This window comes from Diceros bicornis, chromosome 14, assembly GCF_020826845.1.
Source record: "Diceros bicornis minor isolate mBicDic1 chromosome 14, mDicBic1.mat.cur, whole genome shotgun sequence".
Lineage (NCBI taxonomy): Eukaryota > Metazoa > Chordata > Mammalia > Perissodactyla > Rhinocerotidae > Diceros > Diceros bicornis.
In genome coordinates, this window is record NC_080753.1 from 40,646,542 (window position 1) to 40,718,630 (window position 72,089).

At 37.7% G+C, this 72,089-nt stretch overlaps 1 protein-coding gene across 4 annotated transcripts; it reads left to right on the forward strand.

Moving 5' to 3' along the window:
* The first annotated feature begins 21,902 nt into the window (after positions 1-21,902).
* ZNF322 (zinc finger protein 322) lies at positions 21,903-44,267 on the forward strand. Of its 4 annotated transcripts, none has more exons than XM_058555052.1 (4): positions 21,903-22,200; positions 23,035-23,114; positions 34,713-34,787; positions 39,911-44,267. In XM_058555052.1, the coding sequence occupies exon 4, from the start codon at positions 40,093-40,095 to the stop codon at positions 41,299-41,301; it is 1,209 nt and encodes a 402-aa protein (XP_058411035.1). In that variant the 5' UTR covers positions 21,903-22,200; positions 23,035-23,114; positions 34,713-34,787; positions 39,911-40,092; the 3' UTR covers positions 41,302-44,267. The 4 variants fall into 4 exon arrangements, with proteins under 4 accessions (XP_058411035.1, XP_058411036.1, XP_058411037.1 ...); XM_058555053.1 differs by having other exon boundaries at positions 21,903-22,056; XM_058555054.1 differs by lacking the exon at positions 34,713-34,787.
* Positions 44,268-72,089: the final 27,822 nt, after the last annotated feature.

Genomic DNA, 72,089 nt, shown 5'->3' on the forward strand with positions numbered 1-72,089 from the left:
TCTTGAGAGCAGTTTCCTGAAAGGCAAATTATGCTCCACATACAAGAAGTCTTTGAGGACCATATGCTAGAAATTGTACTGAGAGTTTGTTAATCATATGCAAGTTGTTTGATTTAGCTTTGCAGCTTACCTAAACATCACTTTTCCCCTTTTACAGATGAAACTGAAGCTCAGAGGAACTAAAACATTTTTCACAGGTCACTAGGTTGTAAGGAGCAAAACCAGACCTGGAAAGCTTATTATTTCTAAATGAAAAATATGAGTTTTTCCTTTAACCAAGTTCACAGTCTCACCACCTGTTTTTCTCCATGTCAGTTTCTTCATTCATTCACTCATTCTTTCATATAACAAATACTTATAACTCACTTATAAATGAGTGAATTTATTCTCCCCTTCATCAGATATTACTTCAAAAATCTCTTCTGCATCTGCCAGCGGGGTTTAAGACTTCTAAGAGCATTTGACTCCTTTTTCTCCCTCAAATCTCTACATCCAGTCTCTTGACAAATACTATAGATCTTTCCTGCACAACCTCTCCAGAATCTTTCTCTCTCTTCTCATTTGTCCGTCTCTTCATCCTTTCTATGATGTTTATGGAAGATGTATCCTGTGCCAGGTTGTGTACTGGGCACTGGAGATGCAGAAAGACTCATGCTACTGCTTATTTCAGAAGCTAACAGGATACAACTCAATCCTTTAGTATCTTTATAAATTCTTTTCCTTTGTCTCCAATTCTAGTTTTCCCATTTCAAAACTCTTTGGCATTCAAAATTAAAACTCTTTCCTAAAATTTTAATGTGATCATGTAAGCCATTTGCCTGGAATTTTTTCAAAGCATCTTAAGCCTCCACAATATTCTCCCCAACATATCTCTGTGTGTCCAGAGATTTCAATTACTATTTCCCTCCATGTCTATTTTACACACACACACACACACACAACTCCAATCGAACAGGTATATTTCTTAACAGGAATCCCTATACCCTATGTTCACTCCACCCTATGTTCACTCCTCTTCTGCATCTGTCAGTCCCCATTTTTTGTTCTTTCACTCTGAAATGATCTCACCTCTTATTTCCTATGACTCTTGCCTGTAATAGTTTGTATTGTTTGCTATTCTCTGGTATGGTGTGATTATGTAACCACTAAATGCCGCGCCGTCGCAGCTATGCGGCATTCATCTCTACAGATAGATCAGCGTGTGAGTTCCCTTAGCATAGTGGTCGTCACGCTCGCCTAACACGCGAGAGATCCTCGGTTCGAAACTGAGCAGAAACGGCGAGTGCTTTCTTATGTCTTCCTGAATTCGGAAGAAATCACCCCACATAAAAAGAATGAGTGATAATCCCATTTGTGTAGTTGTTTTTTGGTTTTCTTTTTAAAAGCAGATAATCATCCGTTAATTGCTGTGCTACATTAGCGAAGCCGTTCTGAATGAGTCCTCTCAACTGGGACGTGTTCTCTTCTGTCCCGGAAAATTGAAATGGGACGCGGTGTAGAAGCTAGAGTTTTCCCACGGTGACCTTCTCCTCCTTTCCCTCGCAGAGGAACAGGCAGCCATCGCGTTCATGCCTTGAGCCATCTTTGAGAAGATGCGCCCCTAGTGGAGTTATGGGTTTGTATTAACGGCCTTGACATTTCTTGTATTTGGGGCCGCCCGGAAGAGTGAACAGAAACGTGGAGACTGGTACACTGAAAAGATAAGGGAGGAGAAAGAAAGAAAGAAAAAATGATAAGAAGGCAGTCAGAGAGACCATGAATCAGGTAGTGGGAAATTAGCTCAGGTGGTAGTGCTCACTTTGCATGTGAGAGGTGATAGGATCAATGCCCACATTCTTATGTTATGATATTCTTATATATAATATTCTTACAAATATTTAGACCTCTACTCTCCAAACTATTAGGGAATTTGGACCCTTTTCTGGTTTATCACCAAGTATTCGCAAGGATGAGACAGGGCTGCTCTCTCTCCTACTGGCATTCAGTATGTTGACCTACTCTCAATTTATAATTTGTTTTCTGTTTCTTTGAAGAGCTGTGATCCCAAGGGACATACCCACAATTGCTCTTTTTCTCTTGCTGCTTGGCCCTAAATGCCACATAGTGCTGAGAAGTGCAGGGCAGAGCGGAGTAAATAATACCCCAGCTTTCTTGTCAGTGGACTGAAATGTGGAGCCACAGATAACCAGAAAATATTGGAAAAGACACTGTGGAAAGCAAACACATAAAGTTGTTTGTGAACTTCTGGACACACCTGCGAAATGAGAAGTAGCTCTGATCCTAAACGACATACCATAGACTTTGAAAACTGAAGTAAGTGATAGCTTACTGCCCAAGACCACACTGGCCGCTGGGTTGCACACATTCTAGAGATCTCCAAACAGCATGGTACAGGCTTTGAAAATGCAAGGAACATTGAAACTACAACACATAGAAGGTTGGTCGATACTTAGAATTTGAAACTTAAACCTTCAAATCTCATAAACAAAACCTGAAAAACCTGAAAAGAAAATAGAAAAATCCACCATTATAGTGGCAGACACCAACACTTCTGCTAATTAATTGATAGAGAAACAACAACTCTCACCCATGGATCTAATGGAGGTTATAGAGCAAAATCACAATGTAGGTAGAAGGAAGGGCCAAAGATTGAGAGACAAGCAAGATCATATCCAAACTAAGAATTCAGGAATGGTCAGAGTGCAGAAGAACGACATGAGTGCAACTGATATTTTAGAAAGAGGTATTCGGCTGTAAACACCAGGGAGACTGAAAGTGGTGAAACTGGAAGTGAATGGTCCCATGTCCATATTTATCCTTCCATCTCTTGAAGTCTGGGGCCATCAGATTCCTTCTGAATCACCTGAACCTACTACAGTGCCTGGCACAGAGCACCTCTCCAATGAATATGTACTGAATGAATGGAAAGGAAGTGATAGATTCAAAAGAGTTGTACAAGAACATTGTTCAGTATGTGGCAAGTAATGGATGTGGTGTTTGAAGGAGAAGAATGAGTCAAAGTTGACTTGGAAGTCTAAGCCCAAAAGGCCGGCCCAGAGGAGGTTGGGAATTACATATTTGGTATGTGGATGAATGGGCTACTGTGGAGAAGAACAGGCAGAGAGATCACGAGCTGGAGCAGAAAAAGAGCTCACCTTTTGAATCTAAAAATCTGCTTCACAATTCAGGCTTTGCCATTTAGCAGCTCTGGGACCTCGGGAACATAACTTCTCTGAGTCTCCATTATATCTGGAAAGTGCAGATTATGATACATAGTTTTGTTTCCAAAGTTCAATTGGGCTACATGAAATAATCTCCATAAATCTCTGGTATAATTAATGGCAGATAAGATTGAAAAAAACTTATAAGTTCAGTTGTGTTTTTTGTAGAGAGAATGTCTCCAGTCATGTAGATGCAAATGGAGATATAAAGTAAGACAGAAAAGTATGGACTGGAGGGAAATTTAAAGACTATTTACTCAGTCAGTCTGTGAACTGAGTACCTCTTACGTTTCTCTTGAACATTGGGAATCATGGAAATTGTAAGCCTAACTGAGATCTCTGAGGGAAAAGTCAGTTCATTGGAACACAAGAGAGGAAAAAGCAGCAAAAGACACGTACAACTTTTTCTGTTCCTAGAGGTCAGGGCTTTGGACTGCTGGGTGAATACTGGAAAGGTGTGAACTCCACCCTTCCTGGGTGTGAAATCCTTCAGGTGCAGCACTGGCTTATGTGGGGTGATTTTTCAAGTAGCATTGATTGTGTTCTCTAAGTACTGGAAATTGACAGGGCAGCTGAACTTGGAGAATAAGATTTGATATTTTACTTTGACTTTGAGCAGGTCAGAAAGGATTCCTCTCTTAATGCAGTTAGCAGCATGTCAGTCTCATCAACCGGAGGTCTGGAGCTCCAATCTTGGACAGGGTTCATGTCTAACAGGACATTGGCTTATGTAGCATATTAAAAAAAAAAAAAAAAAAAAGCATTGCAAATGGAACACAGAGTAAAAGCACCAAAAAAGAAAATAAAAACAAACAAACAAAACCCCGTCATCAGTAAACAATTTGTAGTTTGGCACCATCCCTACAGAGAATGGTTAAATCACCTCCCAGTGTTTTGACAAAATGGGTGTTGAAGAAAGTTAGACTACACTAGAAACTACAAGCTATATCATACGATTGATCTTCCTCTCCATCTGATGAAGGAAGTAGGGGAAATTTCTCTTCCAACTTTGTATTTTGAGTCACCTAATCTGCAGTTGTGGGCTAAAAGAAGTGAAAGTCATTCATTTATTAATTTAACAAATCTTTCCTGAGCACATATCCTGTTTGGGACTGTTCTAGGTGCAATGATTGAAGAATGAAAAAACACAAAAATTCCCTCCCTTGTTGGGAGGACTGGGAGGAAACAGACAAAAAGGAAATAAGAAAAATGCATAATAAGCTAGGTAACAATGTTTAGGCAGTAAACTGGGGCCCGAGTGTGGAGGTGGTATATTTAGCTTTCAAGGGAGTAAGCAGGAAAATTGTCACCTTGAAGGTTCTGTTTAGTCTGTCTTCCTCCTTGCTTACTGGGATCCTTGTGCTCAAAGCTTTTCTAACACTGTCACCAGAGTAATTTTTACCAATCAAGGCAACTGGAGGTTAGGAGAGCCTATTACACACAGGACTAGTTGAGTTAGTTGGATAAATGGTGTTACATGGGGCCCGGGGCCATAAATCCTTCACAACTTTCTTTACATGGAAAATGTGGTCTGTAGGATTCTCTGGGTGGAACCACAGTACCTGGAGCAGGGTCAGAGCAATGGGAACGATTTGTTGTTGCTTTTGGTTTTTTTTGCTTTTTTTTTGTTTTTAATTTTTTGTTTATTGCAGTAACATTGGTTTATAACATTGTAAAAATTTCAGGTGTACATCATTGTACTTCTATTTCTGCATAGATTACATCATGTTCACCACCAAAATACTAATTACAACCCATCACCACACACATGTACCAAATTATCCCTTTCACCCTCCTCCCTCCCCCCTTCCCCTCTGGAAGCAACCTAAGTGCCCATCAAAGGACGAATGGATAAAGAAGATGTTGCTTTTGTTTTTAAGAAACAAATAATCATTCCGAGATAGCTGTGAAACATTAGCCGGGCTGTTCTGAGTGAGTCCTCCCAACTGGGACGTGTTCTCCTCTGTCGCGGAAAATTCGAAATGGGAAATGATGCCGGCACTACAGTTTTTGCACGGCAACTTTCTCCTCCTTTCCCTCACAGAGGAATAGGTAGCCACCGCGCTCTTGCCCAGGGTCATCTTTCAGAAGACGCGCCCTTAGTCCAGTCCCAGTTTCTCGTTAATGGCCTTGACATTTCCTGTACTTTGGGCAGCCCAAAAGACTGTAATGAAGTGGAGACCAGTACACTGAAAACCAGGAGGGGAGTGGGGGCGGGGGCTGGGAAGATCGAACACGTGGTGGGGAATTAGCTCAGGTGGTAGAGTGCTCGCTTAGCATGTGAGAGGTGGTGAGATCGATGCCCACATTCTCTAGATTTTACAAATTCCACTTCGGATCTTCAGGTGACAACCTCAAATCTGCCAACCTATTGAAATGAATGACAAAATATTAGATACTTTGAACGCAGTAGGAATTTGGACACTTTTCTCATTTATGACCTATGGATGAATACGACAAGATTGTTCTGCCTCTAATTGGCGTATGTATGTACGTCCATTCTCAATTTATAATTTGTTTTTTGTTTCTTCAGAGGATTTCTGATCCCAAGGAACATACCAAATTGCTCTTTTTCTCCCTCTTTCTCCTGCAGCTTGGCCCTAAATGCAACACAGTCCTGAGAAGAACAGGACACAGCAGGGAAAATAACACCCCAGCTTTCTTGTCACTTTCAGTGGACTGAAACTCCAAGTCCCAGATAACAAGAAAATACACTGTCAAAAGCAAACACTTAAAGTTGTTGGTGAACTTCTGGATGAACCTGTGAGTTGTGAAGAAGTGGCTTTGATCCTAAACAACATACCATAGTTTCTGAAAACTGAAGTAAGTGATAGCCCACTGTCCAAGTTGACACTGGCCGCTGGGTTGCTCACACTCTAGACATCTCCAAATAGTATGGTAAAGGCTTTGAAAATGGAATGGACTTTGAGACTACAACAGATAGAAGGCAGGTCAGTACTTGGAACTTGGACACAAGGCAGTCAAGTGCCTGCAAAAACAAGAATGGCCACATTCTCCATAAGATATGAACAACATACAAAGTCTTATAACATAATATGAAAATGGCCAGGTTATAATACAAAATTATTCACCATATGAAGAACCAAGAAAATCTTAATTCACTTGGAAAAGAGAATCATAAAATACCAGTACTGAGATGACAAAGATGTTGTAATCATCTGACAAATACTTTAAAACAATGACTATTAAATGCTCTGAGAATTAGGGGAGAGAACTCTTGAGAATCAATGGAATGTTAGAAAGTCTTAGCAGATAAAGAAAAGATATAAATCCAAATTGAAACTTCATAACTGAAAAATGTATTAACCAAAATTAAAAACAGCAACAACACTGGATTGTGTCTACAGCAGAAGGATATGACTGAAAAAAAGTCAATAAATGTGAAGATAGAACAATACTAACTACCCAATCTAAATGACAGAGATAAAAGCGTATTTTAAAAGATGGACAGAACCTCAGGGACAAATAGGAAAATAGCAAAGGTCTTATATTCCCATCATTGTCGACCCAAATGAAGAGGAAAAAGAGTCCCGTGAAAAGAGAAAGCAAAAACATTTGAATTATTAATGTCTGAAAACTTTCAAAATTTGGCAAAAGACATAAACCAGATTCAAGAAGTTCAGCAATCCTCAAACAGAATAAACCCAAATAAATCCACACTCAGATATATCACAATTCAATTGCTGGAAACAAAAGGAAAAAAATTCTTGAAAACAGCCAGAGGAAAAATAAATATAAACTACAATCTGAATGATTGTGGATTTCTCATCAGAAACCATGGGGGCCATAAAGAAATGACATAACATTTATTAAATGCTGAAAGAAGAGACCCGTTAATCCAGAATGCTAAGTATACCAAGATATTCTTCAGACATAGGTGGAAGAAATACATTCTCATTTGAAGATAAACTGAGAGAATCCATTGCTAGCAGAAGTGGTGGAAAAGATTTATTTAAGTCTGCTGTTGAGACAAGAAAAATGATACCAGAAGGAAACTTAGGATACTAGGCATGAAGAAACAGTAGCAGAGATAGGAAATATCTGGGTAAATACTATTCTTCTCATAATCTCTTTAAAGTATTTTTGATGATTGGAAGAGAAAATTATAACATTGTCTGATGTAGTTCTCACTTTATCTAGAAGTACTATATACATACCACAAGGGGTTATGGTAAAGGGACTAAATGAAAGTGAGGTTTCTATATTTAACATGAATGGTAATTTATTGAGTCTAAGTATAGTGTGAAATGTTAAGTACGTGTATAGTAATCACTAGACCACCTACTGGCAATGATTAAATAAGCCAAAAGAAGGTAGGAAGAGAAACAAAGAATGAAAAACAAAAGGAATAAACCATTAATAAATAACAATTAGTAAATGTATAAGCAAACTTATCAATAATAACATTAAATGAAAATAATCTAAATACATCAATCATTAAATATTGTCAGAATATATGAAAAATAAATATGCTGACTGTAAGAAACTCACTTCAAATATAGTTATATTTGAGATTAAATTATATATAAGATTGAAAGTGAAGAATGTGAAAAGATACACCACACAAGCATTAATCAAAAAAAGCTGAAGTGGATATATTACTATCAGACAAAGTATATTTAAAGCAAAGAAAATTTCTACATATAATGTGAGATATTACATAATTATAAGGCGTCAGCTCACCAATGAAATAACTGTCCTAAATGTGTATAACTCTGGACACAGAGATTCAAAACTCATTTTAAAAGCTGATAAATCTGAAAAGAAAAATTCACAAATTACTGGTGCAGATGTTATCAATCCTCTCTCATTAACTGATAGATCTAGTGGATAACAAATGGGAAAACACATTGAAGAACCAAACAATACCATTCACCCATGGATCTAATTGACCTTATAGAGCAAAATCACAATGTAGGAGAAGGAAGGGCCAAAGATTGAGAGAAGAGCAAGATCATATCAAAGCTAAAAAATTAAGAATGGTCAGAGTGCAGAAGAGTGACATGAATGAAACTGATATTTTGGAAAGAGGTATTTGGCTGTAAAGGCCATGGAGACTGAAAGTGGTGAAACTGGAAGTGGATGGTCCCTTGTCCATATTTATGCTTCCATCTCTTGTGGTCTGGGGCCATCAGATTCTTTCTGAATCCCCTGAACCTACTACAGTGCTTGGCATAGAGCAGCTCTGCAATGAATATGTACTGAATGAGTGGGAAGGAAGTGACAGATTCAAAAGAGTTGCACAAGAACACTGTTCAGTATTTGGCAAGTCATGGATGTGGTGTTTGAAGGAGGAGAACGAGTCAAGGTTGACTTGGAAGCCTAAGTCTAAAAGGCTGGCACAGAGGTGGTTGGGAATTAGATATTTGGTATTTGGCCCAGTGGGCTACTGTGGAGAAGAACAGGCAGAGAGATCATGAGCTGGAGCAGAGAAAGAGCTCATGTTTTGAAATCTAAAAACCTGCTTCTCAATTCAGGGTTTCCTAGAGCAGCAGCTCTGACAACTTGGGGACATTACTTCATGTATCTGAGCCTCCATTATAGAGGAAAGTGCAGATTATGATACATAGTTTTGTGGCCAAAATTCAATTGGACTCTATGAGATAATCTCCACAAATCTCTAAGTATAATTAATGGCATATCAGGCTAAAAAATTCAGGAGGACTTTTATCAACTTCTGTCTGTGGTTTGGGAAGGGAAAAAGTCTCCAGTCCTCTGGACGCAAGTAGAGATATAGAGTAAGACAAAATTATGAACTGTAGACAAATTTGAGGACTATTTAATCACTCATTCATTCATTCATTCATTTGGTCGGTCAGTCAGTAAACTAATAGTTATTAACTGGGCACTTCTTATATTTCTTTAACAAAGGAGACCACGGAAGCTGTAAGATCGACTGAGATCTCTGATGGCAGGAAAAACCACATCATTAGAACACAAGAGCAAAGAAGACAGGTACTATGTCCCCAGTCCTGCAGCTCAGATGGTCCTACCTTTGAGTGAATACCTAAAAGGTGTGGATTACACCACTCTTGGGTGTGAAATTCTTCGGTTGCAGCACTGATTTCTATGGAGTGATTTTCCAGTAGTATTAATTGTATTCTTTAAAAGTTGGGAATTGATAAAGCATATGGAGGGGGACAGGAGCGGGAAAACTAATCTCTCCCTCTCTTGTTCTTTTAGAACATGCAGTGGTGCCTAGTTTGACAACACATTGATGAAGATCAGCACAGGAGTGACAGCAGGGGGAGACTGGAAGCATTGCAGGAGCATTTCCCCACAGATGCAAATAGTCCATGCTTATAGCCAGTCTGACAGGGATCCCAGTAGCCATCAATGGTTCTGACTAGAGAGTGACACCCTCTGTGTAGGTTTAGATCCAGAGGATACCTAATATCTTGTGTATGAACCTTACCTTAAACATGACATAAAATCAGAGGCAGATTTTAAACATCAAAGATGGTATGAAACAGTCTGTACATCCTACAACTTTACTCTGCCACCCAACCCATGATTAAACCAGACACAGCTTTGTACAAGTGGATTAGAGACTCATATAACAACCACCTCCTAACCAGAGTGATATATGCTCCAGTAGACTATATGTTCCTCTGTGGGGCCTACTAGGCTAAGGGAGTGCCTATCACCCTCAGATGGGACATGCTCTTTGGGAATTTTGGGTCCTCAGGTGTTTGTGCAAAATGAAACTCTAAATTGGAAGGGTCCCACACTTCTGACACATCGCAGGGTTGACAAACACACTCTACCAGGAAATCGATTGGATAGTTGGTTCCACTCTGCTGTCCACTTCATCATACCTGGCATAGACATACATGTCCTGGAAAAAAATTGTATGCAGCTTATCATTGACTATGTTGGAGATAGCTAACACTACTGCCTGAGCTATTCAGGACCAACAAGACTCATTATTCTTGCCAGCCAAGGTGGTATGGACAACCAAATAGCCCTCAAGTATCTGTTGGCAGAATGGGGTGGCATTTGTGTTATTGCCAATACCTTTTGCTGTGTATATATTAATAATTCAGAGAAAGTAAAAACTAAGCTGGAGAAAATCCACACTCAGGCAAGAGAGTTGTCAGTTGTATACCTCTAGTCCCCCTTAGAATCATTTTTCTTTTTTTTCAGGTTTATTGAGATATAATTGACATATAACATTATATAAGTTCAAGGTGTACAACATAACAATTTGTATATATTGCAAAATGATTACCACAATAAGTTTAATTAACAATCCATCATCTCACAGTTAGTTTTTTTTCTTGTGGTGAGAACTTTTAAGATCTACTCTCTTTGAAACCTTTAACTATATAATACAGTATTGTTAACTATAGTCACCATGCTGTGCATTACATCCCCAGAACTTATTATCTTAAAACTGGAAGTTTGTACCTTTTGGTCACCTTCATCCATTTCCCCCACTGCCACCACCCCCGCCCCTGGCAACCATTGGTCTGTTTTCTGTTTCTATGAGTTCAGTTTTTTAGATTCCACACTTAAGTAAGATTATAGAGTACTTATCATTCTCTGTCTGACTTATTTCACTTAGCATAATGTCCTCCAACTTCATTTGTCACAAATGGTAGAATTTCCTTCTTTTTATGGCTGAATAATATTTCAATATTATTCCAATAATAATATTCCATATATATTCCATATATGTATCACATTTTCTTTATCCATTCTTCTATCAATGGACACTATGTTGTCTTCATGTCCTGGCTAGTCTAAGTAATGCTATAGGGGTGCAGATATCTCTTCAAGACAGTGATTTCATCTCTTTCAGATATATACCCAGAAGTGGGATTGCTGGATCATATGGTAGTTCTATTTTTAATTTTTTGAAGACCTTCTGTACTGTTTTCCACAGTGGCTGTAACAATTTACATTCCTACCAACAGTGTATAAGGGTTCCATTTTCTCCACAGAAACAAAAAGGATTATAAAAGAATTCTACAAACAACTGTACGTCAATGAATTGGATAACCTAGATGAAGTGGCCAAATGCCTAGAAGCACAATACCTAAAATGACACAAGAAGAAATAGAAAATCTTGACAGACCTAAGACAAGTACAGAGACTGAATCAGTAATCTAAAACCTCCCAGGACCAGATGGCTTCACTGGTGAATTCTACCAAACAATTGAAGAATTAACCCTGATCTTTCTCAAACTTCTCCAAAAAATATGAAGGGGGAACACTTTTCTAACTCATTCTATGAGGATAGCATTACCTTGATACTAAAGTCAGATAAAGAGATCACAAGAATATTACAGACCAATATCCTTTATGAATATTCATAAAAAATCCTCAACAAAAAACTAGCAAACTAAATCCAATGGCATATTAAAAGAACTATACACCACGACGAAATGGATGTCACAGGAAGGCAAGGATGGTTTAACCTAAGAAAATCAATGTCATACACCACATTAATAGAACAAAGGGGAAGAAAAAGCCCAGGATCATCTCACCTGACACAGGAAAGGCATTTGACAAAATATTATACCCATTCATAATAAAAACACTCAGAAAACTAGGAATACAAGAAAACTTCTTCAACATGAAAAAGGACAATTTTGAAAAACCCACAGCTAACACCATACTCAATGGTGAAAGACTGAGAGCTCTCTCTCTGCAAGTTCTAGCCAGATAAAGAGAAATTAGGCAAGAAAAAGAAATACATGGCTTTCAAATAGGAAAGAAAGAAGTGAAACTATCTCTTTTAACAAATGACATGATGCTATATGTAAAAATTCTAAAAGAATCAACAAGAAAGCTACCAGAGCTAATAAAAATTTCAGTAAAGTAGCAGGGTACAAGATCAACACACAAAAATCAGTTTTGTTTCTACATACCAGCAACGAACAAATCAAAAAGGAAATTACGAAAGTTGTTCTATGTATAATAGTAGCTAAAAGAATAACATGCATAGGAATAAATTTAGCCAAGGAAGTGAGAGACTTGTACACTGGAATTTATAAAACATTGCTAAAAGAAATTAAATAAGACCTAAATAAATGGAAAGACATTCCATGTTTACAGATTAAAAGACGTAATATTGTTAAGAAGACAATACTACCAAACAATCTATGGATTTAATGTAATCTCTATCAAAATTTCAACAGCTGTTTTTTTTTTGCAGAAATGGAAAAGCTGACTCTCAAATTCATATGGAATTGCAAGAGGCCCTGAAGAGCCAAAACAATCTTGAAGAAGAACAAAGTTGGTGGACTCACACTTCTTGATTTCAAAACTTACTATAAACATGCAGTAATAAAACAGTATGATACTGGAATAATGATGGATATATATATCAATGAAATAGAATTGAGAGTTCAGAAATAAATCCATAAATCTGCAATTCATTTTCCACAGGGTTGCCAGATCCATTCCATGGAGAAAGAATAGTCTCTTCAGCTAAAAGAGCTGGGACAACTGGATTCCCTCATGTAAAAGAATGAAGTCAGACCTCTACCTAATACCATATATAAAAATTATTTCAAAATTTTCATAAAATAGATAAAAATAGATAAATTGTACTCCATCAAAATTAAAAACTTGTGTGCATCAAAGGACATTATCAAGAAAGTGAAAAGATAACCTACAGAATGAGAGAAAATATCTGTAAATCATATTTCTGATCAAGGCTTAATACCCAGAAGACATAAAAAAACAAAATGTAACATCAAAAAGACAAAGCTAATTTAAAAATGGGCATAGGAATTCAATAGGCATTTCCCTAAAGAAGATATACAAATGGCCAATAAACATGTGAAAAGATGTTCAACATATCAATCATCAGGGAAATGCAAATCAAAACCACAATGAGATCCTCTTCATACCTGCTAGGATGGCTATAAAATTAAAAAGAAAATTAAAAATAGCATGTATTGGCAAGGATGTAGACAAATTGAGACCCTCATAATGGCTGGTGAATATGTAAAATTTAAATTGCTGTGTAAAACACTTGACAGTTCCTCAAAAAGTTAAACATAGAATCACCATATGTCTCAGCAATTCTATCCCTAGCTATATACCCAAAATAATTGAAAACAAAGACCCAAGTAGATACTCGCTATCAATTGTTCATTGCAGCGTTGTCCATAATAGCCAAAAGGTAGAAAGAACACAAATGTCCATACAGATGAATGGTAACCAAATGTGGTATATATATATATAATGGAATATTATTCAGCCATTAAAAAGAAGGAAGTTCTGATACATGCTAAAATATGGATGAACCTTGAAAACACTATGCTAAGCGAAATAAGCCAGACATAAAAGGATAAATATTACATGAATCCACTTATATGAAATATTTAGAATAGGCAAATTCATAGAGACAGAAAGTAGATTAGAGGATATGACAGGTTGGGGAGAAACAGGTATGAGTGATCGCTTAATGAGTTTCTGTTTGGGTAATGGAAAAGTTTTGGAAATAGATAGTAATGATGGTTGCAGAATATCGTAAATTTAACTAATGTCACCGAGCTATACACTTAAAAATGGTTTAAAATGGCATATTTTATGCTATATATATTATCACAATAAAATTGAAAAAAAAAGAAATTTGATTTTTCAACAAATAACATCACTCAACAACACAAGGTTAGTTAACACTGGAAAGACAGGAATTCTGAAATGGCAAAGGGCAAACTCCAAATCATTGCCTAAAAATTGCTTAAAAACAGCTGCTTGGACGTAATCCACCTGAAATAAAGGGAATGAAGGACTTGGTGATAGTCTGAGGTTTTTTTCCCTAGCCCACTGATCCAGCTCTATCATAAACTTGGGTTCATGTGCCCACCTTACAGCCTGCCTTCTGAAATAACTATTTAGGCATTCAGTGAGGAGTGATACCTTGGCTTATAAAAGTTGTGTAAGCATACATGCCGCTATTCAAGAGGTTCTACTTGTTCATCTGAGCCGAAAATGAGTCTTTTAAAACCACCTTCTCAACTAAATCTGAACCTGACTCCACAGGACTCACTGGACAGGATTTCTACAAAATGAGTCATGAACTAGGATACAAAGCCTCCAAGGGTATAAAAGGCAAAACATAGTGAGGCTCACAGATGTAACTCAAACAACACTCAGGTGCTCTCACTACTACAATGGGCAATCTCACAAAGACAGTCTATTCCAGGAATATGCTTTAGGTTCTGACTTCCTTATGGTTTACCTTCCTCAGGTTATGATCATCCCCTTTAGGCTAGTCCTCCAAGTATATCTGGTTGAGGATGAACTGAATGAAAGGAATCCTGGGAAACAGAAGTAGAAAGAAAAAATCTTAAAGTCAGTGAGATATAAAGACACAATGAAATAAATACAGGGACAAAAAGAGAAACAGATTTTAAAGAGACGTCTCAAATTGTCAGTATTTATTTGGTGTTTACTTGGCTCAGAACAGTTTGGATCCAAAAGAAACAGAAGACAAGGTGCCTGCCCTTTAGAGAACTAACATTTTAATGAGTACCTATTTCGTACCTATGTTGGCACGAATGTGTTGGTCCATTTGCATAAATTACCACATTTCATCCTTTCCACAACTCAGGGAGGAAGGTATTGTTTTATGAACTTGTAACAGTCCAAGATGGAAACAAATGAAGAGTTGAAAAACAGATAACATGGAGAGCTGGACAGAACACACAGAAAGGCAATCAGATGGTATTCAGGAGAAGGATAATGGGTGTCTCCATATAAATAGCCAGACAGACTCAATGTATGAGAGAAAAAGTAAATTAAGAAGAGACAACACGGAGTAAAGACCTGCCCTTGACTAAGTTAAAATCTGGTTGGATTCACAGGTGTGAGGATAATCATCAGAACTCAGGAACAAGATGAAGCATAAAATGAGGACACTAACAGGAGATTTGGGGTCTGACTCCTGTAAAAGTCTTCATCAGCAATGTGTGCATCAGGATCCCAAGAATCACAAATATATCTGCCACATTGACATAAGAAGAGTACATCTCCTCCCTGGAGTCCATTCCTGGTGTAGGCTTACATTTGACCAGGAAAAACTCTATCCTTTAGCCCCTCTCAACCCAATTATTTCCTTAAGTGTCGTAGGAAGTTCCACTTGAATCTTGATTATGTCCTCTCCTTTAGATTGTCTGTCTGTCTTAGTGCATGTCCTAAGGGCAGAATGTGCTTGCCTCTTTAGTGTGTAAGTTGCTTTGGGAAATGATTTAAAAAAAAAAAGACTGCATGCTATCTAAGGAGGATTCAAAAGCCTTTCAAATGGAATTCCAATGTATCTACAAACCACGTCTTGCAAAAAAACTCTCCTCTATCTCAGATCCACTGATCGCTTTCCTCTACAACTCAGTCAACACTTTAAATTTCCAAGCCCAACTCATATCCTACTGCTGACTTGCTTGCCTAATCATGTTTGTCCAACCAATTTAAATTCATTATCTCCCTATTTGAAGTCACTTATCCAAATTCACCCTTCCACCTCAATATGGCCCCCACAACAAACCTCTGCTGGCCCCTGATCCTGCTCTTCTCCCCTAGATGTCCAATCCTTTATCCTTCTACCCATAATTAGCCCAAAACTTATATTTCTTTTTTCCCAAAACACCATATCCTTATTCTTTCCAAATATTTGACCCCAGCTAGAGAGATAAATCAATCTTTCTCTCCTATAATCAGATCTCATCATCTTAGTCGAAATACAAGAACCAACCCTCTTATGTGATATATCTTCACCCTCCCAAATATAGACATCTCAGGAAAATTTGGAATTTTCTGCCTCATCTTATCACAAATCCTTCCACTTATAAATGAACTCCTTCCACAAAATTTGTCTCTCTTGCCACACGAAGGCTACTTATAGGGCTGCCAAATAAAATACCCGATGCCCAGTTAAATTTTAATTTCAGATAAATAATGAATCGTTTTTTAGTATAAGTATGTCCCATGCAAAAAACCTTTAAAAATCCATAATTTATCAAAAATTCAAATGTAACTAGGCCTCCCGTATTTTTTTCTTTCTAAATCTGGCAACCCTAGATACCACACAGTCTCCTTGGGATCAATGTGGCATCTCACTTCCTAGTGTCTCATCTCACAAAAGAGTCTCGGATCTATGAAATGTACTATCCAGGGTTGCAGGTCATAATTTCTAACTTGTTCAACTCTAGTCACAATAGTCCTCCCTTGCCATTCATCTCTATCCCCAAAACCACATGCTCTTCAGAACCAAAGCAGTCACGTAGTTTCCTCATCCCTTACCTGAAGTGAATTCCCAGATGGCAAAAACAAGTGACTCTGAGGGAGAAGGAGGAAAGGTCTGGAAGAATGCTACCAAAATGAGGCACAAGAAGGAGAAGTGGCAAAGACAGTAAAACATCAGTCAGAAAACAAATATTCTGAGGAGGAATTTAGAATTCAAGCTTAGGGGAGAAGTCAATTTTTTGTGTGTGAGGAAGACTAGCCTTGAGCTAACATTCATTGCCAATCCTCCTCTTTTGTTGAGGAAGATTGGCCCTGGGCGAACATCTGTGTGCATCTTCATCTACTTTATATGGGATGCTGCCTCAGCATGTCTTGACAAGCGGTGCATCGGTGTGTGCCCGGGATCCAAAACTGCAAATCTCTGGCCGCTGAAGTGGAGCGCACGAACTTAACAGCTACATCACCAAGCCGGCCCCGAGAAGTCGATTCTTTTAGCCTCCAAGCTCATCGCTATGCCCCTCCACCTCCTCTGCTCATACTCATATACCGTCAAGGGAGGAAAAAGATAATTGAGAGAGAACTATGGGTGATTATGATTATAGACAGACAGACAGGTGAGCTCAGGGACAGGATACTGGAGAACTCAGAGAAAATGAAGAAAGTAAAGAAAGTGGAGGAGTTTAGGTTCTGGGACCAGAAGAGTTCAAGAAGCATCAGACTTCAGTCTGAGCCTCTTTGCCTGCTGGCACACAAGTCTTCATGGAGGTCTGCGTTTCTTAGTGTCCTCCTGCCGCCACATTTTAAGGTTTGGGTCAGTAACATCCACCTAATAAGAGACTAACCTGCAACAAAGTAACTACTGTCTATAGCTGTCACAAGATCCTGTTTACCCTTTGCACCAGGGGAAAGCCAATGGTCACTTTCAAAACAATGTCCCAGAGACTGCTAAATGTCAGTGTTTCAAGGAATATGATTTTTACCCAGTAAGGGGAGATATAACTCTATTTTAGCAAGAGAGGAGCCATGAGCTTGAGGGCCAAGACAGAAACTCAACCTACTTCCTTGAGTTCTCTTTGGGAGAGAAGCATGTTCTGATGAGGAAGGAATGGAGCAATTAGCAGGATAGGATGACATATACTCAGGAACATCCCTCTGCTATTTCTTCCCTCCAGACTTGAGCTAGTTCCCACCACTTGAGCTCTTTCGAAAAGAGACTTCAGATATGGCCAAAACTCCAGTTGTTTTCCATCAGAATTCCCAAAGGAAGTTCTGCCCTTTCCATATAATCCATTCCCCATCTACTGGGCCCTCCATAATACCAACTTTATTTCTTGTTACTTCTTTAAGCTGATTCTCTCCAGGTTTTCTTATCCCTCTTATTCAGTGGATATCACTGTCTCATCATCCTTCCTAGCTGCAAGGGAGTTAATTTTTATTCTGCTGTCCATATACCTGGCAAAAGAATTTGAGGTTTTATTCCTATGAAAGATGATGAATATGCATATTACATGTGGGGCATAATAGCTACAAGAATCATGCAGAAAATAAAATAGACCACTTAACCTGATTTAATCCAGTATTTCCTACACTTACTTGAAAAACAACCATTTTATGTGTCTCCTCCCTTCTTCCCTTCCCCCATCAGATTCCCATGGAATCAGACCCAGATTCCCATGTAATATCCATATTCATATCCTTCCACAGGAATAGAACTTGCAATTAGGTGTGGCCATGTGACTAAGGTTTGGCCAATGAGATGCAGACGGAATGACTGTGTGCCAGCTTCTTGGAAACTTGAATAAGAGCTGGCACATGCCCTTTGCCTTTTGTTCTTTGTCTCTTCCTCTATCTTTCTGTCTAAAATTTGAGTGGGATGGTTAGAACTCTACCTACCAGATAAAGGACACATTCCAAGAGATAGTGGAGAATGAACTGGAAGAAACTCAGTTTCCTGAAGACTTTGTGGAACAAAGCTATCATAACAGCCATGAACTGCCTATCCCTTTTTGGCAAGTCTCCTCTGATCTCTCCAGGCAGAATAACCCGCTTCCTCCAATGTTCTTACGCACTTTGCGCACATCTTTCCTCTAGTACATATCCTAATGAATTAAACTTGTGTCTTATGCAAAAGGATAGCAAATCAAAGCCCATTCTGATTGACTGACAGTGGATATTGTATTGAGATGGAAATTGAGCCTAAGTTTTTGTTGAGTGGAAAAGTCAGAATTTATTGGTGTTAGCTGCCATGGATATAAGGTAGGAGACTAGTAATTTGCCTCACGGATATGCCGTCTCTGAACTAGGCATATATCTATTTCATTTTCGAAAATGATTTATAAAGGGTAGGAACCAATCTTTTCTAATTTTCTATTTCCAGTTCCCAACTAGATTATAGGGTAGAATGAAAATTGAATGAATTTTAAAGATAAAATGAGACCCCTAAATTAATTTTACACCTGTGACAAGCCACTTTGAGGCACTTGTTCATTCTCCTCTTGCTTGGGCGTACTTCAGTGGGAAAATCTGAGATGTCTTGGCAAATTAGGAGGTAAAGAAGAGCAATGCTATCCTACTAGAATTGTTGGACCATTAACATGGTGATTTACTTTTTAAAAATATGTTATTATTTGTTGTCTTTGGATTAAATTAGACAGAAGATATTTTTTGTGAGAATACAACTCTTCTGAATCAGGGTTCTGGTGAATGACTAACAGAACAGATTGGGAGCCTGATGAATATGGTACCTATGGCTAGTTGCAGTTCCTCCCTCCAATTTCTAAAAGTAAGGGCTTCTGAACAAAACCAAAGCAATACAAATACATTTCTCTTCCACTGATCTCAGATTCCTCTCCCCTTCAAGGCTAATTCTTCTCTAGTATTGCAGACCCCAGCCTCTCTTATCTCCTGTGTGGCCTCTCTACATCAAATACTCCTTTCTCGAATCATCATCTTCTCTATTGACTTTTTTTTTAATCAACATATTCAAATCTCTCCCATCCTGAAGCCCTAGGTCCTGCTTCCTGTAGGAGTCCTATGTTCTATGCTAGAGATGGCCTTTCTTTGTTCATCTTTATAGCCAAGCTTCTGGAAACAGAAGATACTGCCTGTGTCCCCTTCTTCCCTTTCTACCACACTCCACAGAAGCTGTTCCTACTGAAGAGGAAAACCTCTTGATTCCTAAACTCTGCAGATCCTCCTCAGACAGGCAGTATAGGATAGTGGTAACAAACACAGACTCAGAAGCTAGACTGCCAGGGTTTAAATCCCAATTCTGCCTCTTATCAGCTGCATGATCTTGCCCAAATTATTTAATCTCCTTGTATCTCATTTTCCTCATCTATAATATGGGGTTATTCAGAGGATTAAAGCACACACAGTTGTTGGATGATTAGTGAGCTAATACATATACAGTGCTTACAACAGTACCTAGAAGATAGTAATTATCATGTAAACATTATCTGATATTCTTTGGTGTTATCTCATATCATCTCTTTATAATATCTGACATTGCTGTCAACAACCTTTTAATGGAAACTCTCCTCCCTTGGTTGTCATAATCTATTTTTGTTTTCCTCAAAATTTGCTGGCTGCTCCTTGTTATTCTTTATCCTTTCCCCAGGCTTCCCGTTTTGCTTCTCTCTATATTTAAAATTAAAATAAAATCATCTTTCTAAAGATTTTAAGTTTGGGGATAATTGAGCTATTCCATGAACAGCTTCCCATTTCCCACAGGATGAAGTCCATTAATTGAAATCACTTTCAAATATCTCTGACATTCCTCATCTTTCATTCCTGTACTATCTTCAATTCCTTGCTTCTATGTCTTCAAGACTCACCTCATGCCCCCTCTCCTAAAGGGAGTCATTTCTGATCCTCAGTTTTAACTAAGTGCTCCTTTTCTATCCTTCCAGACTACCTCATGTAACTTCTACTGCTATCACACCACTTATGACACCTGCTGTCTCCATGCTAGCTGTAAGCCACTAGAGGAATGGGACTGAGTTTTACCTGCCTTTAAATTCCTAATACCCAGCATAGTGTCAGGTGAATTGAAGGTGCTCAATAAGCATTCGTTGAGTGAATGAAATAATGAATAAAATGAGCACTATGCTTGGTCCACTGTCTCTTGAAAGAAAAGGCTGAAAGAGTTCAACAGTTATTGCGATTTTCTTACATGCAGTGCAGAGATCCAAACCCAGTCCACTTGATTTTTATTCCAGTATTTTTCCATAATACACTCACCACTACTGAGGTGGCCATATAATTAGTGGTTCCAAACACAGGTTCTGGTATCAGACTGTTCATATTTCAGCTTCACCAGTTACTAAATGTGTGATCTTTGGCAAGTTACCTCTCTGTGCACCAGTTTCTTCCTAAGATGAAAATAATAATACGTATCTCATAGAATTTTTGTTACAGGTTAATGAGACAAAACAAGCAAAGTGATCAGAACAGTGTCTGGAACATATTACATATTCAAAAGTAAAGTTATTAAAAATTATTTCAAATATTAAGACGACTCTGGATACAGTATTTTGGCCTTACTTAAAAGTTTTCATTCAAAACAAACATGAAACTAAGCTGCTGCTCCTCTGGGGAAGAATTCCAGAATTAGGAACATGATTAGTTAATCTCGAACATGTGACTTGTTATGACCCTGATGATGCTCTCACTACTCCCTAACCCCAATACTTTGCTCACAATCCAAGTCCTTGACACACTGCCCAGGTTTTAGTCCTCTATATTCCTAGTACTCATCCTTCCCCTTCCATGTCTGAGGGCTTTAAAAAAACTTTTTCTCATTGAACAATTTAGCAGGGAAAACATACATATATTCACTCTGGAGAAAATCACATTTCTGCTCCAACCCAAACATAGGTGATTACTCTCTGTTGATTCCAGCCCAGAAACATAATCAGAAGGGACTGGGGAACCCCCTGATATCAGAGCAGTCCCATCCTTCGCTGCAGTTGTCTCCACCCACGCAAGGCCACCACTACCGCCTTTTCCATCCATCTCGCATTTCATCCGTCTCGCTGGCCACATCTTCGGGGACTGAGCGCTTCCGCTGTGCTTTGGGATCCCCCATTTCTTCCAGATCCTTCGGGGTGTTTTCCTCAGGGTCGCCGGCATCCATCTCTGTGACGCTACTCCTGGCTCGAGTCTTCTTTCAACAGCCCTCAGGAAACAGAACAAAAGTGGGAAACTGCAATACGAACAGCAGTCTCTTCTTAGACACGCAGCAGGAGAGACCTCCCTTCACCCCGGGCCCTCCGGAGGGTTCCAAAGACCCTCTAAGTCGTCTCCGGCTCCGCCCCGTAACGCCGAGGGAACCCTAGCGCAGGCGCCCCAGGGCCCCGCCCTGTTCCGGCGGCTCGGCCACTATTGGTCCAAAGGCCGGGGGGGAGGGGCTGGAGCGCCCCAGTCTCTAGGCGGCGGTGATCACGTGACTCGCGGGGGCGGGGCTGCGCCGGCCGCTTCCCAGCCAGGTTGAAAGGGCTCGCGTAGCCGGCCTTGTCGGCCCTGAAAGCGCCCCCTGGACGGCCTGGTCCCGGCTCCCCCGGCCCAGCTGCGCAAAGGGAGCTGCTGCTGGCTCTCGTCAGCCCCCCAGGTTTGCTTTCCTTCTTTTCCTGAACGTAGGCCCTTAGCTCCTCCGCCGTGGAGCCTGCGGCCGCAAGGAAACTGAAATCCGAGTGTCCGGAGAGTAACCGGAAGTGCCGTCCCTGGCGGAGGGGCGGCGCCGGCGGCTGCTGGGGTAAGCGCGGCCGCGGGGCCTGGGAGGGGCCTGGCCTGCGGGACCCAGGGGTGGGGGCAGGGGCGCGGCGGGACCGGAGACCCCCCCCCCTCGGCCTCAGCCTGGTAGGAGCAGCCCCTGTTGCTCGCGACCCAGCGGGGTCTGGGACCCCCTGACGGCGGACTGCAAGGCAGTCAATGAAAAGTTGAAAGAAGAGAGGCTTAGTATGGTCGTTCCTGGAGATAATAATAGTAAACACTGGCAGGCACTTTTCTAAGCGATCTAGATCTTTCATATTGAGGAAAAAAACCCAAGGATGTTGAATGGAGCCTCCCCCGCTAATCTTTAATGCGGAGATTAGTTATGTTGCAGTCGTATCTATATGCAGAAGAATATGGTTTGTTTAATCATTCCATAACCGTTTAGGAAACCTGCATTATATATAACTTTGTATTATATAGACTTATCAGTACATCTTGGGGTTTATAGTGGTAGCAGAATGGGTCCTTGACCTTAAAGGTGAGATAATACAAACAAAAAACAATTAGCAGAATGATTAAAATTAAACAAATAAAACAGGACTCAGGACTTTATTATGAAGTTAAAGTTAGTCATTACCCAGAGGATTCTTAATGTTTTGTCTAGAGCTGGTTGGGAAAGAACTAATGGCTACCAGTGGCAGGTACTTCTCTCAGGAGAAACAAATGTAAGCAAAGGTGGGAAAAGGTAAGATATGGTTGAAGGTTGCTGACTAGACTGGGGAGTAAATGGGACCAATATTTAGATGTCCAGCTCCAGGAAAATTATAAATTTCACAAAAATTATAAATTTCTACATTCTCGATTTTTCCTCTAGGAGAGGGAGAGTTGTGAATAGTTATGGAATAGAGACCTTTGAAGCCAAAAGGAAGACAGTTTTGAGTCTTTGTTGTTATGGTAAGTGGCGTACCAGGCTGTATGTTTCTATGTAAATGTGGTGGATTTTGGAGGGAGGTTGGAGAGGGAGACTGGGGGAGGACAAGAAGGAATGCAAGAAGATACTTGGAAAAAGGGAATGCCCCTTCCTTAGCGCCTGAGATAGCAGAGTGATAAAATTGGGTCCTATCCTACCAATTTAAGTGTAGTTTGTACTCCTTTCCAACATGTATATTCACAGTAGGCTTGTAGTAATTGCTTCTTGATCGGTTTGCAGCCCAAAAAAGGCAGTATGTCCAATGCTTAGGCAGGCTCTGGGGTCAAAAGATGGAGAGTTAAATCCTGGCTCTGCCACTTACTAGCTGTGACTTCTTGTGTAATTATTTAACTGCCCTAAGCATCAGGTTTTCTATCTGTAAGGTGCAAACACTGGTGTTAATACCTATTTTATAGAGTTCTTGGGAAGATTAAATGAGACAGTCCATGTAATCAATGAAAAATAAACGAGATAATTCCTGCCTAGGGCCTGATGCAGTAAGTATTATCTGTTTTTTAGATAATGCTTTATTGACTTCGTCTCCTTGTCCCCTGTATTCTTTAACTGTAAGGATAACCTTGAGCTTTGAAGTTCTGTATTCCAGCTGTCTGCTTGGACTTTTATTGCCTCCCTGCTTATTCTGTGCACTCTGACCTTAGCCATGGCAGACAGAACCAGTCTCTTCCTAGGATGAGGTAAGAGAAGCCTCTTAGAGGAGGTGCCCTGAAGCTAAGACTTGAAGGATATATTTGAAATTGCCAAATGGGTCAGCCAGGGTACTAGCCTAGCCTGTTATATTCTTCTGGGGCTCCAAGGATGATGATGGCCTTTTGTAGTGTTTATTCATTTGTATTTTTATTCATTCAACAAATGTATTCTAGATTCTAGGGCTATTGCAGTGAACAAAAGACAATCCCAACTCTAATGGGAGTTACATTCTAGTAGGAGAGAGAAACAAATTAACAAATATAAAATATAGACTGCAAAGTTGGATGATGATAATTGCTGTGGAGAGAAATAAAGCAGGATAAGGGGACAGGGCTATTTTAGATAAAGTAGTCAGGATGTGCCTCTTTTTGAGGAAGTAATTTTCAGTCAGAGACTTGAATCAAATAAACGAGCAAGCCACCTGGGGGAAGAGCAGTCTAGGCAGAAGGAACCATTGCAAAGGTTCTGAGGAGGGTTTTAAGGCTGAAGATAGGTGGAGGTGCAACATGTAGAGCGGTGAAAACTTGGGGTTTTATTATGAATGTGATAGGAAACAATTATAGTATTTTAACTAGAGAAGTGTCATGGTCTACTTTAAGTTTTAACAACCAGACTGTATTTTCTTTTCTAGGTGCTGACATCTAAAAGACTTAGATATGAATAAGAAAATGATTTCCTTATTTTAAGATTTTTGTCTTCTTGTTGCCCCACAGTTCGTTGGGTCTTTAGGGCAAATATGGTACCCTGGGCTGATAGCTTTAGGGAATACTCTGATTCATTTACCACGCTATGACCTTGACGTTTTTTTAAAAGAAGAGTTTAAGCCATTTATGTGGTAGAATTGCCCTCGATTTGGGTTTGTGTGATGTTTTCTCATGATTAGATTCAGGTTATACATTTTTGGCAAGAGAGCGCAGAAGTGATGTTCTGTTCTTCTCTTTGCATCGTATTAGCGGGCAAATTATATATCTCGTTACTGGTGGTGTTAACTTTGATCACTTGGTTAAGGGGTGTGTTCCAGGTTACTCTACTGTGAAGGTAGTCTTTTTCTCTTTGTAATTATTAAATATCTAGTGGGTAGATATTTTCAGATTGTTTAAATATCCTGATTCTCATAAAACTTTTCACCCACTAGATTTTTGTCTAAAACGTTTAAATAAATACTCTTCTTTTCATTGGACATGGTGATATTTTAAATTCCATCATTTCCTCTACATTTAATTGTTGGCTTTTTTAACACAAGAAAAAACTTTCCTTTCTTCCTCTTTATTCACTCTTTTTAAAAATGAGTATGGATTCCTGGACTCTTATTGTGTTACTGGTTTATTACTGTCATTTATTTTGATGTTCTCTTTGTTCTAGATTTGTACAGTGGTGGCACCTTCAGCCTGGCTCCTGGGTCCTTTTGGCATATTGTCACCACTTTTTGGGCACTTCCTTATATTCTGGCACAACATGATGTTCCAGGCTCATCTTGGTTCTAATCCCTGGAATCAGCCATTTCTCCAGGGAGCCCTGATTCCTTTCAGTGGAGAAGGGTGTTTCGAAACCAAGACTGAGTGCTTGGTATGCTCATTACTACTAGGATTTCATTGTTTCTATGCCCTGTAAGCAGACATTACTAGAAAAGAAATACATACTTTCACATGTACATACATTTCTATTTTTTCTATATGTACTTTATAATTTTATCTATTTATTTATTTTTCCCCCAAAGCCCCAGTAGATAGTTGTATGGCATAGTTGCACATCCTTCTAGTTGCTGTACGTGGGACGCGGCCTCAGCATGGCTGGACAAGTGGTGCATAGGTGCACGCCTGGGATCCGAACCTGGGCGGCCAGCAGCGGAGCGTGGGCACTTAACCGCTAAGCCACGGGGCCGGCCCTCTATATGTACTTTAAAACCTTGACTTCATACTGAAACTTCTACTTCCAGTTAAACAATACAGAGTTCAGTCTAGCCTTTCCCTTTGCTATATTTGTAACTCCCTTCTCTGACAGTGAGGAATCTGGGTGGCATTACCCATAGTGTATTTACTTATTTGTTCAATCCTAGGATATACATTAAGTAGTGTACGTGTACCACCATGGGAAAAAAAAGCCTACTAATTAGAGTATTGTTCATAGTACTTTTTATCTTTAGCTTTTTATTTTTATCTTTGTATAGTCCTAATACTGCATTAGAGTTATTTTAGTTATTATTTTTCCACTTCTGGGTGGTTGTATTATTCTTTTGAAACACAGACTCATTTGTTTTTCTTTGTATTCCATTTTAATGTTTTTCTCCTGTCTTGTCTATTTATTTAGCTGTTTTATCGAATACATGAAATATAATAGCTCTAAAAGTAAAAATGTGTGTGTGTTACAAAAATGTATACTCAGAAGTGTGACTCTCTCTCCCTCCACTCTTTCACACGAATTCCATTTTCCTGTTGTTTTGATCCCATTTTCACCTACCTTGTGATGATCCAGACTCATTTTTATCTTTTCTGAATTTCTTTTTGGTCAAATGAATAGACACATGTATAGTTTTGTATTTCTACTTCATTCTTATACAAAATGTAGCATACTTTTTTACACTATTTGTTAAAATTTATAATTTATCCTGGAAATCACTCCACATCAATTTATAAAGGTTTTCTTTATTCTCTTTTACAGCTGCATAGTACTCCATCAAAGTGGGTATACCAAGTTTATTCAGCCGTTTTCCTATATATGGGCATTTAAGTTGTTTTAAATATTTTCAAAATATAAACATTGCTACAACGAATAACTTTATGCATGTGTATTTTCATATTGTTGGAGGTGTATCATTAGTCACTTTCTAGAAATGAGATTGCTAAGTCAGATGTAAGTATGTATCTAGTTTTAGTAGATATTGCCAAATTCCCCTCAGAAGGGTCGTGCCCATTTTCATTCCCTCCAGCAACATATGCGAGTGTCTGTTTCCCTACAGCCTTGACAGCAAAATGTGTTGTCATACCTTTTAATGTATGCCAATTTGATTGGTGAGAAACAAAATTTCATGTACATTTTTATGATTTCATTTTTTTAAAATAGACTTTTTTAGAGTACTTTTAGGTTCGTAGCAGAATTGAGTGAAGAGTACAGAGTTGCCATATGCCCCCTACCACCCTCCCTCTAGCCTCTTTAACTATCAATATCCCGCATCAGAGTGGTACATTTGTTCCAATCGATGAGCTTATGTTGAGACATCATTATCACCCAAAGTCCATAGTTTACTATAGGGGTCATTCTTTGTGTTGTACATTCTGTGGGTTTTAACACATGTATAATGACATTTATCACCATTTATAGTATCATACAGAGAGTTTCACTGCCCTAAAAGCCCTCTGTACTCCATCCATTCATCCCTACCCCAACCCATGACAACCACTGATCTTTTTTACTAATTCCATAGTTTTGCGTTTTCCAGAATGTCATATAGTTGGAATCATACAGTTTGTGGCCTTTTCAGACTGGCTTCTGTAACTTAGCAGTAGGCATAGAAGGTTCTTCCATGTCTTTCCATGGCTTGTTAGCACATTTCTATTTTAGTGCTAATATTCAGTTGTCTGGATGTACCACAGTTTACCCATTCATTGACTGAAGGATATCTTGGTTGCTTCCAGGTTTTGGCAGTTATGACTAGAGCTGCTATAAGTATCCTTGTACAGGTTTTTGTATGGACATAAGTTTTCAACTCCTTTGGCTAAATACCAAGGATCACAATTGCTGGATTCTATGGTAAAAGTATGTTTAGTTTTGTAAGAAACTGCCGAACCGTCTTCCAAAGTGACTGTACCATTTTGCATTCCCACCAGCAATGAATGAGAGTTCCAGTCACTCCACATCTCCCCAGCATTTGGTGTTGTCAGTGTTTTGAATTTGGTCATTCTAATGGATTTTGGTCATTCTAACTTCTGGTGGTATCTCGTTGTTTTAATTATCAATTCTCTAATGATGTATGATGTTGAGCATCTTTTCATATGCTTTTTATTTGCCATCCGTATATCTTTGGTGAGTTGTCTATTCAGATCTTTTGCCCATTTTTTAATCAGGTTGTTCCTTTTCTTGTTGTGTTTTAATAGTGTGTGTATACATATATATAGTATATTTTGGATAACAGGCTTTTATCAGATGTCTTTTTCAAATATTTTTTGCAGTGGCTTGTCTTACTCTTTTGACAGTGTCTTTTGGAGAACAGAATTTTTTAATTTTAATGGAATTTAGCTTATCAGTTCTTTCTTTCATAGATCATGCCTTTGATGTTATATCTAAAAAGTCATATCATACTCAAAGTCATCTTTATTTTCTCCTTTGTTATCTTCGAGGAGTTTTATAGTTTTGCATTTTACATTTAGATGTATGATCTGTTTTGAGTTGATTTCTGTGAAAGGCATAAGGTCTGTGTCTAGATTTGTATTTTTGCATGTGGATGTCCAGTTGCTCTAGCACCATTTGTTGAAGAGACTGTCTTTTCTGCATTATATTGCCTTTGCTCCTTTGTCAAAGGTCAGTTGAATATATTTATGTGAGTCTGTTTCTGTTCCATTGATCTGTTTGTCTGTTCCATTCTGGTCTGTTCTATTCCATTGATCTGTTTGTCTGTTCTTTTACCAATACCACACAGTTTTGATTACTGTAGTATTATAGTAAGTCTTGAAATCAAGTAGTGTCAGTCTTCCAATTTTGTTCTCTTTCAATATTGTGTTGGCTATTCTGGGTCTTTTACTCTCCATATAAACTTCAGAGTCAGTTTGTTGATATCAGCAAAATAACTTGCTGGGATTTTGATTGGAATTGAGTTGAATCTACAGATCAGGTTGGGAAGAATTGACATCTTGACAGTATTGAGTCTTCCTATCCCTGGACATGGAATATCTTTCTATTTATTTAGTTCTTTTTTTTTATTTTCTTTCACAAAGTATTGTAGTTTTCCTCATCTAGATAGATCCTGTACATATTTTGTTAGATTTATACCTAATTATTTCATTTTTGAGGGTGCTAATGTAAATGGTATTGTTTTTAATTTCAAATTCCAATTGTTTATTGCTGGTATGGAGGAGAGTGATTGACTTTTGTATATTAACCTTGTATCCTGCATCCTTGCAATGATTGCTCATTAGTTCCAGGAGTTTTTTATTGATACTTTGAGATTTTCAACATTGACAGTCATGTCATCTGGGAGCTAAGACAGTTTTACTTCTTCCCTCCCATTCTGTATAACTTATTTCCTCTTCTTGTCTTATTGCATTATCTAGGACTTCGAGTACGATTTTTAAAAGGAATGATGAGAGGGGAATCTTTACCTTGTTCTTGATCTTAGCTAGAAAGCTTCTAGTTTCTCACCAAGTATGATGTTAGCTGTGGGTTTTCTTGTATGTGTTCTTTATCAAGATGAGGAAGCTTCTCTCTATTCCTAGTTATTTCATGTACTTTTAATTTGAATTTCTCTAATTGTGAGTGGGATTGAACATCTTTTGATATATTTAAGAAACATTTTTATATCTTTTTTCTGTGTATTGTCTTTTGCCTATTTTTCTATTAGGTTTTTGGTGTTTTCCCTCAATTTTTAAGAGATCTTTGTATAATAGATATATTATTCCTTTATCTCAAATATATATTACAAATACTTTCTGTCAGTTTGTCCATTGACTTTTGACTTTGTTCTTTTTTTTTTGCATGTGAAGTTCTTTTATTTTTAATTAAATGATCAGTCTTGTCATAGGCAGAAAACCTTTCTGTACACTGATGTTAAAGTAGAATTCACCCATGTTTTCTTCCAGTACCTGTATGGTTTCAGTTTGTAAATTCAGGTCCCTGATTAATTTGGTATATGGTGTGGGGTATAGATCAAACTGTATCAGTTTTCATATTATTACCCTGATGTTCTAGCATCATTTATTAAAAAGTCCATCTTTTCCCCGGCGGTTTGAGATGTCACCTTTATTGTATACTAAATTTCTATATATGCTTTTGTCTGTTTCTGGATTTTCTATTGTATTCCACTAGTCTTTTTATGTATTCATGTACCAGAACCACATTATTTTAATATTAGAGGCTTTATAGTATATTTTAATGTCTCATGGGGTTAGTCACCCCTCAATCTTGCTTTTCATTGTTTCCAGGATATTCTTGCATGTTAGTTTTTTCTAAGTGAACTTGAATGATAACTATAGCTAAGGCATTGTTGAATTTTCTGTATAGGGCCGGAAAGTATATATTTTAGGCTTTGAAGGCCATATGGTCTATGTTGCAACTATTCAACTTTGCCTTGTGTGGAAGAAGCCATGGATAATACATTAATGAATGTGTGACCTTGTTTCAGTAAAACTTCATAAAAACAGTCTGCAGGCCAGAATTGGCCTGGGGGCCGTAGTTTACCAACTTTTGGTCTAGTTCTATGAAGAAGTTTGTTGTTTTAATTGCAATTACAGTAATTCATAAATCTTCTTAGGAGGAACTGACATCTTTATGATATTGAGTCATTCTATCCAAGAACAAAAGACATCCTTCCATTTGTTCAGCTATACTTTTGGATCTTTCAGGAGTGTTCAAAATTTTTCCTCTTCTTCATTTTACCTAATTATTATTTAATTTATTTCTAAGTATCTTAAATTTTTTGTTATTATTAGGGAGTATTCTCTATCATTATACACTCTAATTGGTTATTTGTTTATAGAAAAAGGCTATTCATTTCTGTGTGTGAATTTTATATCCTGCTAACTTACTGAATTCCTTTATTATTTGAGTCAGTGTTAGCATTGGTTCTCTCTAGGATTTTCTAGTTATACTCTTACATATCTCCAAACAGAGATAATTTTACTTCTTTTCAGTTACTATACCTCTGATTGATTTCTCTTTTCTAATTGCATTAGCTAATACTTCCAGGTCAGTATTTAATAATAGAAGAGATAGTGGTCATTCTTGACTTGTTCCTGATCTTAGTGGAAATGACTCTACTTTTTCTCACTTAGGTACTGGCTGTAGGACTAAGGAATGTATATTTTATCATGTTAAAAAGAATATGCATTAATTCCTACTTTCTTGAGTATTTTCATCAGGAATGGATGTTGATTTCTGCTGTGATTTCTTTCAGCATCTATCGAGATCATCCTGTGATTTTTCTCCATAGATCTGTTAATATGTGGTATTATATTAATGGATTTCCTAATATTGAACCAATCTTGCATTACTTGAATAACTCCTGCTTGGTCATGGTGTATTACTTTCTTAATGTGGTGTTGCATTTTCATTAGTACTTTTCACATTGATACTGATATTGAGCTGTAAAATTTTTTTATACTCTCTTCATTAGGTTTAGTTATAAATGTTAAACTTTTTTCACAAAAGAATTGGTTTTTCTTCATTTTTAGTGCACTGGGAAACATTTATGAAGCTTTGAGTTTATTTGGTCTTTGTAAGTTTGTTAGCATTCATTTATGAAACAGTCTAGGGGTCTAGTGCTTTTTTGTGGATAGTTCCTTAATAACTTTCTCTGTTTATTCTGTGCATATTGGTGTTTTAAAACTTTTAGCCTCTAGTGGGGTTGATTTTGGTAAATTGTGTTTCCCAAGGAAACAGTCTATTTCATAGGTTATCATGTTTATTTTGTAGAAGTCTGCAGAGTGGTCTATGTGTATGTGGGTTTTGGGGTTTTTTTTTCTATTTTGGTGGTTATTTATTCCTTATCCTTTCTTATTTTGTAAATGTGTCCTTTCTCTCTTTTTTTGTTCATTAAGGTAGCTAGTGGTTTATCTGTTTCTTTAAGGTTTTCAAAATAAGTATGATTTTGATTTATAATTAGGTTTACTGTTTTCTCTTTAGTTCATTGACTTCCACTTTTATCTTTGTTTTCGTATTTTTTTTGATTTACTTTGTTCTTAGCTTTTTGATCTGAATTTAGTTTGTTCATTTAATTTTTGTATTGTTAAAAAAGTATTTAAGACTATAAATATTCCTTTGATCACTGCTTTAAATTTATTTTAAATTTAGATTATAATATGTAATATTAGATGTTAGAAATTCTGTTAATTTTTCATTTCCTCATTCACTGGAAAGTTGCTGTAATTATTTATTTTTTCCCCATTTGGGAGTGGTGTTTGTTATTTGATATTTTAATAAATTTCTAGTTTTACTGCAGAATGTTGCTTGTGTCACTTTATGGAACTTAGATGACAGATTTTTGTGCCTGATTCATGTGTGCTTGAGGAGAAAGTTTATTCCTTATTATTTCAGGTGTAAGTTTCAATAGATATCCATAACATTTACTTATTAATTAGATTATTTAGGCTTTCTGCATCATTACTTATTTTTGGTCCACTTTGTAAGTCTTTTTACCGACAGTAATATGTTAAGTTTTCTTATTATTAATGTTTTTATCTATATTTCTTGGTATTAATTGTAGTTTTTACTTTTTTATAAAGGTGACTGCTATATAATTTGGTACACAGGTAATCATAACTATTATAAGCTTTATTGTAAGTATGGCTTTCAGAATTAAAAAGTGTCCTCTTTCATGTTTAATGCTTTTTGGCTTGAACTCTACTTTGCCTGATATCTGGAATACAAGCCCTACTTTTATTGTTTCCGTTTGCCTGGTATTCCTTTTCCCACCCCTTTATTTTTAGCCTTTCTGAATCACTTTGTTTTAAGTGCCACTTGTATTTAGCATGTAGTTGGGTCTTGCTTTGTGAGCCACAGTAAAAATATCTTTTAATAGATGAGTTAAAACTCATTCACGTTAGTTGAAATGATTGATATGTTTTGTCTCAATACTCTCATTTTATTTACATTATATTTGCCCTGTTTTTTTCTCCATGATGTGTTTTGACTGCTCTTTAAATTTGTTTTAAAATGTTTGATTTTTGTTATAATAGCTACCTTTGTACTTAGATTTTTTTAATGCCTTTAGTCCCATTTTCTTATTTAACCTTTAGTTATCTGGCTTTCAAAGTTTTTAATAGTATCTTTTAATTCCTACCTGCCATTAATGCAATAATCAGTGAGGTTATGTTACTTTGTTCTTTCTCTCTTTCTTCTCCAAATTTTTAGTTGAATACTTTCTATTTTACTAGAGCATAAAATGTTTAACAAGATCACTAATTCAGCGGCACTTTACCACTTTTGCCATTGTGGTAATTTTTTTTTTATACTAGATGGCATTTTTAGAAGATAGTAAGGAGATAGATTGTGCATTTTTTAAATTTTCCTTTGCTTTAAATTTTCCTTCATCTTGAAAGACCTTAAATTTCTCCTTGTTCCTTTTCTCCTTCATTGTGCAGTCCAAAGGAGTCCTCTTCCTTCCTTTTTATTCTCTTTTTTCCTGAAGAATTGCCCCAGGACTGCTTCTTCAAGTCTTGTGCACACTAAGTCTTTTCCCTGTATGCTGCTCTGATCAGAACTCTTTTTAAGTTTTTTCGTGCTTAGAGTGGGTTTTCTCTTTCCAGCAGGGAATTTTAGATTGATTTTGCCCACTGCTAGCTCTCCTCCTGCCTTTACCCCACATTCCCAGATTGCCCTTGCTCTCATTGATATCTTGCGGCTAGAATATGAGATATAGCCAGGTGGGACTTGGTGAGGATGTGGCTTTTGTGTAGTGCAGTTGTTTTTTCACTTGTTCTTATTGCTTTTAAAGGATGTGTTGGGAGATTTGGATTTCTGCAGCCACTATTATCTTCTCTCTTTGTTTTCTAACCATTATTTCTTCTTCCAGACATATTTTGTTCTTTCTTTTTCCATGTTTAAGTCAGTTTCCTGTCCACTGACTAGTCGATTTTAAGTTGTGGTGTGGAAGCGCATAGGTTTTCTGAAGAATCCCAGTTGAATTATGTTTTATAATTTTCTTGACTTCTGTGTTTCAACCTCTATTGAGTTCAGGCCAGGGGATACTGAAGCGACCAAAAAAAATAGTAAACTCACTGCTGGTTAGGGTGTGCTTTAAATTTTGGTCTTCTTGTTCTGTGTGCTTTTTACTTTTCAGAGTCCTCAAATAGGTGAGCTGTACATTCTGTCCAGATTTCAGCTGCATTCAGTGGGAGAACAAGGGTGGCATGTGTTTACTCCATCTTACCTGGAACTAGAACCATGAAACATGTCATCTTAATACTGGCAGCTATGGACTAAGTGTCATAGAGACCCGCAGCTGTATGCCCCCATATATTGTCTGGATCTGAGTAGTTCCGTTTTTGCTTCTGATCCTCAGTAGCAGAAAGGTTGTTGAGGGAACTGAAAGTCTCAGTGACCTGGAATAAGGCAGGTTAGAGCTGCTGAGGGAAGAAATCAAAGGATAGTTCTGGGCTCTCCAGCTTCTTTATATGCCCATAATTGACTCCTCCTGAATTGTTTATGACTGAAATATAGATCAGTGTAGGCTGTTGTAAATTTTAAATAACCAAAGTTGTGATGATTGCATGCCTTCCAGTGAAGAAAGGGTGCTGATAGTAAGGTGGTGGTTTGGTTATAGTGCCAAGTGTACTGTGTAGTCCCTGTTGTGCTTTACATGAGGGCGGCCTGAGTTCCTGTGGGGAAGATGATGCCTTAGTGTTTTCAATATACCACTGAGATTTAGTCTTACAGGCCCTTTCCTTCAATGTTGTTGTTATTCCAAGGAAGCAGAATACAAGATAGATTGTGCAGATGGTTTATAGATTCTTTATGGTCCTTTTTCTCCAAAGAATCGTATGGGATGGCTGAGGACTATGATTATTCTCTTCAGAATTGAGGGATTAAGGGATTATATAAGAAAATCCATTTTCTCTTTTTAAGGAAACTGTGGTTTGCCCATTTTTAGGTTCTTTGAGTGAAATGATCTGGTGCTACGTCCTTTCATATATGACTGTTTATCTTTTTCTTGTCCTTATGTTTTACAGAATGGCATCTTCCTTGAGAAATCAAATTCTCAGGACCAGGAAGTAAACACTGCTTTTCTTGAATCTAGATTCTAGGTAAGCTACAGTTTCTTCAATCTTTTGAAATGTACCTTCTCTCTCCTAGACTGCATCTTATCTGAGTAGCTCCCATCCCTTGTGGCATTCAGTCCTTTTCCTTTACCAGATAAGAACACGAGTAGGATTTCAATAAGGATTCATTCATGCACTCAGCAGATATTTATTAAGCACCAACTGTGTGCCTGACACTGCTCTATATACAAAGGAAAGAGCAGTAAACAAAACAGACAAGATACCCTTGCCATGACTTAGCAATAGACAATAAACGAATACATAAATTATATAGTATGTTTTGAGGTGACAAGTGCCATGGAGAAAAATAAAGCAGAAAAGGGGGATAGGGAATACTGGGGCATGGGGGCAGTTCACAGTTTTAAATAGGGTCATCAGGAAAGGCCTCCCTGAGAAAATAATAGAAGTATCTGAAAAAGTAGTCGAAGGAATTAAGAGAGAGCTGTGAACATACCTGGAGGGAGAAGGCTATAGGAACAAGAAGGGAAAGGCTAAGGCCCCAAGGGGATTGTGTCTGGATGCGGAACAGCTAGGAAGCCACTGTGGCTGGATTGGAACATGCAAAGAGAAGAATAGTAAGAGAGGAAGTCAGAGAAGCAGTGGTAGAGGTTGGCAAGGCAGCTCACTTGGGGCCTCTTGGGCTCTTGTCAGGATCGAATGGGAGAGGAAGCCATTGAGGGGAACAGAAGAAGAATATAATCTGGCTGTTGTAACAGGATTTCACTGGCCACAGGATTGAGATTTAGAGTGTAGGGAGGGTAGTAGTAGAAGGATGGTGCATTAGTCGGCTAGGGCTTCCATGATAAAATACCACAGACTGGGCAGCTTAAATAGCAAATTTATTTTCTCGCAGTTCTGGAAGCTAGAAGTCCAAGATCAAAGTGTCAGATTTGGTTTCTTCTGAGATCTCTCTCCTTGGCTTGCAGATGACTACCTTCTCTCTGTGTCCTCATATGGTCATCTCTCTGCACATTCATTCCTAGTGTCTCTTTATGTGTCATAACCTCCTCTTATAAGGACACCAGTCAGATTGTATTAGGGCCCACTCTGGCATCTTCATTTTAACTTTGCTTGCTAAAGGCTTTATCTCCAAATACAGTTTCATTCTGAGGTAATGAGAGTTTGAGCTTCAATGTGTGAATTTTGGGGGCATCCGATTTAGCCCATAACAGGTGGAGACCAGTTAGGAAGTTATTACAGTAATCCAAGTGAGAAATGAGAGTGGTTTGGACTGGGGCAATAGCAGCAGAAGTGGTGAGAAGTGGTTGGGTTCTGGTTTTGAGAATGAAGCCAACAAATTTGTTGATGGTTTGATTGTGGAGTGTGAGAGAGAAGAATGCAGGATGACTCCAAGGTTTTGGCCTGAGGAAGTAAAAGGATGGATTTGCCATCAACTGAAATGAGGCAGATGATGGGTGGAGTAGATCAGGAGTTCAGCTCCACTGCAGGTCATTTGCTGACTTCCTTTGACTATAAGGCAAGAGCAGATACTAGGCTAGATGCTACTATATAAAAAATAGGAGTGATGTTCTTGGTGACACTTAAGGCTTTGAGGGTTGATTGTGGCAGGGACAAAGTCAAAGTGTACTCTGGTGCTTAATACCTTGTATGTTGTTGTTAGTGGTTTTTTTTGATAGCTATTTCTAAAGATGCCCATGGTTCGTGGATAATCAAAGCTGTGTTTTCTATGGATGCCTGTCATTGCATGCAATCTCTTAGAACTCTGAGTCCCACTTACATGAATCAGCAAAGTGAACTCTGAGACACAGCATCTTGGTAAATACATAGAATTACATTCATTTTCTAAATAAGAGGATGGAAACGTGCTGAGTTTGAAGATATTTTATTGGGTAGCAAGAGTTCATTTGATGGGTCACGTTCATATACTTATTTCCTAGAAAACCCATTGTCAAATGAGCAGAGAGAAATGGTCTTGGAGTGTAAGGAATTCTTCTGATACTGTGAGAATCACTTGAAAGATGTAATTTGGATCAAAAAAATGTAATTTCTAGAACACTTCAGTAGATCATGGCAACATGATAGAATATTTGAAATCTAGGATTTGTAGTCACTGTATGTAGCATAAGCATGCTCTCTCTGGTTTTGCTTACCTCCTTCCATTTCTCAAAGCCTGTTTGACTTCATACTCTTTTAGCCTTGCATCATATTTTTCTCCCATTCTGTCCCTCTATAGTTTCAATGCTGCCTTTCTTGTGGATCTATATGTGTCTTGATTCTCAAACTGCATTGCTCCTACCTCATTCAATTTTCTCCTAGCCCCTAAAACTAAATTTTAGAACATTTTTGAGTTGACAATTGAAGCCTTTCTGTTTTTATATTTATAATATCTTTTTTCTTATTACAAGAACTGTTTCTATGTATTGCACATGAAAAGTGTATAAATTGTTAAGTGAAAATTGGAAATCTTATTAGCAAATTGAAGAAATAGAAAGTGATCCATCTTAGCACCATGTCTTCTAGATCCTTTTGACTCTTTGTTTTCTCTGAGTTCAGGTATCCATTGCTTATTCTTCTTGTATAGTGTTTTGAGTTCTGGTCCATTACACTCACTGGTGTGCTGTATTCGGTAAGCTCTATTGTTTTCATTTCACATGAATGTGTAGGCTCCAGTCCTACACATCACAGTTGATGAACTGTCGACTCTCTCTCCAGAAAAATGTACATACACCAAATAAAATTTTTGCAATCAATTTCAAAGGTTTCATAGGTTACTTAGGAATCCATAGATTCCAAATAAGATCTGTTCTAGGTTTGAGCACCTACTCTGTGCCAGGCCCTGTCCTAAGTGTTAGGGAAATAGCAGCAAATGAAATGAACCAAAATCTCTGTCCTTTAGGGGCTTACATTCTATGGAGAAAAATAAAACAGGAAAGGAAAGGAGTAGTGTTGTATGTGAGGGTCAGCTGGGATGGAAGTGTGTTATAATGCAAAATAGGATGGTCAGATATGGCCTCACTGAGAATATGACAGTTTAGCAAAGATTTGAATGAGATGAGAGAAGGAGCTGTGAAGATCTTCAGGGAGAACACTTTAGCCAGGGAGACACAGCAAGTACAAAGACCCTGAAATGGGAGTGGACCTGGTTTGTTTGAACAACAGAAAAGAGGCCAAGGTGACTGGCATGCAGTTAGTAGAAGAGCAGAGAAATGAGTCAACATGGTAAGTTGGAATCAGATTTCTTAGGGGCTTGCAAGTTTCTAACAGGAGCAGTTTGGTGGAGTGGTGAGAGTGAATGTTTGATTGGAGTGTGTTCCAGAAACCTTGGAAGACAAGAAATAGAGACAATGAACAGACTAATTTTTTTTGAGACGTTTTGCTGCAGAGAGGAATGGAAAAGTGAGACAATAGCTCGTGGGTGAGGTGATTGAGAGAAGTTTTCTTGTTGGTTGTGCTTTTGTTTTAGGAGAGAGGTAACAGCCAGTTTGCCAATTAGTATGATCCAATAGAAAAGAACAAATTGGTAATGCAGGAAAGAGAGGATAGACTTGCTGGAGTGATGTCCTTGTGGAGAAAAGGGGTGGAATCCAGTACACTGATGGAAAGGTTGTCCTTAGATTGAGCAGAGGCAGTTTGTCATCCATGGTAACAGAAGGAAAGATGGAGTGCATGACCACACTTGCCAGAAGTTGGTTGATGTGGTGGTGGGAGCACATGGAAATGGTTTTTTACATTTTTGTTTTTGGTGTGTGTGTGTGTGTTGGTTTTGTTTTGTTTTGTTTTTTGGCTTATTAAGTTTTCTTAGTAAAATAGGAAGCAAAGTCATCAGCTTTTACTCCCTAAATGATGGAGGGGAGTTTTGAATGTATGAGGAGAGGATCAAACATGAAATGATCATTGAAAAGAGTTAAGTGTGAAGGATATGAAAAATGATGTTTTTTTCCCTTTTGTTTCTTATGTTTCTTCTTTATTATATTATTGGCAGTTGATAAGTGTAATGACTTATAATTCCCTCTGTACTTCTCTCTTGAATCAGCCCAAGGTTTTTCATTAGCATTAGTCTGTATTTCTGTATTTCTTGTTGGCCATCTTTAACTCATCTAGTGGTATAGCTTTAGGGAAAATAGGTCTTGAGTAGAAAGACCTCAATGTTTCTCTCCTCTCTCTCTCTCCTTTTTAATCTCCTAGTCATTTGAAGGTGTGTCTGTCTTCCTTATCCAGGAGGAGTGGAGCGTTTGGAGCCTGAGCAGAGGACCCTTTTCAGTAGTGTTATGATGGAGAATTATGTAATTGTGATCTTTCTGTGTGTAAGGACTTATTTCTTTAAGATGCTCAATCCTTAGATATTTCAATATGTGTGCATCCCTCTAAACAGGAGAAAAACTTTTCCACATCTCTTCACTGTACAAAGAAAAGCCTGGCATAAAATCACATTTGAAGTCCAGGTTTTTATCTGTAGTCAGTCAGGATTTTTCTTTCTGAGCAAGGTTTGTGCTCATATGATCGTGTCAAAGCAGAATCTTAGGCCCTTTTATCATAATAGCAGTGATTATGAGAGTTAACTCAGATTGCTTACCATGAGATACATAGTGATTAACCTAGTATTCAACTCAACCATGTGGGGTAATTTCTATTATTAATCCATTTTATAGATGAGGAAATTAGGTATTCCGTCATTAAGTAACTTGCCTAACATCACATAGCTAGGATGATAGAGTCAGAGAAACCTTTCTTCTCTTTGTACGCTGGGAATTCTAATGATCATTAAGCATTTCCTTTCAAACCCTTCTACAGAAACGGCTGCATATTCACAGTCCCCTTTGGTTTGTCCCCTTTGTTTTTCTTCATGAGCAGGCATACTGATGATTAGACCTGTCTTGGTCACTTAGCTGAAGCAAGGGGAAGAGGAAGAACCCTGGTTTTGAGATGACTCAGGTTCATAAAAGAAACAGTTCTTCCTGGTACTTTCCCCATATATGTTGCTGATTAGTTTTATATGAGCAAAGAGGAAAACTAACTGATTTCAACCCCTGCAAAACCTAGAGCACTTAGGGACTTTGATATAGAATTTGTCTTTTCTGCAGTGATTTTAATTTTGAGCATTCTTTTCTTAGTTATAAGAATATAAATATTTCTCCTTTGTCTCACAGGGTTGGAACTACCAATTCAGGAATTAGTGTATATAATGCTGGAAACTTGTAGAGAGGAACTGCTCATGACTGAAAGGCTGAAAACAGATGTATCTTTCAAATTCTTATCAAGAAAATGACTATGAAGAAAATGATGGGTCAAGAAGACCAGTGGAAAACTCCCTAGGAGAGAGCCATAGAAAATGTACACTTCAGAAGAGAGATATAATCAGAGAACTCAGAAAAGGAAAATATATCATGTATGCCCTCAGAAGGGTAAAAAGATTTTTATTCATGTGCGTGAGCTCACTCAAATAGATGATCAGATATACCAGTGCCTTGAACGTGAGCAAAACTTGTGTAAAAACTTAGCTCTTATTATGTGTGAGAGAACCCATACTGGGGAGAAACCTTATAGATGTGATATGTGTGAGAAAACCTTCATCCAAAGCTCAGATCTTATTTCACACCAGAGGATCCACAGTTACGAGAAACCTTATAAATGTAGTAAATGTGAGAAGAGCTTTTGGCACCACTTAGCCCTGTCAGGACACCAGAGAACACATGCAGGTAAAAAATTCTATACATGTGATATTTGTGGCAAGAATTTTGGTCAGAGCTCTGATCTGCTTGTCCACCAGCGAAGCCATACGGGCGAGAAACCATATCTATGTAGTGAGTGTGATAAATGCTTCAGTCGAAGTACAAACCTCATAAGGCACCGAAGAACTCACACGGGTGAGAAACCATTTAAGTGTCTGGAGTGTGAAAAAGCTTTCAGTGGGAAATCAGATCTTATTAGCCACCAGAGAACTCATACTGGTGAAAGGCCCTACAAATGTAATAAGTGTGAGAAAAGTTACCGACACCGTTCAGCCTTCATTGTTCATAAAAGAGTTCATACTGGGGAGAAACCCTATAAGTGTGGTGCCTGTGAGAAATGCTTTGGCCAGAAATCAGACCTTATTGTGCACCAGAGAGTCCACACGGGTGAGAAGCCGTATAAATGCTTGGAATGTATGAGAAGTTTTACTCGGAGTGCCAACCTAATCAGGCACCAGGCAACTCACACCCATACTTTTAAATGCCTTGAATATGAGAAAAGTTTCAACTGTAGCTCAGACCTTATTGTGCATCAAAGAATTCACATGGAAGAGAAACCACATCAGTGGTCTACATGTGAGAGTGGCTTCCTTCTAGGCATGGACTTTGTTGCCCAACAGAAAATGAGAACTCAAACAGAGGAGCTGCATTATAAATACAGTGTATGTGATAAAAGCTTCCACCAGAGCTCAGCCCTTCTTCAACATCAAACAATACACATTGGTGAAAAACCATATATTTGTAATGTAGGTGAGAAAGGTCTTGAGCTCAGCCCTCCCCGTGCATCAGAAGCCTCTCAAATGTCTTGATCAGACAAGAAGTTATAATACCATAAAAAATGTATTTACATGTCAGAGAACTCATTAAAGTGAAGAACTCTAGGCAAATCTTAGACTTTCCTCAGAGCTCAGACTTCAATGGGGACCAGAGAATCTGCAGTTGTAGGAATTTGAGAAATGGTTTGCCCATAGAGCTGCCCTAACAGAACACCTTATCAATCACTACAATGAGAAACCTTACAGTGCCGTGAGTTTTGGAAAACTTTTAGTCCAAGCTCATATCTGATCACCCACAAGAGGATTCATACAGGTGGGAAACCTTACCAATGCAGTGAGTGTTAGAGAGCTTTCTAGCAATGCTCACCCCTCCTCATTCGGAGAGAATTCACATTGGAGGAACTTTAAATGCTGTCAGTGTCAACATTGCTTCAGACACATGTTCATCTCATTGGACGTCAGAAAGCCCACACTGGGGAAAAACTCCAGCAAGTGTGAAAAAAGCTTCTAACAGAACTATGACTTTCTTACCCATCAGAGAAGCCATACTGGTGAAAATTTGTATATTTATCTTGAATGTGGCAAAAAGCATTAGTTGGAGAGCCTTCTTGGGTTTGCACCAGGATAACCCAATCTGAGGAAAGAACTTTCAAAGTCTCTGAATGAGAAAAGCTTCTGTCAATGATCAGCTCTTGTGGTCCACCAGGGAACTCACATAAGTGAAAAACCCCATAAATACCTTGAGTCTGAAAAAAGCCTTGCTAGAAACTCCTACCATATTGGGCCCCAAAGAACCTACTCTGAAAAGAATTTTGCTCTAGTGAGAGGTCTCATTGTGGACTGTGTACATATAATAGGTATGAGAAGAACTGTTATCATAGCTAGTTGACCCATATGGTAGAGATGACTTTTAATGGAGTCAATATGTAAACAGTTTTTTAGATACCCAGAAGCTTGTTCTGGGAGGAGCTAGGGCAGGTCAGGGTAGGCCTGATGGGTAACTCAGGTGAAGATGCTTTTCTTTTATCTGAACCACTTAATGAGTACTTTACTTTTACTTTTTAAAATTTGGAAATCCAATAAAGGAAAGGACTGTAACCTTGTAATAGAAGGTGTGGCATGTGTTACTGTTGGGGAAAAGGAGTATATTGACTTTGTCTCTGTTGATTTTTTTGTTCTTGGCTAGAATGGGGTCTAATGTGTTGATAGTAGCATGGGAACCTTTTGCTGGTAGTGAACTATTCAGCTAAGGAGTAGTTATCAAAAGCTTTAGATGAAAACTAGATCAAAAGTTTTCCCTTTGGAGGGCCAACCTCATTTAAAGAGGCAGAATTCTCAGCTTCTTACTTAGTATAAATTGAGGCATACCCTCCTCACAAGCTTCCTTTCCCTAAAATATCCTCAGATTATCACTGGTATTTGAAATTTCAGTTTTGGAGATTCATTTCTTTTCAACTCAGAAATGCAAATTCCAGGATAATAGTTAAGATGTTGCTAGTATCCATATTTTTGTGACTTTATCATGTGTCTTTCAATGATAAGATATCCTCATCAGCTCCTTGCAGAATAGTTAAGGATAGACTGAAAGAAAGGTTTAAGCCTGAGTAGGCAGAGTAAAATATATAATGCATTATTAATGGAGGAGCTAGACTTTTTGATTTTCAGTATCCTGACTCCAAAGCTGGTGTTCTTTTCCCTCCATTATCCTGCTGTTTATAGAAAATCAAGCCCCATAATGATATGCCTTTCATTTGTTTCAGTTTTGCCAAGGAAAGAGGATACTTTTTATTCCCAGGTAAAGGATTGCAGTCACCACAATATAAGGTATATATTTGGCTTGGAATGTAGAATTCTAAATACTAAAAGGGAAAAGTAGTTGGCAGATTCATCAGAGGTTTAAGGGTAAGCACTTATCTCCAATTTAACAGGATAATTATGATTATCTTTAACATTCTCTAGAAATACTTTAATTAATCCAGGAATCTATAAGTGGATACTTCTGAGGTTTTTTCCTTCCCTCAGATTAAAAGACCTTTAATATAAATACTTAAGATTCCTACAGTATCTGGGAGTCTAGACTGGTGAATAAATATTTTGTTGCTGGTCTGATCCTCTGGTTTATCTTAGCAAATCCCTGAACTTTAGAGAGTGTTGGCATTTGGACTCATGGAGGTGGCCAACTGCTGCCTTGCATGTGGCTCTAAGCTTTGATCCTAGCGACTCATTGATCATTTTGAAATCTTAGAGTCAATGCGTGTAGCTCATAGTGATAATAAGGAATTTGATCCTAGGATTTTTTCTTTTCTTTTTTCTTTTAGAAAACAGATCCTGGATGTTTATTTCATCTGATGTGTTTTAGTAATTTTCGTAAATAGCTCTCATACCATGAAAGTTGCCCAGTGTGATAAAACACACGAGATGTATTTGTTTCTCTTTGGTGAAAATCATGCCTATCATTAGTATATGTTTGACAGTTGTAATACTACAATAGTTGTGGGTGTATGGCATGGTGGCGATGAAAATTAGTCCTTATGGCTACTTGTTAGTCATTAGAGAGAACTCAGAGAAGGGGACAGAGTTGGTATCATTGGCAGGGCAATGACTTGACCCTTCTTTCAACTGATCTTAACTGGTAATCGTCTCTAGTGTTTAAATAAATTAAGGATGGACCATCCCTCAAGCAGAGAACTTTGGGGGTATGAAATAGGTCTGAGGGCTTTTAACCATGGGGAAAAGCTGTTGGTAGTATTCATCTAGCATAACCTGAGGTTGGAGAGGACCACTTGGGAGCCTGTAACCAAAACTAGAAGGTAACTTCTGGGATGGATGGAGGTTCTCTTGAAACAGTGCCAACCTAAATCTACCTCAGGTAAGTAGTTAGAGTAACTTTTTCAAGATTTCAGACCAAACGAGACACTTGTATCAGTCAATGTATTCCTATGCTTTAATGTTTTTGTTTTCCCTTAATTCTTTAAATAAACATTTGTTCTGAAAAATTCCATTTTGTCTCCACTGTACTAAGAAAAAGCATTTCCCCTACACTTGCAATAGAATAAAACAGATATTCAGGAATCCTTTCACAACGTATACATATATCTAATCATCACAATGTACTCTTTAAATATCTTACAATTATATTTGTCAGTTACACCTCAATGAAGCTGGAAAAAAAAAATAGATATTCATGCGACCCTTAGGCCTGGTGAGAGTGATAGCCATTGACCCATTGCTAAAATTCTAGGAGTTTTTGATGCTAAGGTAGAGAGGAAATGGAAAACTGGAAGGAATACTGTCTGCTTCACTGAAGACATTGGACCCCGTTGGAGCCTCCCCACTGCATTACATAAGTAGCACAGGGAGGAGGAATAGCTTCAACTGACCGTATTTGGGGGTAAAATTGAGTAACAACAAAACCATCTATTATTCACGTGAATAACCTATATCTTCAAAATTAGGGAAAATTTCACAATTCCCAGTAGAATCCATATATGGCTCCAGATTACCTCTTCCCACTTGATCATTTGTCGGAGTGGGGCAAGGGAAGTGGTGTAAAAATGGTGGCACTGATATAATTCCCGTTAGGAAATTTGCCCCGGTTTATATCCGTTTACTCTGCCAACAGAATAGGTCCCAGAGTTTTAAGTGGCTTTCATGTGAGAACAAAATAAGAGGGAGGTATGACAGTTAGATGGATAAAAAGGAGAAGGGAAAATGGTACAACTTCAAGTTTTGTTTTTCCGTCTGATGTTTGTATAGAGTGGTATGGCTAGACAAGGCCTGCAGGCTTAATGCTTTTTTTTCCCCCACTTAAACTGATGCAACATCCAAACATTTAGGTATGCCGTGGTGAGAAATATTTCTGGGAAACACACTAGCCGTATCCCCTAGAAGTAACTGGAAGAGAAATGGTACTCCAGTGTCTCTGGGGAAGTAGCAAGGGAAAGGTACGTCCCAGTGCACACACATGCCATGAGTGGTTCTCGAAGTAGTTCTTTACATGCTCCTTGAGAAAAGAAACAAACTTGTAATGCAATTGAAGCTTTTTTGTTTTATGCCGAAAACATTAGCTTTGTGTCTTCATTTTACGCAGGCAGAGATGTGGATTTAAAGGGGTAAGGGAGGCTGAAGGCAGTTAACCCTTGCAGAGGGAATCCTTTTTCCATCTGGCAGAGGAAACTTAACAAGTACAGTATGTTATGGGGGTTCCATTGTCAGTAGTGACTGATAGATCAAATAATTGATGGTTAGGGTCCAGTGAGGAAAAGAGAGGACTCTTGGAGTAGCTCCTGTTCATCTTTTGTATCCATTTTCAAGTACTCTGCAAGCTTCTCGTACCCAGGACTCTTGAGCTTAATTGGCTGGCTCGGAAAGTTGTGTTAATATATCTGAAAAGGAGGAGAAGCCTTTTGTATGGAATTATAAGTGAGCCTTTCTCTTTGTTGAGTCCAGTGCCTCTTCTAAATGGGGAGCCTCGGTATTGCGGGTGGAAGAAGTTGGATCTGCTTTGGGAGACATCAGGGGCAGTTGGTTTGGGGGCAGTAGGGCCTTATCCTGGTTTACCAATGGGCAGTTTAAACCAGACCAGTTGTTTCTGACTGGCAAGTGGACCAATAAGGGAGTTGTATGGAACAGTTGCTGCTGCAGTGACCTATCTCTTGTCTCCTCTGCTGATGTCCTAAGCCCACACTCTCAGCCCTCATTCTCCAGCCCTCTTCAGCCACCTATAGGATCATCTACTCCACCAAGAAAAATTTCTGGCAGTCACAGCCCTCCTGACCACTTCAAAACAAGTCTCTTGATCTATCCTGTCTTTCTTCTCCCAAAGGAATAAATATCCTGACTTTTTTAACATGCCAAGCACATTCTCCTCAACAGTCTCTGGAACTTTCTTCATTTGTCTCTTCTATATTTTTTTGTTCATTTCCTCCATTGAGTTTTTTCCTCATGTCTTCAAATATGTATAGAAGCCATTCCATTCCCTGTTTAAAAAACAAAAAACAAAAAATTTAAGTTGCCCTCAGTATGCTAGGTTTCTTCTTTGCCCCCTCTCCAGAATTCAGCAGCTTAAAATCTATACTGCCTCAATTTCTAAGTATTCATTTCCTGTCATACTATAATCTGGGTTCTCTCAATTTTCTACCTAGCTGCTCTCTCAAAGATCACCGGTGACCTTTGAACCGAAGTAGAAGATGTGCTCTCCAGCATTGTGCTTCACTTGACTGCTTTTATTTTGTCCTTAGCAACACAGTTTAGTACAGATTCTCACCCTGTCTTTTTGACATTTGTTTTTATTCACTCCTTTGTTGTCTCCTTTTTTCCCTATCTCATAAAGCATAAGCCTGATCACCTGCTTCTCTTCCTCAGAAAATTCATTCATCTGTATTGTATGTCTTCTACTCTAATCTAAATAAACTCCAAATTCTCTTGCTCCCTGAAGTGCTAGTTTTAATCTTCCATCATCATCCTGAGTCATTTCTCTTAAAGGCTCAAATCATGTAAAATCCGACTCATTTCCATTTTCTCTGTTCCGGTTTCTCCATTAGGATTGATGGCACCACCTTTGCTGAGCTAGGAATCGTCTTTGACTCTCCTGTTTCTCTCCCACTGTCACCAGATCCTGTTATACTTTCTACGTGTCTTTCACACTTATTCCTTCATTTGCATTCTTGTTATAACCACTCTAGAAACTTGTTAATTTGTTTTGATTTTTGCAATAATCTCAATTGTCTCTCCTTTTTTTCTCCTTCCTACTCAGTTCAGCAGGTTTACCTGCTTTTACCACCGCTTTGTGCAGCCTTAAGTAAGTTACTCTCCATTACTTATAGCACCAACTGTACGTTTTCTAACCTAGCTTTTAAGCAGCCTAAAAGTTGATCCTTTTTAACATGTGTTTTTCACAATTGATCTAGAGCAGACGTTGCACCCTGGGGAGTGACAAAAGGTAAACCTGGGAGAATTGGGAAGAGGTGGGTCAAGAACCGTACCTGAACTGAACTATTGCCTTCCAATTATGTAAGCCAATAAAATTCCTTTTTGATTATGCCTTATTGAGTTGGGTTTCTATTACTTAACTGAAAACACATTGAGATATTCCATAAACTCTTATGTAGTTAGGCAATTTTCCTTGCTATCCTGTGTACATACCTCTGCTTATTCTGCTTTCTGTACCTGGGTTGTGCTTAATATTGCTTTCTATCTATTCACATCTAAATATCTGAATATAAATATCTATATAAAATATGAATTTGTATGGGATTCATGCATGGGTTTTAGTTAGTGGACTACGTGAAATTGTATGCCAAGGTTTTAGAGGAAGAAGGCGCATGTCTTCACCAGATTCCCAAAGAACTGCACTGGCCCACTAAAGGTTAAGGTGCACTGCTTAAAGCTTAATTCAAGTGGCAGATCATCTTTTAGAGTCTCCTTTGGACTTTTCTATAACTTTCCTAGCATATATGTATCTACTTGACCTAAAATGACCAACCAAGAGCAATAAATCCTCCTACACTAACATTTAGTCTTGAAACATGTCTCCCATTAAAGGAACCAGGGCTCTTCAGAGAAATGACTAGAAATGTTCAGATGACTCGAACATCATGTCATACCAGACAGCAAGAAGTTACCAAAGACTTTAGGGTGTGTTAAAGGGACTCAGAAGCTAACATGCAGAGGCTCCCCCTGGCTGAAGACAGAACAGTATAAGCACCAATAACAACAACTACAATGGGTTGAAATGCATCAAATATGTGTTCATAATGAGAAGACTAATTGGGCACATTTGAGGGATGTTAGGAAACCAAAACATTACTTTGAAGATCAATAAATGAGGGAAAGAATATTTATCCTACTTTTTCATACAAACTATACTACTGAGAATCCAAATAGTTGAGAAAACATATCTTCATAGAAGTATTGCAACCAATCAATGCAGAAGAGAATAAGATAAAGTTATAGAAAATTAAGTTTCTCTTGTACTTGGATTTGGTGGCCTGAAAATTTCTACTGAGTCCAAGAAGTTCGAAAAATCATGGGACCTTTGTATTTAGATAAATGGGAGAATCTAACATGGTTATGAATAACAAATTTCATGTTTAAAAAGATCCATTGGTGATGTTCCAACATTTAGAATATAATTCAGACCCCCAGACCCTGGCCTATACCACTACATGTAATCTGATTCCTGCCAGCCTCTGCCACCTCCTCTCACTGCTTCCTGCCTCCTACAACACTGACAGCACTGGCCTTTCAATTCCTTCTAATACTCAAGTAAGATTGTTTTTACCTTTGCACTAATTGTTCTACCTGGAATGGTAGAATGGTAGTGCACTAATTGCACTACCTGGAATGCTCTTTTTTATTTAGGTCTCAACTTGAAATGTTACCTCATCAGAGAGGCCTTTATTAAGTAATTGCTCTACCACTATCACATACTCTAGTTTTAACTAGTTGCATATTGCATATTTTTTTTAAAAACACTAATTTTTAAAGCACTTTAGGTTTGGGCCGGCCCCGTGGCTTAGCAGTTAAGTGCACGTGCTCCACTACTGGCGGCCTGGGGTTCGGATCCCGGGCGCGCACCGATGTACCGCTTCTCCAGCCATGCTGAGGCCGCGTGCCACATACAGCAACTAGAAGGATGTGCAACTATGACATACAACTATCTAGGCTAACCCTAACCCTAACCCAAATAAGTAAAGGAATCCTGAGAAAAAAGAACAACCTGGAGGTATCACACTCCCTGATTTCAAAATATACTACAAAGCTGTAGTAACCAAAACAGCATGGTACTGGCACATAAACAGACACACAGATCAATGGAATAGAATCGAAAGCCCAGAAATAAACCCACACATCTATGGACAGCTAATCTTTGACAAAGGAGCCAAGAACATACAATGGGGAAAAGAAAGTCTCTTCAACAAATGGTGTTGGGAAAACTGGATAGCCATATGCAAAAAAATGAAAGTAGACCCTTACCTCACACCATACACAAAAATTAACTCCAAATGTATTAAAGACTTGAATGTAAGACCTGAAACTGTGAAACTTCTAGAAGAAAACATAGGCAGTACGCTCTTCGACATCAGTCTTAGCAACACCTTCTCAAACACCACGTCTGACCGGGCAAGAGAAACAATAGAAAAAATAAACAAATGGGACTACATCAAACTAAAAAGCTTCTGCACAGCAAAGGAAACCATCAACAAAACGAAAAGACAACCTAACAATTGGGAGAAGATATTTGCAAACCATACTTCTGATAAGGGCTTAATCTCCAAAATATATAAAGAACTCATGCATCTTACCAACAAAAAAACTACCAACCCAATTAAAAAATGGGCAAAAGACCTGAACAGACATTTCTCCAAAGAAGATATACAGATGGCCAACAGACACATAAAAAGATGTTCAAAATCACTAACTATCAGGGAAATACAAATCAAAACTACAATGAGATATCACCTGACGCCCGTCAGAATGGCTATAACAAGACAGGAAACAACATGTGTTGGAGAGGATGTGGAGAGAAGGGAACTCTCATACACTGCTGGTGGGAGTGCAAACTGGTCCAGCCACTATGGAAAACAGTATGGAGATTCCTCAAAAAATCAAGGGTAGAACTACCATATGATCCAGCTATCCCACTGCTGGGTATTTATCCAAAGAACTTGAAAACACCAATTTGTAAAGGTACATGCACCCATGTGTTCATTGCAGCATTATTCACAATAGCCAAGACTTGGAAGCAACCTAAGTGCCCATCAAGGGATGAATGGATAAAGAAGATGTGGTATATATACACAATGGAATACTACTCAGCCATAAGAAACGATGAAATCCAGCCATTTGTGACATCATGGATGGACATTGAGGGTATAATGCAAAGTGAAATAAGTCAGAGGGAGAAGGTCAAATACCGTATGATTTCCTTCATTAAGTAGTAGATAATAACAACAATAAACAAACACATAGCGACAGAGATTGGATTGGTGGTTACCAGAGGGAAAGGGGGGAGGGAGGAGGGTGAAAGGGATAATTCAGTACATGTGTGTGGTGATGGGTTGTAATTAGTATTTTGGTGGTGAACATGATGTAATCTGTGCAGAAATAGAAGTATAATGATGTACACCTGAAATTTTTACAATGTTATAAACCAATGTTACTGCAATAAACAAAAAATTAAAAAAAAAATAAAATAAAATAAAGCAGTTTAGGTTTGGGCCTGCCCCGTGGCTTAGCGGTTAAGTGCGCGTGCTCCACTACTGGCGGCCTGGGGTTCGGATCCCGGGCGTGCACTGATGTACCGCTTCTCCAGCCATACTGAGGCTGCATGCCACATACAGCAACTAGAAGGGTGTGCGACTATGACATACAACTATCTACTGGGGCTTTGGGGGGAAGAAAAAGAGGAGGATTGGCAATAGATGTTAGCTCAGAGCCGGTCTTCCTCAGCAAAAAGAGGAAGATTAGCATGGATGTTAGCTCAGGGCTGATCTTCCTCACAAAAAAAAAAAAAAGCTCCTTTAAAGCAGTTTAGGTTTTCAACAAAATTGAGAGGGACGTACAGAGATTTTCCATATACCTCCTGCCCACACACATGCATAGTCCCCCCCATTACCAACGTCATTCATCAGAATGGTACATTTGTTACAGCTGATAAACTTACATTGACACATTGTTATCACCCAAAGTCCATATTTTACCATAGAGTTCACTCCTGATATTGTACATTCTATAAGTTTTGACAAATATGTAATGACATATATCCATCATTATAATATAGAGCATTTTCATTGCCCTAAAAATCTTCTGTGCTCTGTCTATTCATTGCTGTCTCCTTCCTAACCCCTGGCAACCACTGATCTTTTTACTGTGTTCACAGTTTTGCCTTTTCCAGATATCATATAGTTGGAATCATACAGTTTATGGCATTTTCAGACTGGCCTCTTTCACTTGGTCATATACATTTAAGATTCCTCCATGTCTTTTTATGGCTTGATAGCTTATTTATTTTTATCACTGAATAATAGTCCATTGTCTGGATGTGCCACAGTTTATTTATCCATTCACCTACCGAAGGACATCTTGGTTGTGTCCGAGTTTTGCCAATTATGAATGAAGGTGCTATAGACATCTGTGTACAGATTTTTGTATGGACATAAGTTTTCAACTCCTTTGGGTAAATACCAAGGTTCACAATTGCTGGATTATATGGTAAGAGTATGTTTAGTTTTGTAAGAAATCACCAAACTGTCTTCCAAAGTGGTTGTACCATTTTGCATTCCCACCAGCAATGTATGAGAGTGCCTGTTGCTATACATCCTTGTCAGCATTTGGTGTTGTCAGTGTTCCAGATTTTCGCCATTCTAATAGATAAGTAGTAGTATCATTACTGTTTTAATTTTCAATTCCCTAATGACATATGATGTGGAGCATCTTTTCATATGCTTATTTACCATCTGTATATCTCTCTGGTGAAGTGTCTGTTAAGGTCTTTGGTGCATTTTTTAATTGGGTTGTTAGTTTTCTTATCATTGAATTTTAAGATAATTTTAAATTTGTATATTTTGGATAACAGTCCTTTATAAGATGTGTCTTTTGCAAATATTTTCTCCCATCTGTGGCTTGCCTTCTAACTCTCTTGCACTTATATTTTTTAAAATTTACTTTCTGCCTACTCCTCTGGAATGTGCATTCCATGAGGGCAGAGTGATCTAATTTGACTGCCACTGTATTCCCAGCCCTGGGATAGTACCTAGAACATTGTAGGTACTTTAAATATATATTTATTGACTATGATAGGCAGAACTCTAAGATAGCACACAAGATTCCTACCCGCTGGTGTACACATCTGTATAATCTCCTCTTGAGTGTAGGTGGGACCATTGAATATGATGGGATAGTCAAGCCCTTGGTTAGGTTACATTATATGACAAAGGTGATGGGATACTCACTTCCATGATTATATTACTTTATAAGACCACCCTAGCATATTGGAGAGAGATTCTCCTGCTGGCCTTGAAGAAGTAAGCTTCCATGTTGTGAGAGGATCTGTGGAGTTGCCCGCATGTTAAGCACCTGAAGCCAGTCTCTAGTTGCTGAGAGTGTTCCTGGGTCGATAGTCAGCAAGAGAACAGAGACTTCAGTCCAATAGTCATAAAGAACTGAATTCTCCCAACAACTAGTGAGTTTGGAAAAGGATTCTGAGCCTCTGATAAGATTGCTGCCCAAGTTGACACCTGGATTTCAGCCTGGTGAGATACAAAGCAGAAGACCCAGCTAACCCATACTCCTGGCCCATGGAAATTGTTGGATAATACTTTGTGTGATTTGTTATGCAGCAATAGAAAATTAATACATTGATTAAATGAACAAAAAACCCTCCTCTTTTTGCTACTTCCCTCATGGGAGTAGAATGCCTGAAAATCTCTTTTTCACTGCACATCAAGACAACCAGAGGAAAAAATTCTCTCTCTTTCATTCACTACTCATTCATTCTTTCATTCATTTAGTTTTGTTTTCTTTTATTGTCTCCAAGTTTTTTGTTTTGTTTTTTTGTTGTTGAGGAAGATTAGCCCTGAGCTAACATCTGTTGCCAATCCTCCTCTTTTTGCTGAGGAAGATTGGCCCTGGGCTAACATCCATGCCCACCTTCCTCTACACACAGTGTGGCTTGATAAGCAGTGCGTGGGTCCGCGCCTGGGATCCAAACCTGCGAACTCCAGGCTGCTGAAGCAGAGTGTGCAAACTTAACCACTACACCGCCGAGCTGGACCCTGTCCCTAAGTTTTTATTCTGAAATTTTCATACCTACAGAGTAGTCAAAAGTTCCCTTAGGCTCATTACTTATTAATATTTTGTTCCATTTGCTCTCCTATTTTTTTCTGAATTATTATAAGTAGAATTTGACAGTTATCATGACCCTTCACCCCTAAATTCTTCAACATGTATCTTCTTCATCTTCAACATGTGTCTCTCAAGAACCAGGATATTGCACGTTACTACATCTAAGGTAGATAATGTTGTGCACTTCCCATTGGATCACAACAGGAGGCACGTAATGTCATTTGTTTCTTTATTGATAGTATCAACTTTTAGCACTTGGTTAAGGGGTATAATACCAGATATCTCCATGGTAACAGTACCTTTTCCCCCTTTGTAATTAATAAGTGATATGTGGTATGATACTTTAAGAATTTGTGAATGGTGTTAATGTCTATGATGATCCTTGCCTGAATTGATTATTTCTTTAGTATTTGCAAAATGAATATTTCCCATGTCTATCATTTCTTCTACATTTATTAGCTAGTCTTCTGTCAAAAAAAAAAAGATCTTTCCTTGTAATGCCCTCCTCATTCTGTTCTGATTATCACTATGGATTTATTAATACTTATTTTGATGTGTTACAATCCATTACTATCATTACTCTTTTTGATGCCCAAATTGTGCCAAAGATGGCCGCTAGGAATCCTTTCAAGCCAGTTCCTGTGTCCTTTTGTTATGTCCCTACAAGTCATTAAGCATTTGTTTGCTTTCTATAGCACAGCATACTGTTCCAAGTTCACTTGTACTTTTCCTGCTGCAGCCCTGTAATTAACCATTTCTAACCATCCCTGTTACCTTTTAGTGGGAAATAGTTCTTAGAAACCAAGATCTGGGTGCTAGGTTTACTCATTGTTCCTGAGGTGTCATCACTTCTAGGCCCTTTCATGAGTTCAGTTGATAATCCAGTGCAAATCCAACCCCTCAGAGTTCTCCCTTGCTTTCTTCCTTTCCACGTTTGTATCTCCCCTCTCCCAGAGCAAGGACTCTGATTCTCAACAATGTTCATATATTTACTCATTTGCTTTATCTATAATGTACACAGCATAGTTTTAGAATTACTATACCGAAAAACTGACAACCAATCTATTAGGTAAAATTAAGATTCCTTTACAGTTCCTTTTGGTCCTTAGAATATATCACACTACAGGAAAAGAGTCAGGATACTGTATCCAAAACCTACCTGAAATAATTTTTTGTTATACTATTACTTTGATAACATAGTTTCATTTGTTTTTATTAAGTATAAGGATTTGCTTTTTTTCACTATCATTTAATTTCATTTTTTGAATATATATAACATACTTGATTTACAAGTCAAAACTATATGAAAAGGCTTACTCAGAGAAACCTCATCCCTATCCCTAATCCCATCCATCCTATTCCCATTGCTGCCAAAGGTGGTCCATCTTTCATTTGTTTCTTTATCCAAACATAGGCAAATACATATGTGTATGCGTAAGTATGTAGTTTGGTGTTTTTGTGTATGTTTACATTCTTTGTACCCCATCTTTTTTATTCACAGGGAAGCATACGCCACATAGTCTTTTGTACTTTGCTTTCTTTTAATAAATTCTGGAAATCTCTTAATATTCTCATGGAGAATTTCCTTTTTCTTTTTCTTTTTTTTTACTACTGATAATCTATCGTTTGACTGCATAAAGATTTGTTCAACTAATCTCCTATGGAAGGGCATTTAGATTATTCCATATTTTGCTATTATCAATAATTCCACAAGGAAATTTTTTTTCATGTTTGTAGAGATATGATTTCAGAGTAAATTCCTAGACATGGATTAAAAGTAACTGCTTATATAGTCTTGCTGCCAAATTCCCCTTTATAAGGGTTGTGCCACTTTGCGGCCCCACGAGCAATGTATGGAAGTGCCTGCTTGCCCAGAGTCTCACCGACAGAGTGTGTCACCATGCTTTTGAATTTTACCAATCTGCTGTGTGAGAATTGGTGTCTCAATGTGTTTTTAATTTGCATGTCCTTTATTATGAGTAAAGATGAGCATCTTCTCATGTTTACAGACAATTTGTATAACTCTGTGAACTGTTCATTTTTTTGCCAATTTTTATTGGGTTTTCAATCTTTTTTCTTTATTTTTAAGAGGTCTTTATGTTAGGAATATTAACCCTTTATTCGTAATATATTTTGCAAACATGTTCTCTCAGTGTATCATTTGTCTTTTGTCTTGGAGCATGTTTTGCCATGCAAGTGTTTTTAAGTGTTTTCTTTTTGTGTGTGTGTATGTGTGTGTGAGGAAGATCAGCCCTGAGCTAACATCTGTGCTAATCCTCCTCTTTTATTTCTTTTTTTGTTTGCTGAGGAAGACCAGCTCTGAGCTAACATCTATTGCCAATCCTCCTCCTTTTTTTCTCCCAAAGCCCCAGTAGATAGTCGTATGTCATAGTTGCACATCCTTCTAGTTGCTGTATGTGGGACGCAGCCTTAGCATGGCCGGAGAAGTGGTGCGTCGGTGCACGCCCAGGATCCGAACCCAGGCTGCCAGTAGCAGAGCGTGAGCACTTAACCGCTAAGCGACGGGGCCAGCCCGCAAGTGTTTTTAAAAATAATATAGTTGGTATGTCAGTCTTGTCTGTTGATGCATCTGGGTCTCAAGTCATAGGCTTTCACCACATGTTAGTTATGAAGAATCGATATGTACTTTTATAAAGCTGGGCAGTTTCATTTTTTAGAAATAGCTATTTCTTAAAGAGCAAGACAAATTCCTAGAAGCCCTCCTACTGGCCAGGATTTGGCTTCATGCTTATTACTGATCCAATCTCTACAGACTGGAGAATGCTATGGGGGCTGATTGGCTTAGATCTGTGTTCACGCAACTATCAAGCCACTATCAAGCTAAATGAAATTATTCTTAGACAAATCAGGCTGACCCTTGGTGGTGAGGTGGGCTCCCTTTGAAACATATGAGCTCTGTGGGAAAAGCATGGACACCTAAACAAAATCAGTGTTCTTTTAGGAAGAGGGAAATGGAATGTATGTTGGGTTGGCATTCCAGTGTCCATTTCATTCTCTGTCCCTTTATTGCTTTTCAAGCTGTCCTTGTACTGAGTTGGTTCAGTTCAGTTCTGCTCCCCTTACCATCCTACCACATGTACAGGTGCTTCTTCACCCTCCTTTTCTTGAACTCACAGGTGTTCAGGGGCATTGTGTGTGTGTGGGGTGGCTGGGGGAGGAGGTGAGAGCATATATCAGACAAGTCATACAAGTACTTAGCAAAGTCTCAGGACATAGAAAGTTTAACTTCTGAGTAGTCATGCTGCTGATGGAGTAAAATCCTGTATGTACACTAACAGAAGGGATAGCTGACATGAATAGCTCTGAGTATAGAATGTGGGTGATTTTCACTTGGCTGAGGAATGGATGTTTAGCTCTCACAAAGCTCTGGAGCCTTGAACATGGCAGCTATTTCCTGTTTCATTGCTACCCTCGGGGCACAGGAATGTTTTGTAGAGTCATCCATGTGTATTAGTTTCCTAGGGCTGCCATAACAAATTACCACAACTTGGTGGCTTAAACAACAGAAATTTATTCTCTCACAGTTCTGGAGGCCAAAAGCCTAAATCAAGGTGTTGGTTCTAGAGCTACACTCACTTGAAGACTCTAGGGAGGAGTCCTTCTTTGTAACTTCTGATGGATCCTAGTATTCTTTGGCTTGTGGAAGTATAACTAATCTTTTCCTCTGTCTTCACATGGACTCTTCCCTATGTCTGTTTATCTTCTTGTGACACTTGTCATTGGATTTAAGGACTACCCTGTTAATACAGGAAGATCTTATCTCAAGATCCTTCACTTAATTACATCAGCAAAGGCCTTTTTTCTAAATAAGATCATATTCACAGGTACCAACAGTTAGGACTTTGACATATTTTTTTGGGAGGTCATCATTCAACCCACTACACCATGGTTCTCTGCCTACATATACTACAGAAGGCCTTTTCTCTCTTCGTTTCGCTGCCTGAAAATGGACCCAATTCCCTTTTGCTTTGGGGCCAAACTAACTTCACGGTCATATACCTGTAAACCAGGGGAGATTCCTTACCCTTTACCAACACTTCCTCAAGATGTTTTTCCTCCATATCTGTCTTTAGTCATCATGAATATCGACATCACAATGTCTAGTCCACTGTCTGTGATTAATCTAACTAACTATGAAAACCACTATTATTTGTTTTGTTTAGGAATGGACATTGGCTAAAATTCTAGTCAAGAAGTATGAAAGAATGTCTAGAGGGTTTGTATTTAGCTTTTATAAAGTTTTCCTCTTTTTATTTTCCTTTGACCTCTGGATGTTGCTGTGTTTGGATGTGATGCTTAGAGCTTCTAGTGGGCCAGCTTGAGGACAAAGCTGACCCACTGAGGATGGCAGAACTGAGAGATCCAAGGAACTGTAAGGTATTGTTGACATCACTGAGCTGCTGAATCATTCAAAGGTGAAATCTGCCCTACTTCTCGGATTTTGGTTACAAGAAGTAACAAATTTCCTTATTGTTTAATCAACTGAGCTGGGGTTTCCAGTTACCTGAAGCCTAGAGCATCCCCATGGATACATCATGAATCCCCTAAACATTTACATTCTCTACAAAATACTCTCATTTTTCATTCTTTAGCAATAACATTGATCATCCATTAGTTTAAGAACCTGAATACACACACATGAAAAGGTTACCCATTCCTGTACAGCAGGGAACTAAATTGCAAACATTGTGGTGCAGCAAAAAAAATAAATAAATAAAGCACATTTATATACATTCTGAAGTTCCCCTGTCTTACTTTCCTTGCTTGTGTTTTACATAATTGAGACTCAATATGTGTTGGTTTAATTAATACATGAAGATATATATTATTCAGTTTATTATGTTGGTTTAGTTGTCTTTGTGTCCTATAAATAAGAATTAAATGTTTCTGTCTTTAAACATAGCTAAATTTTCTAGGTTCTTAAGGTGGAAACTTAGATCATTACTTTTTTTCTTTCTCTAATATAGGCATATTAGAAAACTTAAATCTATAAATTTCACTCTAAATGCTCCTTTAGCTATGTTCCACGCATTTTATGTTGTATTATCATTCTGTCAGAAATATTTTCTAATATCCCTTGTGATTTCATCTTTGTGAGTTATTTCAAAGTATCTTATTTACTTTCCATATATATGGGTATTTTAAAGATATCTTATTGATTTCTACACTAATTCTGTTGTAGTCAGAAAACATTCTCTGTAAGCTTTCAGTCTTTTAAAATTTCTTGAGACTTATTTTATGACCCAGCATATGGTCTGTTTTGGTGAACATTCCATGTGCACTTGGAAAGAACATATATTCTATAGTTGTTGAATGTGTTTTGTAAATGACAATTAGATCAGTTTGTTCAATAGCATTGTTCATATTTTCAATATACTTACTGACTTTTTTGTCTTCTTGATCTATCAATTAAGGGCAAGGGGTTTTAATATCTCCAACTATGATATCAAGTTTTTGTTTCTCTGTTGCTGTCAGCTTTTGTTTCACGTATTTTGGAGCTCTGCTTTTAGGTGCATACATATTTAAGATTGTTTGCCTTGCTAATGAATTGTCTCTTTTGTAATTAGGAAACATCCTTCTTTATCTCTAGTAAATATTCTTTGCCATGAAGCCTGCTTTCATTTTAATGCAGCCATACCAACTTTCTGATGCTTACTTTTTCCTGCCAACCTATCTGTGATTTTATATTTAAAGTGTGCCTCTTCTAGACAGTATAGAGTTGAGTCCTGTTTTCCATATCCAGACTGACAATCTCTGCTTTCTATTTGGAGAGTTTAATCCATTTACATTTAATGTAATTATTTATATGATTAGGTTTAAGTCTACCATCAAATTTGTTTTCCATATGCTCTTTCTCAGTTTTTCTCCCATTTTTTTCTTCTTCTCTGCCATCTTTTGGGTTAACAATTTTTTTTTAATTATTTTATTTCCTGTATTGGTTTAGCCATGCCTATTTTAATTAACCTTTACTGTTTACTCTAAGTGTTACAATATGCATCCTTGCCTCTTCAAAGTCTATACAGAGATAGTATTGTACCACCTTTCACATTTGACACTTCACACATGAAATCACTTACACCTGTAAAATTCCATTCACCTGCTCCCTCTTCCCTTTATGCTACTGTTGTCTTATTTTTTTGCCTATGTTATAACCTTCCTCTTACAGTATTATTTTGGCTGTAAACAGTCAAGTGGCTTTTAAGGAAATAACAGGGATAACAACTATATATATATATCATTTTATGTTTACCAATTTATTTACCATTTCCAGTGTTCTTCATTCTTTTCTGTAGACCTGAATATCTAGTATTATTTCCCTTCAGCCTAATAAATATCCTTTAGCTTTTTTTGAGGTGCAGTCTGCTGGCAATGAGTTCTCTTGTCTTTCATTGATTTCAAAACATCTTTATTTTACCCTCATTTTGAACAATATTTTTTGCTGGGTATGGAAATTGGGTTGACAATTTTTTTCTTTCACTATTCTAAATATTTTGTTCAATTGTCTTCTGGTTTCATTGTTTCTGATGAGAAGTCAACCATAATTCACATCATTGTTTCCAATGTATTTTTTTTCCTCTTATTGCTTTTGCTTTCAAGATTTCCTCGTTAACTTTGATTTTCATTAGTTTGACTATGATGTGTAGGTGTGGTTTTCTTTGTATTTATCTTGATTGGAGTTTTATGCCTTTCTTGGATATGTAAGGCATTGTTGTTCATCAAATTTGGAAAAATTCAGCCATTATTTCTTCAAATATTTTTCTGCTACATTCTTTCCTCTCCTTCTGAAACTCCCCACTTACTCATAATTAAACCATTTGATATTGTTCTACAGATATCTAAGGCTCTGTTCATTTTTTCTTCTATTTCTTTTTCTCTGTTTTTCTGACTGATCTGTCATTAAAGTTCACTGATCCTTTTTTCTGCCACCTCTAATTTTCTGTTAAGCCTATCCCATGAACTTTTTAATCTCAATTATTGTTTTCAGTTCTAAAATTTTCTTTCAGCTTTAAAAAAAAAATTCTGTTTCTCTGATAAGATTCCTATCTGTTAACTTTTTTACTTTTTTACATTTTACTTTGTCATTGAACATAATTATAATAGCTTCTTTAAAGTTGCTGTCTGCTACATCCAGCCTCTTTGGCATCTTAGGGTTTTTTCCATTGACTTCTTTTTTCCCTTGACTATGAATCAAATCCATGTGTATATGTGTGCATGTGTACACACACATCTAGTAATTGATTTTATACTGGACCTCATAAATGATAAGTCATGAAGACTCTGGGTTCCTTTATTTTCCTATTTTTGTTTTAGCAGTTCAGTTATTGACTATCACCTGAAATTGGTATGGGCTTGGTTTTACTCTCTGCTAGGGAGGATCTTAGGAAAGGCCAAGCTCGTCTTACTTGGTGAGACTCACACTCCAAACATTGTCTACCTGTAGATCTTGCTTTAGTCTTTATTAGGGCAGGCCTCAAGAAGGCTTAGTCTAGGGTGTGATTATTTCTCCAATGCTTAGCCTTTCTGGTATATCAGTTGGATGTTCAGAATGTTAACAATGTTTCTCCATCCTGGCTGGACATGATCTCCATCTCCAAGCACTTTTTGACCTTCAGTATTCATGATCTTCTAATCTCCTAGCAGCCACTCTGTGGTAAGCCTTAGATATAGGAAACATAACCCTCAACCAAGAGAACCTCACACAGACACCGGGGACCCTCTCTGTGCAGCTCACTCTTTTCTGAGGCTCTGCCCCACAGGTTACAGCTGCCTCAGCTGTGATCTCTGTTTCCCCAGTTCAGGAGAACCACCACGCCCTGCTTGGGTATCTGGCTGCATTTGGGAAATTTTCTGTAGGCATATAGCTGGGGAGATCCCGGAGTTGCCCCCCCACCCCGGAATTTCCTTCAGATAGGGATAACATCTTGCTCTGCTTGTTTTCCAATGCCTGAAAAGAGTTGCTTTGTAAATTTTACATAGCTTTTTTAGTTGTTTATGACAGTAGGACTAGTCTGGTACCAGATTCTTTGTCATGGCTGTAAGCCAAAGCTATGTTTTTATTAGAAAATTTTCTTGCTCTTTCTGAAACAAAAACTAATTTTTCACTCTGGATCAAGAGCCTTAAAACAGTTCATATGGTTTTAAATAATTCAATTCCTAAAATCTAGTTTGGGGAAATATTAAAAAAAAAAAAGGGCAAATATTTATTTAATTGTAAGATTATTTTTGTAATATTACAAATACTACAGCATTTTGTAATATATAACATTAAAACCTTACAGCAACAATTGCAATGTATATAAATTAGAATATTACATTTTGTAATGTATGTAAATATTAAAATATTACTATATTATTTTGTAATTAGAAAAATTATAAATAATTCCTTTTACTCATTTAAGGGAATATTATTCAATAAAGGAAATTATGTAAAGGACATTTTAATGATCTGGTAATATGTCTGAATATAAATATGTCACATTAAATTTTTTCAAAAGATGATACATTATGCATATATTTTGAATTGTTTGTGTAAAAATATTTGCATGGAGAGAAGCCTGGAAGGAAACATACCATAATGTTATCAGTGATTGCTTTGAGTGGTTGAAATATGGATGGTTTTAATTTTCTTATTTGCATTTCTATGTTTTGCATTTCTCTATAAGCATGACTTTAAAATGTATTTTATTTTATTTTATTTTTTGAATTACCTTACAAATAAATGAGTATATTTTATTTGTACGAATAAAGCAAAAGTCCCCCTTTGGCATGACACCTCCCATTCCCAAGCCTCTCTGCAGAGGTGGTAACAGTTAATATTTTGCTGTATACTTTGTGCCTTTTCCTACTGATTTGCATGTATATCTGCACCTACAGAAACCAATAAAATTTTTCCACCTCTTTGAATATAAATAATATCAAATTTTTTTATAGAACAACATTTCTAAGTAAAAATATGTTTTAGAGATATTTCCTTAGTATGAATAGATGTTCTTTGTAATTTTTAACTGCTGCATAATATTTCAGTTTAAATGTATCAGTGTATCTAACTGTTCTCCTATTGGCAGGCATTTAAATTACTCTCTCTTTTTTTTTACTATTACTAATAAACAATGAAAATAAATTCTTAAAGATTTCTTTACACATGGGAAAATATTTTTCTAGGATACATATGGAGAAGGCGAGCTGATGGGAAATAGGATATGCACATTAATTCTTTAATGTAAATGCTGCAAAATTGTACATTATGTTAAATATATTTACCTATAATTAAAATTATATTAAAAACGTTTTATGGACAATAATGGTGATTTTAAAGCAACAATAAACACTGTATACATTAACACGCTGGGTCCTGACAGGACAAGAGGTGGAGTGGAAATGACAGGCACAGGAATCAACAAAATTCTGTGTGGTGGCAGAGGACCATATAGGCCAAAGCCCCAAACGGGCTGTACCCTGCCCCCCCACCTTCCCTCCATCCATCCCACTTCCAGTCTTCCTGAACTCAGGCTCAGAACCCTGTGCCCGTCACTCATTGTCACACTCTTGGGGTTGGCTCTTAGATATACGGCGACAAAAATACACACAACCACCAGGTAACAAAAACCAATCTGTGCGGGGGTGTGGAGGAGGATAGGCCGAGAGGCCGTCCTGCCCAGTTTTACAGGGATCAAGACAATAACTTGTGACTGTTTAGCACCCAACGCCCATCCCGGCGCAGTCTCCTCCCCTCCACGTGCCTGCCAGGGCGACAAGGACATGGCCGGCCAACCCCAGTGCCCCCTTCCCGAACCCCAACACTAAGGGGCAGGCAGCCTTGGGCTGGACTCCCCTCCAGTCAGGACAGGATTGCAGGACTACACTGTTCCTAACCTTTCCAGCTTCGACAAAACAAGGATTTTTCCTAACTAGGGGCTAGTGGTCTGTGCATTATTCTTATCTCTGACTCGTGTTCCGAGGCAGGTCCGCTCCCTGGGCCGAGTTCCTACATAGGCGCTAACAGGTGAAGTTCCTTGCAGGGTCCCGGCAGGGGATGATGCGGGGCCTGCTAGTCTCTTCCCACGCCGTTTACCGCCAGCCCCACGCTCTCCACACCCCGCCCCCACGCCGCTGCGCTCCTGAAAGAACTCACCCACCACTCCTTCCAGCAGTTGTCTGGCGGATGAGTGTTGCCACCGCAAACCAGGGCTTCTGGTTCAGATTTCTCTCTCCTCTTCTTTTCAGAACACTGCGCTCCCCTTACTCCGACCCATCCATGCCTACCCACTGAGTCCATGTCTTGGGCTGAGTTATGTGTGCGCGAATTCCTGTATGTGTTTGTTTCTGAATTTGGGTCTCTGCGAATGGCGGTCTCCGGAGCTGGCCCTGACAGCTGGGCTCTGATTGTGATGAGTACCCGTGAGATAGCTTTAGCTCAATTATTTACGTATATAAAATGTGTCGTGTGTTTTTAAGTAATTATATGTTCTCATATGATACCTTTAAAATCTTGTGCACGGAAAACCACTGGAAAGTGTGCACTGCCATACACTCAAGAGATCGAGTTCTTTTTTCTCCAAAGACGGTAGATATAACAGAAAAGTCCAGAAACAGATTGGCACTTTATATAGGAATTTACTATATTTAAAAAGTGCTATTTTAAATCAGTGCAGAAAGGATGATTCACTCAGTAAATGGTGTTAGACTAGTAGGGTAAAAGTTTGGAAAAAAATTTAATTAGATCCCTACCACATTAAGTGCAAAAATAAAGTACAGGCAGGTTAAAAGATTGGAATTCTAAACCCAGCTGCACCATAATAAAACCATATGACCTTAAAGAAAGTCCCTTATGTTTTGTCCTCAATTTTCTACTCTATAAAATGAGAACTTAAACCATATATTTGCACTGTCTGTTAAGGAAGCTGCTAGCAACTAGCAACATGTAGCTATTGAACACTTGAAATTTTAGTCTAAATTGAGATATACTATAACTATAAGATATACACTGGGTGTGGAAGGCTTAGTACGAAAAAAGAATAGAAAGTATCTCCTCGATGTTTTATATCAATTGCATGTTGCAACTGTAATATTTTGGATATATTGTGTTAAGGAATTATTTACAATTTTTCTATTCACAAAATAGTATAGTAATATTTTAATATTTACATACTTTATAAAATGTAATATTTTAAATTATATACATTGCAACTGTTGCTGTAAGGTTTTAATCTTATATATTATAAAATACTGTAATATTTTTTATATTACAAAAATAATTTTACAATGAAATGAATGTTTGCCCTTTTTTGGGAATATTTCCCCAAACTGGATTTTAGGAATTAAATTATTTAAAACCATATGAAATGTTTTAAGGCTCTTGATCAAGCAATTTTCCTGTCTCTTTTTATTTTTTTTATGTAGCTGCTAAAAATTTAAAATTACATATGTGGCTTGCATTATATTTCTATTGAACAGCACTGCTATATAGTATTTAAGGCCATCCCAAACATTAAAAGCCTATTGTTAGTATTTTACAATGATTCCTTATATTTGTATAGAGTATTACATCTTCTAAGGCTGTTTTATAATATACTGTCTCATTTAATATTCCCAGGAACTCTGTGACTTCAGACAGGGTGACAATATTATTATCTTCATTTTGTAAATGGTGGGAAACTAAGACTCCTTCTCCAGATTAGGGAAGTTTTCAACCATCATTTCTTCAAAAAAGTTTTCTGTCCCTTTTCTCTCTCTCTCTTCTCCTTCTGGGACCCTTATAATGCAAATAATGGTGAGCTTGATGTTGTCCCATAAGTCCCTTACCTTAAGCTATCTTCACTCTTTTTCATTCTTTTTTCTTTTTGCTGCTCTGATTGGGTAAGTTCTACTGCCTGTCTCTGAGTTCACTGATTCTTTCTTCTCCTTCATCTAGTCTACTGTTGAACCCCTCTATTGTATTTTTTAGTTCAGTTACAGTCATGTGCCTCACAAAGATGTTTTGGTCAGTGGTGGACTGCATATACAATGGTGCTCCCATAAGATTAGCACCATATAACCCTAGGTATGTAGTAGGCTATACCATCTAGGTTTGTACAAGTACTGTAGGGGAGGAAGAAATATTTTTCTACACTTCTAGGTTCTTCTGGCTGGTCTAAGAATTAAATTGACGTGAGATAGATTAACAGGAGACAAACAAAAGTTTAATAACAAGTGTACCTTGCAGAAACCCAGAAAAACTAAGTAACTCGCCAAAATGACCAAAACCCACACCTAAAATACCCTCCTCAGCCAAAGACAAAAGAAGATGTTGAAGGTGGGGAGAGTCAAGGACTTCAAAGAGAAGGAAGGCAATGCACAGGTAGGAAAAAAGGGGCAAACATTTGGAAAACAAGTGTTTGGCCACACAGAAACAGAAGAACACAGAGAAGAATCCAATAAATAGGGTTTTCTAGGTTCCCGCTGTCTACCAACTAGTTCATGTTGTGTTAAGGTGGTAGCTTACTTCCTGAGACAGGTTTTTTTAATCTGAATTCTTTTAGGCAGTTAAGAGGGAGGTAACAAGAAAAACTTTGAGTCTTTTATTTCTTAAGAAAATAAGCCTAAAATAATCCTCATGTTAAAGAGACACATTTTGGGTTGCCAAATTTTGTTCCCCCTCAGTGCACTCTATGATGTTCACGCAATGACGAAATTGCCTAACGACACATTTCTCAGAATGGAACTCCATCATTAAGTGACACATGACTGTATTGTATCCTTCAGCTCTGTTCTGTTTAGTACTTTCTTATATTTTCTATCTCTTGGTTGAAATTCTCACTTTGTTCATTCTTCTCCTGAGCTCGGTGATCATCTTTATGACCATTATTTTGAACTCTTTATCAGGTAAATCACTTATCTCCGTTTCATTAAGGTCTTTTTCTAAGGTTTTAATTTGTTCTTTCATTTGGAACATATTCTTTTCTTTCTTCGTTTTTCTTGACTCTTTTTTTGGTTTCCATGCCTAAGATAAAACAACCATTTCTCTCAGTCTTGTCAGAATGGCCTCATATACGAGATGAACTTATCATTCAACTTTCACCTAGCTCTTGGTTGTATCTCAAATTTTTGTGATTGTCCTAAGAGCAAACTTTATTTTTAGTGGCTCCCAGTAGCTGAGGGTGTGCCAAAACCTGTCAGTGTCCCATAGGGGAGTATCTCAGTCAGCACCTAGATTCAGGTTGATTAGAAGCCAAATCTTCAGGCAGGAGCTTTTTTTTAAAAAATATATAACTTACAGAATTGTCCTGAATTAGAATGTTTTCTTTCTATAGTAGTGGAGAGCAATTTTTATTTATTTATTTATTCATTTATTTTGCAGGGAAATATTCACCCTGAGCTAACGTCTGTAGCCAATCTTTCTCTTTTTTTTCATCCCCAAAGCCACAGTGCATGGTTGTATTTCTTAGTTGTAAGTCTTTCTAGTTCTTCTATGTGAGCCACCACCACAGCATGGCAACTGACAGATGGGTGGTTTGGTCCTGCGAATGGGAAGCAAACCCAGACCGCCAAAGCAATGAGAGCACTGAACTTTAACCACTAGACCATCAGGGCTGGCTTGCAGGAGTTTTTAAAGTATGCAAATATATACAGTCCTGGGACCACAAGCATAAACTCCACTGGCCACCAGAGCCAGGCAATCTAGAGGTGTTCCCTCAATGAAAGCCGTGAAAATCAGAGTGCCAGATGAGTGTACAAGCTCCTTTCTAGAAGATACCAGTGACGTGGAGTGAGCTGGAGAGCTCAAACGTGGCGTCCACTGGCCTTTGTCCCTGGAGAGCACCTCAGTAGGGCTTAAACATGTGCAAAACCAGAAGTTTACCCCTCAGGCCAAAGCTCCAGGATGAGCAAATAGGTCTCTTTCACAGAAAGACTGGGGATGTGTTTCAGTCTGCTGTCTGCACTGTGCCCTGGTGGTTGTAGGCAGCCAAGAGCTGTGTCTGTTTATGTGCGGCAAATTTGATTGGGAAATCATACATATTCTTTTGCTGTTAAGAAATCTCATACATCATTGAAAAAAATTTCAAGAGAACAACAGAGAAAAAAATAGAGGGTATATTGTCTAGATGGTTCAGAGAAGAATGAAAACAGTAAAATTGTATTAATAAGTATAAGACAACATTATAACCTGATTGATAAGGAAAGAAATTAAAATTTACAGAATAATAAGACATCAAGGAAATTAATGGAAGAAATAAAAACAGCTAAAGAATATCAGTAAATATAAGAAAATATTTTAACCCCATTCATAATAAAATGAATTTAAATGAAAAGAGTAACACCATCATATTTATCCAGCAGAGATAAAGAGCACAATAAATGATGTTAATAGTGTAGATTAGTAAAATAGAGAAAAATGTTTTAGTTGTATTATTAACATCTTAATAATATTTCATACCCTTTAGAAAAGAAGTTCCACTCAAAATCTAAGGAAATAGAGCTGTTCTGATTTATGTAAAATGATATTTAGCAATAAATTATTAATAATGAAAAGGAGCAACCAACCAACAATCCAAACAATAATGAACTGTGCAACGCCTTTTTAAATGATTTTAAATAGAAAAAGCAAATGTCAAAATGTGCATGCAAATTGGAATCCACTTGTCAGCAATGTTAACTCAGTATGTTTGGATAATAAACAATTTTTTACCTTATTTAATGTGATATTGCAAATTTTCTACAAAGATGAAGCGCTGTATTTATAATAAAATTAATAATTTTAAATAGGATATGTTCTTCTTCCAATCTCTGTTGGCAAATCCTTTGATACTACCACCAGGAGCCAAATAGTCAGTAAAGTTTATGTATTCTAGGATGGTTTTATAGCGTTTCCTTGTCTTTTCTTTCTTTTGAGGTCACTCTGATTTCAGCTGAATTTCTTTTCAGCAACAGAGTAATGACTAAAAGTAGCCTGTATCTTGGAATGTTCTTCCTGTTGCAGATTGGATTTGGGGCCTAGGAAACACCTTCCTCCTTTTCCTATCCATCTTTCTTTTCTTAATTGGCCAGAAACTTGGGCATTTAAACCTGATCCTTGTTCAACTAGCCTTGACCAAGTCCATGCTACTTCTCTTCAGAGGAGCCTCTTTAAGTATACTGAATTAGAGGAGGATGAGAAATATTTTCTGGAAGATGTTGGGTGTAAACTTGAATGCTGTCCAGAGAGTTGAGTATGGAATGCCTGTCTGCAGCACCTACATACTGAGCTACTTTCAGGCTGTCATCATTAGCTGCAACATGCAGTATGAGCAGCATACAAAGCTAATGCCTCCAAATATAGCATCCTCTCCTGTCTCTCTTGCTGGATCCTCAGTGCACTTGTGTGTGTGTGTGTGTGCGTGTAATAGAATCAGGAAACCATCAAAATCTCACAGGGACAATTAATTTAAATTGCTGCTTCTGGCTTTCTGGTTTTGCTTATATAACAATGATGTCTACCTTCTGAGTCATATTCTTTTTAGAACACATCATCTATTCTTGTGGTTACATGATGTGCTGCCTGCATAGTCATCAGCAGAAAATTCAGCACGTTCATAGTAACAGCCTTTCTCCAACACCATAAACTGATATCCAAGCAACTAAATCCGTTCTGCTGCTACTTAGTACCTTTGTCTCAATTTATGACATTAATTGCAGCTTTCACCTGTGGACTGTGTACTTTATGACTTCTACTAGCAGGCTTTTGAGTACACCAGCCTTATGACCTTTTGTGTCCCAGCAGTAGACCCTTTTGTTTTAGTAACCAGGAACAAACTGTTATCCAAGTTTTGTTGTATTCTTTGGGAGAATTTAGGCCGCTCTTGATGGTGACTGTGTGATTTTTCCAAGGAGTGAACCAGATACCACTTCATTATTCAATGCTGCAGTTGTAACTCATCTAAAAAAAGAAGATTCTGATTCAATATAAAAATGCACTATTTCTAATGAGTACTAGTGATCTATACAGTGTCAGTTGTGTTTACAAGATACCAATGATAATTATGAAGTTAGAAAAATATGTAATACAATCTACACTCTATCCTTCACTTCAATGAATATCCCTACTCTGTACAAATTAGAATATAAGCTTTATACAGGTGAATAGAATGACAATTTTCACATAAATTCTGTATTCCAAAACAAATTCTAGATGAATTAACCCATTACCAACAAATATATATGACATACTCCATATAGAATAATCACATTTTAGAATTTTTTGATCCCTAAAATGTGTAGGACTTCTAACATTAGGGCATAATGATTGATATAGTAAAATTTATGTAAATAAATATTAAAAATTCTACTAATTAAAAGTAGAATAAGGGGGCTGGCCCAGTGGCGTAGTGGTTAAGTTCACGCACTCCACTTCAGTGGCCCAGGGTTCACTGGTTTGGATCCTGGGCACGGACATACACACTGCTCATCAAGCCATGCTGTGGCAGCATCCCATATACAAAATAGAGGAAGATGGGCACAGATGTTATCTCAGGGCTAATCTTCCTTAGCAAAAAGAGGAAGATTGGCAATGGATATAGCTCAGGGCCAGTCTTCCTCACTGCCCCCCCCCGAAAAAAAAACGGTAGAATAAAAGTAAAATGATTAACTAAAGCAATAAAAAATATTTGCAGAAGTACCACAAAAAAGTAATAACATTTTTATATAGCACTTCCACAAATTTGACAAAAACAAACTTTTAAAAGTCCTAACAGATGTACCCAAATATAACCCAGGTTAACCTATTAAATGCAATTTAAGGTGAAAATATCAGACATATGATTTCTAACTATAAATAACATTATGCTTCTCTGCATTTACAGAGATGTGTAATTGATTGGGTTTTGTTTATTATTTGAATGTAGCAACTAATAGGGGTTGAATAATCCTGTAATATTTTCTTTTATATCATTGGAGTTTATTTTCTGTATTTTGATGGATATGGAAGTTCTATGTTCATGAGATGGTCATGAGTAATTTCCTTTTCCGTAATGCTTTGGTCAACTTTTCATATCAAAGAAAAACTTGGAAAGAAGTTTCCTCTTTTTCTCAAATCCTGAAAATTTTGCATTATTCTGGAATTATATATTCTTTAAATACTTGGGAATAATTTACTAGTGAAACCATCTGAGACTGATGTTTACTTTCTGGGAAGATTCTTCATTACTGATTTAAATTCTTTAAAGATAAAAGGCTATTAGATGTTTTTTCCTTTTTGAGCCAATTTTGGTATTTTTAAAAAATAATTCCTTCTGTATTTATTAACTGTAATTCTTCTATAAAAGAAACTTCACCTCATCAACTATTAGGTTCACTGAGGTATGGTACAACTCTTCTGCAGTATTTAGCAATTTTGGTAATTTTTAAAGAGAATTTATACATTTTAAATTTTATAGGAATACAGCTGTTCATGTTATTCCTTTGTTATGTTTTTGTTATCTGAAGGATATATGGTTATGTCCACTTCTTTACTCCTGACTTTACTAATTAGTGTTATCCTATTTTATTGTTGTTCTGTCTTGGTAAGGATTTATCAGATTTATTATTCTGACAAGAGAAGTGTCTATTGGATATATAGGTACTATTATATGCACACACAAACACACATGTGCATATCTATATTTCTAGATCTATCTTTATGTATATGTAAAACAAGTATGAGTTCACACCAAGACTATTAAATCCAATTCCAATCCCACACCACAGGGCTCTTTCTGTGTTTGTAACCACCTTCTCTGACAGTGATAAATGCAATTCCCATTTCCCACTATATATTTACTTATTTCCTCAATCCTGGAATATATATAAAGTGGTTTCAGAACTATATCAGAATCACCCTGGTAAATGTGAAAATCATTATGTGTGAAAAAGCAGCACATTCACTAGAGTTCCATATTTGTTTAGAGTTCTTTTTGACTTAAAATTGAGAGCATACAGTCAAAATACCATTTTATAGTCTGTACTTAGAGTGGAGATAAATATGTTCAGGTGCCCGTTGTGAATTTATGCAGTACGTCATTAATTAATGACAACTATATGGAATCATAGAAGGTGATTTTTTCCCAATGGATAGAGTTTTAAATGAGCAGGGATTTTTTTCTAACTGAGAATTTGGAAAGATTCAAGCAATAAAACTATTCTCATTCACTTGGAAATTGCTTTATTTAGTTCATATTATTGTTATTTAGAAATTCAGTCTAGAGTTAGTACCATATAATAGAACTCTATTCAGTCAAATAGAGTCCTATTTCTGTGTAATCGATATTGATCACTCAGGTTTTAGTGATACATTTCTGGTATTAACCAGAAATAAACATTTCTGATTAAACATGAAGGGATTGGATGTAGTGCAAAGTAGAAGTGTTGGCCCTTAATAATAACATGATCAGTTTATCAATAGGAACATAAAGGAATAAAGAATATGAGGACAGAAAAACTAGCTGTAATTTTTCTTACTGCATGTATATATCAACATGGTGGAATTTTTCTTCTTGTTGCTACCACTTTCTCAGTGAAGTTAAAAAAAAAGATCTTTAGTTATTACTGAATATATTTAACCATTATAGAAATAATAATCAGGTATATGATATAAAAAGAAGATTTTTCTTCATTCCTCCATCCCTTTTCTGTCTCCCTTCCTCTCTCTGTCTCTGTCTCTGTCATGTGAGGACACAGTGAGAAAGCAGCTGTCTGCAAGCCAGGAAGAGACCTGGCACCAGAACATGCCTATGCTGACACCCTGATCTTGAACCTCTAGCCTCCAGAACTGTGAGAAAATAAATTTCTGTTGTTTAAGCCACCCAGTCTGTGGTATTTGTTATGGCAGCCTGAGCAGACTAAGACAATGCCCAAAGAATAACAGATTTAAGTGAAATTTTAACGAGGAATATTGAGGAAAAAAGAAAGATAATAAATAACAAAAAGAAAGTAAAAATAGATAAGTGGATGAAATTCAAGACAGG

Bases quoted from the DNA above. Each gene is read 5' to 3' on its own strand.
- ZNF322 (XM_058555052.1), top strand. From the start codon at position 40,093: ATGTACACTTCAGAAGAGAGATATAATCAGAGAACTCAGAAAAGGAAA.